General features: G+C 48.0%; 1 protein-coding gene across 1 annotated transcript; it reads left to right on the top strand.

Annotated features, from left to right (window-relative positions):
• The first annotated feature begins 27,233 nt into the window (after window positions 1–27,233).
• Window positions 27,234–62,317, top strand: DUSP10 (dual specificity phosphatase 10). Its single transcript, XM_054576618.1, has 4 exons — window positions 27,234–27,432; window positions 29,580–30,433; window positions 57,539–57,910; window positions 61,102–62,317. Exons 2-4 carry the CDS (start codon window positions 29,623–29,625, stop codon window positions 61,365–61,367), a joined length of 1,449 nt encoding a protein of 482 aa, XP_054432593.1. The 5' UTR covers window positions 27,234–27,432; window positions 29,580–29,622; the 3' UTR covers window positions 61,368–62,317.
• Window positions 62,318–71,170: the final 8,853 nt, after the last annotated feature.

The following is a 71,170-nucleotide window of genomic DNA, read 5'->3' as shown; positions in this document are numbered from 1 at the left end:
TGAAGAACAAGGAAATCATGCTTAGGTTTAACTCGCCTCTCTTTCCCCCACCCCTTCCTCTCGCCACGTCGGTTCAGCTACCGCCCAGGCAACCCACAAAGATGGATGCTCCCCCAGTGAATCCACCCGCTGACGCCCCCTCCCAGCGAAGGTGGTATACAGGGTATTTCCAGAAACTTTGAAGGCCATGCCTCACACACTGAGTTTACAACAAGGGCTTCCTTTTGGGTTTAAAGGTGCTCTGGGGGTTCCCCTGTACACATGCCTACGTAGGCAGGGCGACCACAAAGCTGCGTAGGGGCACTGAAGCCCTGTGCTCCTGGTTGGACCTCCCGGGGAGCAGATAAGGAGTTGATGATCCCTTACAGAGCCCAAAGACATGCCTCTGTGCAAATGTAGACCCGTGGGGAAAGCGTTCGCAAAGACTGGCATTTTCACACGGGTTCATCAGCGGTTTGTGTTTTTCTAAGTGATGCTGAGGGATTGGTTGGGTTGGACGGCAGCGGCCGAACAGGGCGCGGCATGGGGTTGAGGGCACAAGTAAGCTGCACATCTAGGCCTGGGGGGACTTTTCATTTTCTCAACCTGTCGGCAATGCAGAGAAAGCCCGTTTCACTGCAACTTCTCTTTTGTTGCCGTTTCTTTGTTGACTCGTCAACTTTTGGCGGTGCTTGGGCTGAACACCATATACAGGAAGGTTAAGGTCCCCTGCCCCTCTCTCCGAGCGTGCACGGCTCCTTATAAATAGGTCTCAATTAACCACCGTTTTGTGACCTACAGGAAGCCCCTGCTGATCCTGGCTCTGCTAATAAAGTGTGAGGCTGTGCTGGAAGTAATTAAACGGGCTGAGCACAATTGTCAGAGCTCCAAGGGCCGAAGCGCTATCTCTTGCCAGGGCAAGAGTGATCATGTAGCTCCTTTGTTGGGAACACAATGAAAAAGGTGGGAAGAAAGCCCATTCTCAGCGGCACAGATAGCTTCGGTGTACCTGGGATTTCTTATAAATGTATTTTGATGGCTTATTCTGTCAGGGAGAATGTTTTCTTATCTGCAATACTACTCAGCTGAATAGGGGAAATAATCCCAGTGTGACATTTACTTATCTAGATGCAGGTCCCTAATAGGAACGAGGGAAGGAGAGTGTTACATTTACACAGTCTTCTTTCTGAGTGTTCTGGTCCTGCCTGAACAACCTACGCAGGTGGGTGAATGGGGCTGGTCACCACTGGACATCTTGCAGAAAGACAAGCAGGCCTGGGGACTGTCACCTGAGATTGATCCCTTTCAGGATGGAGACTCTGAATGGGACATTTCCCTTCAAACTGGAACGGAGTTTTTGCATGATATGTAGTGGCAGGTGATGGGATATTATTTGCCATAATGAAAGAAACCCTAAAGATTTCTTTTCCCTGCACCAGTCCAGAGCTGGCGTACTCTGATGCACGCATTGTAATTCTGCCGAGGGGCGGGAGTGTGCATTCGGGAGCCTCCCCCAAACTTTCTAACTCTAGGCCCTTTTAAAGTACGGAACTTCTTGCAGTGTTCATGTTCCTCGGGGCATACGTTGAGAAACAATGTTTTTATAGCAATCTATTTTTTTTCCATTGGTCTTTACAACTTTCTCACAAGGCTGAATTTTTCCTTCTGCCACTTTTCTCTTAATATAGATTTTAGAACTATTCAGACTTGGCCAGATTGGTCACATCCCTAGGTCTCCAAAAGCTTCTGCCCTGGCAGTTACCTGAAGATTGAAGAGAGGGGAAATGGTCCCCCCAACCACCAATGAGAGGAGCCTCGTGGCCAGAGGAATTGTTGACAGGCATCTTTAAAGGCTCTATCGCAATGCCTGTCATGGATAGTCGAGATAACTCGTGGCTAGTTAAGACTCATGGTTGTATTCTTCTGTGTGGAATAAGAAGAATAAGAAGAATAAGACTCTTCTGTATTCTTCTTGCCTTTGGATATGTCTAAACGGGACTGACAATGCCCTTAGCTTCATTTCTCAAAGAATGAAAAAGGAGTTCTCTGAGTTAGGGCCAGGTCCATGCTATATTATCCCCACCGTTTATTTTTTCTGCCAAAGAAATATGTGACAACCAGACTTGGTGCCCAGCATCACAGCGCTGTGGAGCAGCCACGTCGGATAGCTTCCTCAATTACTCTCCAGATGTTTGGGGTGCAGCAAGTCCCAGCCCGTGGCTCCTATTTGCTCCTGGATAGGCTCAGGGAGCCCACTAGCGTTCCCCTGGAGGCTTAGGGTGAATCAAAGATTCCAGGTCATGGCTAAAAGGAGCAAAAACAGACTTCTCTCTTGCTAGCTTGTGTGGCACTGTTACGGACAGAGCACTGTGGATTTAAAAGTAAAATTTTGGATAAAAGAATAAATTTTAAAAGCAGTATTACCTCCATTCCCTTTAACATATCAGATGCCCAGAAACGAAGTGGTCTACTGCACTGCCACATGAACTGAATAAGAAACAAACCAAAAAAAATCTGCCCCAATCATTGAAAAGGAGGTGCCCAGTAGATACCAGGAAGACTATTGAGGCTGTGAAGCTTTGGCACAGACGACAAAGAGCTATTTGGTCCCCTTAGCAGAGCCTTAAGAATATTGCTACTTATGTTGATGTGGTTGATGGTCTAGCAAAAGTCAGAAGTATTTTTCTGACCTTCCTAAATCATGTTTTGCTCTCGGAGACCGTTTCTGCTCCTAGCTGTCACGTTTTCGAACCACCGCTTTCATTCATTTGTGAGATACAGAGATATTTATATTTATTTGCATTTAAATTGCTTTCTCCTTTGAATCTATATAACACCTGGGGCTTGATCAGTGCGCTCATTAGGAAGGGCTGCCGTGGGAGGTGAGGCTAGCTGAGAGGCTAGTCATTGTGTGCATATTCAAAGCCTGGGCACCTGAACCTGCAAGACAGGACAGGCTGGAGCGTCTGGGCAGCGTTCCTCCCAGGGGTTTTCTCTGAGATGAAGCCATATTGCATTGCAAGCAGTACTCCTGGGCAGGGCCATAAGGGCAGACCCTGTGCTGAATGAGAATGCTCAAAACGGAAGAACATTCCGAATGCTCTGGTCCCTGGATTATCAAAGCTTGCTTACAAAAATGAAAGCTTGGCTTCTATTTTTTTCTGGCCAACTTAATCAAAATAGCTCCATTCATTTCTGCTCAATGATTTGGCTTGCAGGATGCCAGTTGAACACTTTGAATGGGGTTTTCAGCTCACCCCTTTTTGTCATGGTTGAAAATAGCCTACAAGTGGTTCGATTTGGACAGCCCCTGTTCGTCGGGGTGTTAGAATACCCGGCATGACTGCTTACTGAGAGCGCTGGGGCTGGTCAGGGTCCAATGGCTCTGGGCTGAATCTGAGCTCCTGCGTGCCTGTGGTGTCCCTGGGACCCTGAGCCCTGCTCCTGATCGCTGCAAGCCCACCACATTCCAGGAGCTCTCTACTCAGCGTAGGTCACCACGGTCCAAGGGACAGCTCTCCTGGCCTTGCCGTTGCCGCTCTGTATAATGAAGATCAAGTCTATTGCTTCTCAGGCTTTTCTAAGTGACCCAGACAGGGTTGTGCAGATAGTTCTGAGTTTTCAATGTTGAATAAAACCTCTTCCTTACAGATTCTTCCCTCTGCCTCTCCCCACCTCCAACTGTGTTACCAGGGCCTCGATTTCCCTTTGTTTGAAATACTTGAGTGGGTTCTGTGGTCCTGGCTGGAACCAGGCAGACCCAGGCATCCTGGAAGGCAATCTGCTCAGACTACCTGCCCTGAGCTGCTCACCCTTCTCCCCTGGGAATAGCTTTGTGCAGAATGTACAGGTGGAGTCCAGATGGCGGCTCTAGTGCAGCCCAGGAACAGCATGACCCGTTAAACCATCTGGAACTTAGAAAGATCCACATCTCTCTCTCTATCCCAAATCCACTTTTCATCCTAGATTGGGTAATTCAATCATTCGTTCATTCAGCCTACTTTAGAGAATCTCCTGTCTGCGGAAAACATTTCTAGAGACCCAATTAGGGAGAGGCAGGATGCGGGCTATGAAAAGCACAGATGCTTCTTTGGAGTCTGATGTCCAAATTTCCTTCCCCAGCTGTGTGGAGGGAGGTGAGGTGGGAGGAATGGAGGGTGGGGTGGGGGGTAGCAAGCCGGCCGCTCCCCTACCCCCAGGGCTCCCAGGCGATCAACTACAGGGGGTCAATTGCTCTGCTCAGTACTGGGTGCTGGTAGACTGTTTAAACATGCACTCTCACAGAGGGCTGCAAAAAAAAAAAATATATATATATATATATATATATAGCATTCTACGTTCTGTCTGCTGTAAAATGATTGCACTCCATTATGAACTGAGACGTAGCCTTGCTAGTCTATCAGCCGTGACCTCTCCATGAAATGGGCGGGTGACAAGTCTGTTGTGGGCACCGCCAAAAGATGTTTAAACTCTCTATTTCTGAAAATGAAACAGATCGGGGGGAAATGCACAGTTCCCACCGAACAAGAATCCTCCTCGTTTGTGACCTAACAGTTGCTGCCACTTATCAAGCACCCATCGTGAAGCCAGCACTATGAGCTGTATTACCTACAGGGTTCCATTGTGTTCCCACATTCTCCAAGGCAAGTTTTGTTAACCCCCCTGTTACAGATGAGGAGGCTAGCCCCAGGCAATTGTCTATAATTTGACCCGGAGAGAGCAGCTCCTAGGAGGCAGAGCTGGAGCCACACCCAAGTTCACCAGAATCGGCAGCCGGGCTCTTTCCACGGTTCCTCACCAGGCTGCCTTTCAGTAGGACCTGTATTTTCTTGTTAGCAACCTGGGTGTCTGGGTCGCTTATCCACAGCAGGTCTGGAAGCCAGGCTAGTCCACTTTCATGGCAGCAGAGCCAACATGAATGAGGAAATGGAGAATCAGTACCGGGAAAGAATCAACAGACAACGCCATGGAGTCCTTGGTGGCTGTGGGGCCACCTGACTCTGCTCCTTCCTTTTGCAGGAACAATTATGAGTTCACGCTCTGCCCAGAGGTAGCAGTAGGAAGTGTGTAGCATCTCAGATTTTTCCTGGAGCAGGGCTCCACGTTGCTGGTGTGCTTGGGCTGCTGGGAAACTGGTGATATTGTGCAAGACAATGACTTGAGCTGTGCGCCGACTGTTCCACTTCCTAGCTGCGTGAAGTTAGGCAGGCGCCATACACGGGCTGAGCCTCAGTTTCCATGCCTGTCAGCGAGGAAGTTGGTAATCCTGCAGTCCTAAATTTCTTGTGAGGGCCCAAGGACGGATGTAACATTTGTAAGTCGCTCAGAACAGTGCCGGCACAGTTCGTTCTATGTCAGTGTTAGCTGCTCTTCTTTTCTTCCTCATGCTCTCCAGGGGCCAGAGAGCCCAGGCGCCCGCTGTTGTGGACAAGATGTGGATCTTTCCAAAATGTCAATAGATCAGCTGTGACCAGCGTGGCCAAGGCATGCTTGTCCCCTGGACGATGCTGCAGGGTCTCAACTAATGCTGACCCCTCCGGAGAAGGTGTCTCCAAAGCTCCTGCTCCGTATGTGGGTCAGTCTTCAGGCCCAGCACCGTACTGGGGACCTAGATGTGCCCACAGCAGCTTCTGCCTTTGAACTCAGAAGTAATGCCCCTACATTCTTCTTGCGATATCGTGGGTGTACGTTAGATTCCAAGTTTCTCTTTCAAACCCAAAGGACAGAGGAAAACTGGTTCTGGAGAGGATGCTAGTGGCGGGGGTGGCCTCAGGTGCGGTGGCGACAGGTGGAGTGGCCCCTTACCACGCTCCCGACCATTTTCCCGTCCCTTTCCCTCAAAGCGCGAACCCCTCCTGGGCTCGCTCCTGCCTCACACGCGAACCCCTCCTGGGCTCGCTCCTATCCACTGTCGAAGGTCATCTTCATTCCTTTCTGTGACTTGCCGTCTTTTTCAATGTCAGGCTGTCTCCGGATCTTCCTCTGCATCCATCTGCCTCTTGCCCGACCAGCACTTAACTAGAGATTAGAGTCAGCTCAAGAGGGCCTTTGGCCAGGGAGTGGGGTTGGGGCCAAGGGGCCCACATGATAAAATGCCTTGATATGCAATCCCTTTTCCTGTAATGCTTGGGGCTTCAGAGCTTCCACTCGAGGTTGACATTTTACACTGTGGCCGAGAGGACACCAGCAAGGGAACTGATGATGACACCGCGTTTCTAAAGCCCTTTTGCAAGAGGGACGAGGAGACGATTTATCATATTTATTGATTCCAGTGTGGCAGCTGATGTCGGGGCCTTTGTCAGGGCACACACTCCAGTGCTTGGCTCTGGTCTGGAGGCCTCTGCCTTGCTTGCCTTTCCCCCCGGCCCCTCCTCCTGTCCCGGGGGTCTCCAGCCGGCATCAGGTGGCAGTCCCTCTGAGACTCCGTGACCGTGATAGACGGGGCCGTCCGCAGCTGGCCTGGGGCCAGATGATGTCACGCACTTTCGCTTCACTGTTTCGCCAAGTGAAATGGGTCAAGTGTATGGGGGCACAAAGGCCACGTGTGGCTCAATACCAGGCTGTGGACCTTGAAGCAGAAAGTTGGAGCCGTGGGCTGAGCGGAGGCCCAAGAGCAGGCCAGTCAGCCCTGGGGCTGGGCCCTCACATAAACCAAGCCCAGCGGGGCCTCCCACATGGGCCTCCTCTCTTCCCTCATCGGCTAAATGGGCACCTCTGGGAAAGACGTTGCTTTTTCTACCTACAGAATGATCTGCAAAGGCACGGGAAATTAGAGTAAATCCAGGCTATCGAGTTGGAATACATGTCTTGGAAACTCCACTCGCCCTCACGAGGATCGTCTTAGTGCCACTTTGGCCTTGGACCTGCCAGTGGGGAGCCTGCCTCGTTGTCATCTGATTTCGGGACTCCTAGGCAAAGGCCGGCGTTTTAGTCACAGCGAGACCGAGGGACGTAGATGAGGCAGAAACAGCAACAAGGTGATAGCGACTGCCTGGCTGGGGTGGGGAGCAAGGATGGGGTGGCGCATGGTCCATGACATGAGAGGGGTTCCACGGATGGGTGGGGTACCCCCTCAAGGAAACTACAACACCTGCTGTATTCGTTATCTACTGCTGCAAAACAAGTAGCTCCCCAAGTTCAGTGGCTCAAAATGAAATCATTACAAATTACCCCTCCTGGTTCCTGTGAATCTGGAGTTCAGGAGCAGCTTGACTGGTAGCTCTGGCTTGAGGTTTCTTATGAGGTCAAGGTCCCAGCTTGAGGTCAGCCAGACCACAGTCTTCTAAAGGCCTGACTGGCCCTATGGGATCTGCTTCCAAGAAGGTTCCCTGTCATGCTGGTGACCTGGTGCTGGCCATGGGTGGGAAGCTCCAGGACCCCTCCCTGTGGGCCACTCAGGAGGCTGCCTGGGGCTCCTCACAGCAAGGCAGCTGGGGCTCCCCAGGGTGGTAGGTCAAAGAGTGGCAGGCAGCGGCTGTGGCGCCTGTTATGAAGCAGCCTCAGAAGTCACACCTCTGGTGCCATTTCAGCAGCGCTCTATTGTGGTCACAGAGGTCACCCCTCACTCATGGGGTGGGAGAAATCTGAACCAGGGTGGGACCGCCAGGGAAGGAGGATTGGGGGCCATCTTGGGAGCTGGCTGCCAGAGCTGGGACGGTGTTCCTGGGAACTCCAGGCCACCTGGGCCTGGGGATGGGAGCGGTGGGCAAGGGCAAAGAATAGCAGATGGATAGCGAACAGGAACTTGGGGACCAGAGCCCAAGCCACAGGCCAACTGACTCACACTGGAGCCTGGAGTATGGAGCCCCACAGAGGACACTTGTCATCATAGGGAGCCCACAAAGGAGGTGATGTGACAAGTTGCAGCATGGGCTGGCTTCCGGTTAGGTTCACTGGTGAGGCAGGGAGGGCGCCGGTGTTCGCCTCCGGGCCTGGCTTGTGTAGGAAGACGTAGGGGGGCTGGGGTTCCATGTGGAGCCCACCGGGTGGGGCTGGGGCGGCCCGCGGTCGTCCCTCCCCGAGTCAGGATGGCTCTTGGAAGCAGAGTGGGCGTTTCTGCAGGGGGGCGGGGGGCCCGGAGAGTTCCGAGGCCGGAAACTGGCCCAGGACGTGGCCGTGTCCGTCCTGTGGCTGGGAGGTGGGCTCCGCCTCGTGTCCTGAGGGGCACAGGGCTGCCCACGGCCAGCTCTGGTTTCCAGCTTTGCGAGCAGAGGCCGTCCCGCAGAGAGAGAACCCCGAGGGGTGTAAGCGAGCTCGGGACCGGCCCCCGGCCAACCTTTTCTGCACCTCTGCCCCTCAGCACAGGGGATTAGTCTCGGAAATCACCCCCGCACATTTCTGCTCCAATCCGAACTTCCTCAAGTCCTGTCAACAGCATTACCTCCTTTGACCCTTGAGGTTCTGCTTGCGAGGGCCTTGGGCTTTGTGTTTCCTTCTGGCTCAGCTGCAGGGAAATGACCTCACGGGGGCTGGGAAGATCTGCCTTCTTGGAAGGGTACCTACTGTGTGCCAGACAGGGAAGCAGTCGCTCCCTTCAGAGCACTTCTGTGGGGCGGACTCTCTGACCTCTGTGCTCTGTGTACAGATGAGGACACTTGTCCCTGGGGGTAGGGTCATCTGCCCAGGACCCCCCACTCACCAGCTGCTGAGCTAGGGTTTGAATGGAAGCCCCTGGAACGACTCTGGTCACCCTTTGTCCCACCACGTTATCACTCTGGACGCAGATCTGAAGCCTTCCAATGAAAGGCTAAACCACCCTTTGTGGAAATCAATGCAACAGCATAACAACCGAATGTTCTGGAAAGAAACTTTGCCCAGCCAAGTTGCCCCGATGGCCAGGACAAGAGAAGAGTGGGTTTCCTGCCACCCAGGGAAGGGGGGCAATATTGGTTGAAGGCACCTCAGGGTGGTCTAGTGCTTCTCGGAGAGCGGTCTGAGCATCGGCCACTGTGGTGCGCGTGAATTTTTTAAGCTTATGAAAATGTGTGATTGTCTGGTTTCAGCCTGACTGGGTGTTTTGCTTACATAATCGCTGCGCCTCCTCTTGGTGGCCCCATAGGACCCGGATATAGAGTTTTATGAGCAACCTGCTGTGTTTAGTCTGTTCTACCTGAAAGTATCTATTTCACTCACCCAAATGGTGCCTTTACCACACGCACATCCTGCGAGACAGGGAATTGCATTAACAAGTATAACCAGTAAAACCGCAGCATTTCCCTGTAGCCGAAGGACCTGGTGCCAGAAGCAGGTAAATCCCCTCTGGCCCACGCACCCACCGTCCTGTTTTCCCTCCTCTGAAGTCTCAGTCTTGTATTCTGCCCCTGGGGGCCAAGTTGGCCCCAGCGGGGAAGCCACAGGTGTCAGATGTGTCTCAAAACACCCCTGAGCTCTGTGTGGGACCCATCACTTTCTTATGGTAGAAGAAACCATACTTTCTCATGGTAGAGGAAGCCATACTTTCTCTCCCTTCTCTCCCCATCTGTTCTCTTCTTTTTCTTTGTTGTTTTCCCCTCTCCTTCCAAGACTTACTGTCTTTCCTGGACCACTCTTTCCAAGTGGGCTTCTGAGGGCCCACTCAAACTCTGCGACGTCTCCAGTCTCGTCGGTAGGAAGACTGCAGTGGGTGCCCCCGCCCAGGGTGCTTTGCGAGCAGCATAATATTTCAAGGACTTCCACGCTCCAGTGCCTGCCCTGTCCCACCACCCTCCATAAAAATGCTGAGAAATGATCTATTAATGAAACAGTCATTTTAATCTTATTTTTTCTTCTTCTATAGCAAGCTATTGTGGGTGAGATGTTTCTTCCTTTCCTTCCACCCAAAGCTGTCTGTTGATGGAAAAACTTAAACCACCCCCGTTTCAGAGAGTCACAGGGAGCTTGAACCTCCACCATGGGGGGTGTCTCTTTAGGCACCAGGGAGGGAGGCCCACTGTAGGGTGCTTGTCCCCAGGCCCTGGGAGCAGAGGCCGTAAGCTCACTGGCTACTGGCAATGTCACGGGTCACCCGAATGAGCGGCGATAATGGTGCAACAAGGACAATCAGCCTGTTGAAGATGTTTTATGTCTGCATAGTAGTTTGCGTGTATTGGTGGGTTCCCGTTCATGATCTCCTTTGGCACTCACTAAAAAAGCCCCGTGAAGTGGATGTGGTGCGTGTTGAAGCCCATTTTCAAGATGTGGTTCTGAGATATTAAGTGATTTGCTGCAGATTCCCAAGTAGCGGATGGTATGGAAGGGTCTGGAAACAGGGTTTCTTCCTTGGTAGGTCGATGTTCTTCCCCTGCCCACCTGCCTTTGTTTGCCTGGAAGCTGCATCAGCCACTTTGTTGAAGGGTCAAAACTGGCTCTAGGTTGAAAAAAATAAGCCAACACAAAAACCTGTAAATGAACGTTCACAGCACCTTTATTTATAATCGCCTCAAACAGGAAAGGATGCAAATGTCCATCATAAGATGAATGGATAAACAAACTAAGATATATCCATGGGATGAAATATTATTTGGTCATCAAAAGGAATAAAATACCTAGACATGCTACAAAATAGATACACCCTGAAAACATCATGCTACGTGGAAGGAGCCAGTCAGCAAAGGCCACCCATGGTCTGATCCCTTTCACATGAACGCTCAGAGCAGGCAAATTCATAGACATGGAAAGTGGATAAGTGTTTGCCTGGCGTGGGGGGCAGGGACCGGGGCAGGGGAGGGGTGTCTGCTCATGGTACAGAATTCTTTTAGGAATGGTGACAATGTCTTAAAATGATAAAAGCCTATTAAATTGTACACTTCAAAAGGCAGAATCATATAGCACATAAACTATATCTCAGTAAGTTGTTATTTTTTTAAAAAATTTTCATTTATTGATTTTTTTGGAGGAAGGGAAGAGAGAGAGAAACATCAATTTTGTTGATCCACTTATTTGTGCATTTTTATTGGTTGATTCTTGTACGTGTCCTGAGTGGGGATTGAACCTGCAACCTTGGAATAATATCAGGATGACGCTCTAACCAACTGAGCTACCTGGACCGGCAAGGGCTCAGAAGGTTGTTATTAAAAATGAAACACTGGCTCTAAGCAATGGCTGTCATAACCTCCTTTGGCCGTGGCTGCCCATCGCTGGGTGGTACCTAATACCTGCTATTCTGACCCCGTTCCAGGGTGAGAAACCCCTACCAAGGAGGTGCTCCAATTTGGAGGGGGCACCTCCATATTCCCAAATACAAACAGCTAGAAATTATTGATGAGTTCTTCTCCCCAAACATGAATATGCACCTGAATCACCTGGTAATGTTGCCACAGATTCTAACCCAACAGGTTGGGATGCAGCCTGAGATTCTGCATTTCTGATAAGCTCCCAAGTGACGCCATGATCCTGCGGCTGACCGCGCTTTGGGGAGCAAGGATGGAGACCACATACCATTAGTGGAAACGCTTCCCCTCTGAAGATGCAGCCCTCGACTCCAAGATGCCCACCTGCACAACGAATCGGATATCTGAATTTTTAAACATTTCCCCTCCAATATCTTTTATCTACTGTCCATGACTCCAAGATGCCTACTCAATCGGATATCTGAATTTTTTAAACATTTCCCCTCCAATATCTTTTATCTACTGTCCATCTGATGGTTAGGTGCTAACGACGGATGGTTTTTGACTGTTGCTACCACCCAACTTGGAGAAATCTTTTGGTGCCCCAGAATCTTTGTGGAAAGCACCTAACAATTTGTTTGGATATTTTTTCTTTGAACTGGCTGGGTTGGCCACCTGTTTTCTCATCCTAGGGGAAAACCAGAGTTTGCCCTCGCCCTGTGCCTCTTTACTTGTGACAATATGTTTTTAAAGTACAAGATTAATTTTGATCTTCAAACACCAAAGAATGTTCAGAAGAGCTCCTCGGAAGGAGATAAAAAGCCAAAAGGTCAAGATCTTTCCAGTAGGTTGTGATAGACTTGTATTGCAACTTAATTGTTATTTAAGAAGCCTCTGTTAGCATAATGCAACATACACTGCTCTGTGCCTACCCCCGGGGGAAGGCTGGGATGTAAAGACTGATATACTGTCAGCTGCCTCAGAGTGGCCACATGTACCCTAGTGGAGCAGGAAGACAAGCGCACCAAGAAAAACAAGAACTGAAGGGGGAGCCTCATTTTGGGGAGAGCGAGCGTTTTCCATCTGCTCTCGCTGTTTGATTGGTTTGCATTCGGTCCTCTCTCCAGATTTTGCTGATGTTGCTGGAAGGCTTGAGAATCTCAGGCACTCTCCTTAACCTATATGAAACTTCCAGGTACACAGGCTCTGCTGAAGGAATACACGGGAAGTGGCAGCGTGGCTTAGCTCACGCAGCGCTTCTTGAAAGTGGCCCTTCATTGTTCTCCGCGGCTCAGGTCTGTAGCTGTCCCACCGGCAGGCTTTTGATGAACAAAAGGTGGCTGAATTCTGATCCTCAAAAGAGCATCATGGGATGTAATGCAAAAAAAAAAAAAAAAAATCATTGGGTTCAAATTCCATTTCTGCAAGCTTTAGATATCTGGCAGTCTCGCTTTGTACACCTGCTGGGCCTTAATTTTCTTCATCTCTGATATCAAGATGATTGCACTAACTTTCTCACGGGGAGACGAAGCCAGGAGGAAAGGAACCATGGTGTAGAGAAGGCTTCACAAACGGTAAAGCACTGTAGGACGTCAGAGATAATGACTGTTTTTCTTACCTTGCACACTCCAGGCCTCGCCTGTCCCTGCTCTCTCCTCAGATCCGTTAAACCTCCCTGTCACCTCGCCATGGCTTCCGTGCTGGCTCGGGGCACTGCTTGACCCACTCTGTGAATATGGGGTCTTCCTCGTGACAGTGCATGGGGACAGTCCACACCCTGTGGGGCTTCTCTGAGACTCCGCCTCTGCAGCTCTCAAATAAAGTCATTGACTACATTCTGAAGTGTTCTTCTTGTTCTAGAAATTTCCAGCCTAGAGCAGGCATGCTTTATATCTAGGGCACTGTGTCTGTCTTCCATGGGGAGGGAAGTCTGCAGTTCAGCTTTCGCTTCCTGAGTTTCGGAGTCTAGCTGGCTGGGAAGCACCATTATCACTCCGCTTGGTTAGTTGTCACCTGCACTGGGCCCGGCAGGGGGGTCTGTGCCTCCAGCAGGGACTTCCCGAACCCCCTGTCTACGGAGACCAGGGGCTGCCTAGCCTCAACTTTTGAGCTTTTCAAACTAATCCAAGCAGATTTCTTAATTCCTGTCATCCAGGCTAAATGATAAGCCAGACGGGGAACAAACCCTTGATAAGAAAATATTACTTTTAAATATGATTGATAAAATATTAGCTGAGCTGGCAGAAAACATTTACTGATAAAAGCTAGTGAGCTTTTCCAGCAGGGATGCTGTTGAGAGTTTTGGTTTTTTTTTAATTCCACTATGATTAATTCCATCCTGAGCTTGCTGTATAGATTCTCACCTCCAGAAGGTGAGGCAATATGCATTATACAATATGCATGCATATTTATATGCTAGGTAACTTCTTTCCCGGTTGCACTTGATGGATGTAGGTTATAAATCCACAATCAAAGTGATGAGATATTAATAATTACTTCTATAGTGTTTGATATTTGCCAAGTAAGTTGCAATTATTTATTACATGGGCACTCTTCATAGATCAGTATTCTTCCTGTATGAGGGAGAGTAGGGAATGATGAATGGGCTGTTGTGAAGATTCGGGAAGCTGTCTTTGCTACCTTCTAGGGCGAACACACTGGGGAGGCCTCTCTGAAGGACGTCACTGTGTAAAGCCACATTCCCTTTGGCGTCTCTGGCCACGCATCCATGGATTAGTTAGGACAAGCTAGTGCAAAGGTTTCTCTGCACAGCTGTGACCAACGTCTCCTTTCTTGATGTAAGGCTGCGGCCATTTCCCGGATCCCTTCTTTCCTCTGAAGAAGCCCTCAGTTCATTGTGTTTGGGGGGAGGGGCAGATAATAAAGGTTTGGATTTGAGGAGACCTAGGTCCTGGCCCTACCACCCCACTAACTAGGCATGTGATCTTAGAAGCCACTTGGCTCTTCTTGGCCTCTGAGTCCTTCCTTTGTCATTCTGGAATGACAACTCCTAACGTATCAGGGTAGAACGGGGTTTATTATGAGAATAAAATAACCGGCACCAGCGCACTTTGAAGACACTGGGAGTCCCGCAGGCAGTGCTATCATTACTGTTATCCCAACAACAGCTTCCTCCCACCCCACTCTGTCTGAAGGTGGGAGTTCTGTGCTCAGTACCCCCGATCTAAAAACTTCAGTCATGCCCTTTGTCTTGTCCTAGGATTTATGCCTAAGTTTCAACTTCTTCCTCCTTATTCTGAGCATAGCGGCTGAGATGACCCATGCTGGATTCGGATGGACAAGGATCTTAATTCTAGTTTCATCAAGACATCTACCTCTGACCGTGATGAAGTAACTATTACTAGACTAGCCCGCCTTCCATAAACAAATACAAAACAGGGCCAATGCGTGAGACGTTTTTCAGCCATTGAGCGATAGATTGCATCAGGCCATGATCCTTGAGAACAGAGACACTCACAGGCGAAAGTCACATCTTCCCCAGCCTTCTTCCTATAGACAGTTTTCTCAATAAGTACAGAGAACTGGGACAAGTGCAGAGGAGTCTCTTAGCGAAGGGTCCGCCTTCGGAGCTGCTGAAGGGGCTGGACTCTGCGGGGCAGGACGCAGGAAAGAGGGGAGCTGTGAAGAGAGGGTTATAGCCCATTAGTTCTTGAGTGACAGATGGGCTGAGCTTGTGCAGAGGCTAACGAGACTGTTATTATAGAAAACAGAGGCTATGGGGCTGTAAGCAGGACAGAGGTACTTGAGTTCTAGCAGAGCTGCAATGAGGTGGGGCCAGAAGCTGGGCCCCTCAGCCTGACCTTTGTCTGACCAGGATGTCCCCTGAGGGGACACACATTATCTATGACACAAAAGAGGGACCAAATCTTGCAGAACGGGACAGGGTCTGTCTGGACCTTAACCATTTTCTCTCCCCCTGCCAGGAACACTACTGAGTGAATAAACGAAGAGGCTAACACCCCAAATGAACTGAGGTTAAGGGAGAATAAACATTTCACTTGCGTTCATTTTTTTATCGTGGTTGTGTTCATAGCAAGGAAAGGAACTAGTCACTTACACCTCTTCAGTCATCACTTTAGGTCAGTAATTTGAAGCTCACACTTGGCACAAGACAGAGTGGGACCCCAGGCTGCTTTAAATGCAATGAGATTGTCCAGTCTGGGGGCATCGCGGCAGATGCGGGCGTACAAGCAAGGCTGGAGAGTTGCTGCTGTTGCAGAGGTTAGAGCCCAGAGGTAGAAGATTTTAAAACTGTAAAATAAGAGAAAGGCTGTATCCTTCATAGTCTGAGGGATGAGGAAAGCTAGCCAGGAAAGTTGCTCAAAACATGAAGACCCTTCCCCAAAGTTCTGTCTCGTAGGAGCTTAGAATAGACCTTCCTCTCCTTACTTTTTTGTCCTTTCCTCTTTTTTCTTTAATTCTTCATTTTCCCTCCCTCCAAACCCTATCCTAATCTTTCCCCAGAGCCTGCTTCTCCTATGGCATACCTGACCCCCTCGACTTCTCCAATTTCCATTGCCATTCTCTGAAAATAACTAATCATTTCTTTTTTCCTTTCCCATACATGTAGAAACATTATTGAGCATGTATATTATGTACCAGGCATTGAGGAGCTCCTCGCATTTAATTTGCATTCTACCCTAGGAGATAGATTTTGGTATTTTCCCAATTTTACAAATAAGAAACCGGTTGTAGGGAAATGAAGTCACTTGCCCAAGGTTCTACAAGGAGTAGAAGTTGCCAGACTTGACCTCAAGTCAGTTGGTTCTCAAGACCAAGCTCTTCACTCTTATACCATCCTGCCCTCAAGTGATTGTGTTGTGCCCAGAACCCCTGGATGACCTTCACACAGGGAGGGGCGTGTCCAACCTAACGGGGGTCCTGGAGACTAAGCTGTGTCCATGCATCAAGAGGGCAGTTCTGTCCTCTGGTGGGCAGGGGAGAGCCCGGGGATCTGCCACCGTGCAAATGACAGTCCCTCAGGCTTCTCAGCGCCGGATGGGAATGTCCCCAAGTGGAGGGATGGAGAAAACTCCCTCCCTCCCTAGGGCAGACAGCCTACAGCAGGAAGGGAAAAACCCTTCAAGGAGGCCTAGAAAATGGTGCCAGGAGCCGCTATGGAATATAAGAAGCAGGGATCTGCCTCACTGGGCTGGGTGGCTGCTCAGCGCCCAGGAAAAGGAGATGGCAAAGCCAGGCTGCCTTAGGTGCCAGGGCAGTGGGGAAGGGTACTTTAGTACAGTATTATACAGTGCATCCCTCCCATCCAGCAAGCTGGAGCAGAGAAAACCTTATTAAGAACATCACAAGGAAGAGAAAATTCATTTATAGTATTTATTGAAAAAAATCCGCGTGTAAGTGGTCCTGTGCAGTTCAAACCCATTTGACCCAATGGTCCTGCCCTGTGAAGATTTAATCCATGCACCTCTCGCAGCGCAACGAATTCATCGGTGACCAAAAGGCACCCGATGACGCTGGTGGGTGTGCCAGCCTCGAAGGCAAGCCCAGTGAGAGCTGTCAAAAGAAGGAACCAGCCGTTGAATATGCACAGTAGCAAGTTTCTTTGCTTCACAGAAAACCACTTTTTTTCTGGAGTCCTTTCAAAGATGCACCCAAGAGAGATCACCTAGTGTATACAACGTGGACTCTAAATTGTCAGAAAAATTCGCCTCATATAGACGGCAGGATGTTCCAGGGAGCAGGTACTAATAAGGTGGCCTCATTTTCATGACTGACACTATAGAATACCTAGTGGAGTTGCTACTTGCACAAGGCACTGGATAGTAAGGCTGTTTGAGACGTTGAAATGAACACATGCCTACTAACAACAACCAGAAATTACAGTCTCTGATGTTAATTTTGTAACTACCTTTTCATGTGACCTTGAACAAGTCATTTCCCTTTTGTATATTTCATGCTCCATTCCTGGGGAAAGGAGAGGTGCACTGAACAATTTCTAAGTCCCCTTCCCATCCTGACCAAGTATTTCTGTAAGGTCCCATGAAGGAAGTCACCCCAGGGGATTAGTACAGATGGAACACGGCTCAATACATGTCAGATGCAGAAGAAAAGGCACCAGATCAGACAGAAGGCCCCAGGTCTGAGAGCCTGGATCTGTATTGGGAACATCGAACAAATGATTTAATAGAGACATCACTCACCGGGGAGATATTTTGTTTTTCCCCCCTGGTCGCATGTTGTTCACAACCAGGTAGGTAAAAGGTTCGGGTACTTTAAGAGCAGCCACACCTGCTTGAGGCCCCTTGGAGAAGTGGGTACCCTGCCTGAGCGAGTTCCCAGAGCTCCCCATCTTCTACCTGCAGACAGACAGCAACACTCCTTTGACCAGCATCTGACCTATTTTCCTAGTGTAGTCTGACCCCAGTTAACTGGGCACATTTTATCATTAAACTTTTGTTTTCCCTCCCTCCCTCCCTCCTCCCTCCTTCCCTCTCTCCTTGCCTCTTTCTTCCCTGCAACCCGCTCTCTCATTGCCCTTGCTTTTTTGGTTTTGTTTCCCATATGTTTATTTGTTTTACACATCACTGCCTACCTTAGGGCCGGAAGGCCACTCCATGCTTCCCCCAAATGTGTCGCCTGAGCTTTGTAACAGCTTGTTTCCCAGAATGAGGCTTTTGAAACTTTCTATCAGGGTGACAGGGATACAAGGATGATCTTCATGTGGCTATTTGGGTATGAAAAATCTGTATTTAGAGATCAAGAATTAATTCATGAAGTAAACAGTTGTTTGCCGGAATGAACCTTCTATTTCAGGTAAGGAGGCCTTGGGCGCTGTGAGCAAACACTGGAGGATCAGTCAGATACTGCCCATCAGGACAGGGTCTTGCTCTGTGAAATGTGAGAAACCCCTTCCCTCCTTGAACTTCATGATTTCTTATCAGCAAAAGGAGAATAGGAACACGCCCCACAGAACTGTAGTGAAGTTCAAATGCATTGAAGTTATGAAAGCATTTTGTAAAGGACAATGTGAAATACAATGGTAACCATTAGTAGGACACAGCATTGCACTGTGGTTATGTGGGGGCTTATCTCAACCTCTAAGCTGAGAGCTATTTTAGGACAGAAAGTTTGCCTTATATCCAGGGGTGGTACTCAAAATATTTAACAACCAGGAAGGCAGCAGCCAATCGGGTTGGTCTAATCAGATGCTGGCTTACAAACGGCCAGAAGGCCTCAGTCTGTGCTCAGACGGGCCCTGCTCATACCATGGGATCTTCTAAAGGGGCTGGCCCCGTGCCTTGAGCTCAGGAAGCGAATGTCAAACATCACCTGCTTCGGGAAACTTAATTTTGCTCACAAAATGTTTAGAGGAATTTCTGATGTCAAAATGAGCTACGTGTCTTTCTATTTCCCTAGGATTTCTTTGGGGCATGTGACCTACCCATGCCCTACTTGACTCCCCAATAGAATATGGTTTTTGTCCCCAGCTCAGCTCAGGTACTAATCCCTGAACACCTGAAGCCTCCTTTCTTTTACCTGAGTTACAGATTCATTAACCCAGACTTTTCAGAAACGTTATTATTAGAGCTTTAATCACCCATGTCCTCCTTTTAAGTTCTTTCTAAAATTAATTTCTGGCAATAATAATTATGTCAATCGGGGGCCGGCCAAATATAGCTGTGGCCCTTGAGCCAAATCAAGACGGGAGTTTCCAGCCATAATCTATTATTTGTCTCCAAACGATTGTGCTAGTTTGCCCCACCTCCTCTCTTCTCTGTCCTACCTGTCATTCTTTTGGCATCAAGTAACAACATACTAAATGAAGTCCTAAAGACCAGGCCTATTGCTATGCTGGAGTCTGGGGCCAGATTTTGCAAGTCTTATCTTAAAGGAATGCAAAAGCAAAAACGAGATGGTAAGTAAATACGGTCTAAGTCAAGGGCAGAAGCCAAAATGGTAGTGTTGTTGGAGGGGGTTGGAAGGATTCTTGGGTTGGAAGAGGAAGAAACCAGGAGAACCTAGAAATGTAGAGTAGCTAAAAGAGTGCCCAGGCGGTAGGGGTTTTATTCTGAAAGGTAGTTTCAGCCATGACTGCTTTTGATGAGACCCAGGAGAGCTTCTGGGATGTCCCAGATTCAGCTAGAGAAGCCACAATGGAAGCAGCTCCGTAACGGCCCCCTTGCCTTCCGGTCCCCATGTCCTCCATCTGTGTTTCTTGAGTCCTGTGACTTTATCCACAGACTCAGCCCAGCCCAGGCGCTGAGACCAACTTGACCACAGGCAGCATTTCATGGCCTCTTTCTGCCTCCACTTCATTTATTCATCAACAGCCACAAAATGGCTGCCTATTATTTCCCAGGCCCTGGGCTGGGTGTTGGTCTTACACAGAGACTCTATTCCAAGGGGTAAGGAACTGAGGCGACAGACACAGAAACCAAAAATCACATCTGAAGGGAGCGACATGCATGAATACTCAGAGGTCAAAGGAAGGCCAAGTGCCAGTAGCTCAGAATGCCTGGCTGCGGGGAAGGGACCGAAAGCCATTCCAGGGTGTTCACTTGGACTATGAGGAACCACTGAAGGGTTAACCAGGGGAGGGGAAGGCTTAGATTTGGGCCTTGGACAGCTCGCTGAGGCAGCAGCGTGGGGGATGGCTTGCTTGTGACCTGTGGCAATCACCAAGCAAGACCGTGGTAGCACAGATTGAACCCGTGACGACGGGGATGGAGAGAGTGGCTTTGAGCGCTACGGTCAAGGAAGGTGAAGACGTAGGAGAAACTACCCTCCCCCACCATGTTTCTGGCTTGGAGAGCTAGTGGGGGGAGGCACCAACTCACAGAGGAAGATAGTAAAGGAGCAAGAGGAGGTTTAGGAGGGGAGAGAGGTCTACGGGCATTGAGGTTGATGTACTGGGGGGAGAATGTGTATAGCAGTGTTACCCAGAAGTAGCTGCTCTGTGCACAATGAGAAGGTGAACTCACGTTCTGCTCCTTTCAGGGAGAGGGAGAAAATTCAGCGGAGCTAAACAGTGTGCTTAGTCACGTGTACTTCCATTCTGATGCAAACTCCCCCCGGAATTTAGACCAGTGACAGCCTGCGTTTGCACACAGTTCCCTGAGAAGCCTGAGTTTAGGTTAGGAGTTTAGGAGCTTCTGGGCTGAGGTACAGCAAGTCCTCCAATAACGTTGTTTTATTCAGGTTGTTTCATTATACCATTGGTGAGATGCCGCAGGAACTTAGCTCTTGTTTCTATCGATTAGAATGGTATAGAATTGGTGTCATCAGACGTTATTTTGCTTAAAGTTGCGGGACCTATCAATGACATTGAAGATTTACTGTAATCTGAAATTATTCATGAGCCATTTTATCCTTTTTTCCCTACTGAATCTTCAAAATCTGGTATGGATTTTGTACTTAGAGTCTTCGTGAATCAGATTGGCCACAGTTCAGGGGCTCCAACAGCCACACGTGGCCAATGGCCACTGTCTTGGGTGGTGTGGGTGTAGATACACAAAGTGTGCCCTGTGCGCGGGGTACATCAAAGCCCCCAGAAGGCATGTCGGGAAATGTAGACTCCCCAGTCCCAGCAGGCCTGAACCAGCACCCTTAACAAGATACCCTGGTGGTGCGTGTCTTCAGTTGGAGAAGCTCTGGTCTAGATAAGAGGCAGGAAACTTCCAGCCTACCAGGAACCAGGGAGGAAGAAGCCAAGTAGTATATTCACCGTCAAGCACTGCGCACATTCCTGATAAGAGCCAGAAAAAAACTGAAAACATCAGGCAGCTGCAAAAATAGGGTACATTCTTGTCTCCGATGTGGTTTTGTGGACTGTGACCTCTTCATTTCGAGAACTCCACTCTTTAAGCCCTTAGGCTGAGATCATATAATAATTCAACCGTATGTCGATTAACTTGGCAAAGCAAAACTAGCAAGAAATAAATAATGGCAACGAGATGTCCACATTAATTCTGGGACTTAAAGTGGCTTTCTTAATACACAATGGAAGATTGGGAAGGCAATCTGTACTTACTATGAAAACTCCTGACAGCCTCAAAATTCAGGATGTTTAGATAAAGATTAAATATGCATTTAGGGGAAAGCAAAAATACTCATCTCTTTCCTCCTTCAGGCTGAATGGACACAAATCAGAGGCTCAGAAACATATCGAAGGCTGATTTTTAGCTTTCCAAGCTCTAGATTGCTTTATCATTCCAAAGTGAGGAGGTTCATTTGCAATTTTCTATATTTTCCTGACAAATTGTTGGGGGGGGGGTTGTTTTTCTTCTGTATCAATAATTTTATGTTAGTTTTTTTAATTAAATTTTTTTCTATCTTAGATTTATTAAGTGTGTCCTTATCACTCTTTTCAGAGTAGTGTCTTTAGTCATGTAGGATAGGAATGGAGAATTGTTGACATTTGACACAATGCTCATCTCCCAGGCTTTTCTCTGCTCTGTCCGCAAAAGGAAGCAAAGACATATTACTAGTGTTCCCCAGGGAAACAGAACCAATACGATGTATACAAATATAGAGAGAAATTTAGTTTAGGAATTGGCTACTGTGAATATGGAGGCAGGCAAGTCCAAAAGCTGCAGGACGGGCCAGCAGGCTGGAAATTGGCATTTGCTCAGCATGGAAGGTGATCATAACGCAAAGGGTGCTGACACCTGCAAAGACGCAGGCAGGTGTGGCTCCCAGGGAGGTGAGTGAATGAGCAAGATGCCGATGTCCCCGCAGAAGCCAGGGAAACAGGAATTGGAGTTAAACTATAAACAAAAGAGCACGGTAAAAACAAACAGCCAAAGTTATGTGTAAACAATCGGGGTCACCAGAGATGGACACCTGAGTCATATCTGCATTCAGGTCAGAAGAGGATTGAATTTAGGGGCTTCGAAGGTTCCTAAATTATTTGCTATTGCAGAGGGCCCAGATCAACAGCTGCAAAGGTATCGGATGACCCAGGGCATGCACCCAGGAGAAAACAATTCAACGATATGTTATAAAAAGGCTGTCAGTTGATCGATTGATTCGTTGCTCATTCGATCATTCATTCATTCATTCATTTACTGAATGGAAACCTACTGAGCTCCCCGACATGCTAGCTCTTGTGCCAGGTGCTGCGGATGGAAGGGCAAACAAGACGAGATCTGGGCAGTAGGTGTGTGACAGGCTCTTCCTTGAATCTGTCAGTCCAGCCAGCAGCCGCCACTGAAACACTGACAAAGTGGAGACCACTAATTGGGAGGCTTCCGGAAACAAAGTAGAGGTTTTAGCAAATCCTGAAGGGGGCGGGGGCGGGAAGCGGTGGTGACACCGGGACCACATGAGGCTACAATGGACGCTGAGACACCCAGGAGAAAACAGAGGAAAACATGTGAATTCTTCTGAAGAGGCGATTAAAAATATCCTGGCAGTCTGGAGACTGAGGGGGCTGGGATAGAAGTTTATAAAATCCACAAAGAGAATGAATTAAGTAACACCCTGGGTAAAAGCAGATGTTCTGGCGTCGGACTGTCTGGGTTCGAATGTCACCTATGCTGCTTTCTGGCTGTGCAACCTTGGGTGGATTACTTAACTTGTCTGTATTTGTTTCCTCATCTTTAAAGGCTAACGAGAGTACCTCCGTACAGCTTCGATGAGGACGTGAAGATTTATGTGAGTTAATGCACGTAGATCACTTTCGGCAGTACTTGGCACAGAGCAAAACACTCAGTGGTGTGACCTGTTAATATCTTTCCAAATGCTAGATCTTTAGAATCCCTTCAACATTTAATTGTAAAGATAAACAAGGAAGATTACAGCACCCTTGGCGAGCTGAAGGAGCTTGTTATTATATCCAGAAGTGATGCAGTGTTAACCTAGTCAGAAATGCTGAGAAGGTTCCATGAATTCCTGGAAGACCCGAAGGGGGGTTGACACCCCACAATGTCCTCTGCAACACAGTCAGACACAGGGGCTGTGGGTCTGATAGCATTTCCTAATGAGAAAATGATTGCTCAGCTTGGCGAACGGGAAAATATTGTCTTGGATGTCGCCAACACATAATCATAATAGGCCATCCATCACAGAGCAAGGCATGCTGGAGACCTATGGCCAGCAGTTAGCTTTTTGTTTGTTATTTTCATGGAGGAAATACGTTTGTGTCAATGATGCACACATTTGGGCCTAGCCAGCATGGAGCAGCGGGTCTTCGTGGGGTCTCAAATGAGGGGTGAGTGGAGGGGGAGGAAAAGCTAACCACTTGGAGAGGGAATGTGCCGTCTTCAGCTGAGACAGGGACCTTATCCATCTCCCCAGCGGATCAGTCACCTCCTCTTCCGTGTCCAGTAGAGACCATGCTGGACTTTGACGTGAGGTCTGAGGTCAAGCCTGGCTTTACCCGTGCCACCTCCATTATCTTGGCCTCACATTGCCTTACAGGGAAAAGAAAAAAAAAAAAATGATGGGCCAGGATTAGAAAACAACAACCAAAAAAATAGAATACACCAACCAGAACCCTTTCTTCAAGTGATATCTTCCTTTGCAGTCTCAGGAATAAAATAAATATATTATTTTAGCATATTTAATAGTACATATAAATATACTATTATATATTTCTATATAAGTGTACATCTACACAAATGTCAGATGTGCAAGGACGGGTAGGAGTGAGGTCCCTGAGCGCACCAGCTCCGCGCGCTGCCACGTCAGTCACGTGCGCCAGCGCCCCGATTGCCTCGGGCACAGCCTAACACAGTTTGAAAACCACTGGCCTAGATAAGCTCTGAAGTCCCTTCCAGGCCTAACGTTCCGTGGTTCTGTTGCCTTTGGCACCAGAGTGACCTCAAATCAAAGGAGCAATTATAGGTTCTAGAACAGCCCTGCCAATAAAAATATGCAAACTGCACCAGTCATTTCAGATATCCTATTAGCCATATGCTAAAAAGTAAACCTTTATTCTGGGATGTATTATTTCTAAGTTTTCTTAAGCCTCTGTCTGCCTTAACTCTAGAACCTCCCGGAATCCACCTTGACCTTGAGGATTATTTTGAAAACCTGATTTTCACCCAGTCCCCACCTTCTGCCATCATCCCACACATGTAACCACTTGAGTGCAATGTCGTTTCATTAAAACATTTGTTCAGCATTACCCGTATTATATCTTATATGTTGGCCTAAGTTATCTTCATCTTTTGGATGTAGCACACAGTACTTTGCACTGAAAGAAACAATAGTCTTTTATGATGTTTGTTTGTGGGAACAAAGATATGGCTGGGTCTAATGTTAGAACGCTAAAATACAATGCAGATGCTTTGCTGTTTCTTTGAGACTAAAATTCAATATTAAGGCTTTGCTGGTTATTTGTATATAGTTCAGATTCATAGCCGTTGGTTGCCTGGTATTACAAATTTAAATCTAAGGGCACTATTTCAGATAGCATTTTTACATTTATGACAAAAAATAGGAACATCCCTTTTTATAGAAAAGAAGCTTAGAAGAGTAGCAACTGAAAAAATATCCATCTGTAATCTGATTTTTTTTACCACTCTATAATTTGAGTATAAACTATGCACTTAAAGATACCTAATTAAAACAATAATTACATTTTTGTGTATGTTAATGACATGTTTATTCCATGTTTCAGGTTTGACAAATGATGAGAAATTTTGCCATCATTTCCCAATTCTTCAGCCTGGATGGCTTACATTTTTAGTCAACTGATAATCACTAGTTTGAAACTATAATAAAATAATCATGTCACTAACTGCATTACATTTCTTTTTGAAGTTACTTTCCCCTTCTGGGCCTCATAGGAAAAGCTGCTAAGAACTGTCCTGCAATTGTGTAAGCCCCTACTTCGCCTGGGCTTAGATATTGAAGCGTTAACAATGAATCTTTCATTTATAGCTCACAAGTACCCTTAAATAGAGGCACCCCATTTCCTGAAGCAAGGACGATGCTTTTTTACTGAATGCTTTTACCAGCAATCTCCACCCCCCCGGCCAAAAACAATCTTTTATCAGCAATCTTTTTTTCCACCAGAATTTTTTCCTTTTTTTTTTTTTTTCTTAGTTGGGGTGTTCCCATTCCACAGATAAATGAGTGAACAGTGACTCTGGAGAAATAGACACAACTGGTGAGAGTCAGAATCAGTTACATCCAGAACTCTCCAGCCCCAAGTTAGTGAACATTTTCCTTCCCATAATTATCGATGGTGAGAGATGCCTTAGCTACTGAAGACCAAAGAATATCCAAGGTAGACCCTTGGGGAAGTTCTTTTTTGATTTCTGTGGAAAGTATCCAGAACCCAACTTTCCTGGCCAGGACCTCTTGGTCCCTAAGGGTGTGAGAACCAATCGGTGTACCCCAACCACTGTGTATGCGTGCTGGTGTGTGAGTGAAGACAAAACTACAAAAATCCTTTCCTGTTTAAGATGATTGTATGCATTTACTTCCATTCGAAACACTGATGTGAAAGCTGACTGTGTGTATATGCATATATACATACCCTACCCCCACTCCCCAGACCCAGACAACCAAGGGGATTTCTCTGAATAATAGTGCGTTGAGCAGAGCTGGCCAGCAGGCCATGGTTTGGCATCTTCTGATTTCAGATCTGCACTTAGGCAATTACATGCATATGTCGCTACCGCTTAGCTGACTTATCAGGCCTGGAGCCTGAAGTATGTCTCCAAACGCCTTCAATCTGGTGAGAGAAAAGTCATAGCCAAATATTCTGTCGTGTTCACAATGTCTTGCTGCACAATAATCATTTCACTCTTTCGCCCCTGCCTCTCTGAGCCAGGAGAGGGATAAAGGAAACAGCTCTACTTCTTCAGCGTTCTTTGATGCAGGCTCTCTGCAGTCCATCTCCGCATCTCCACTCCTGTTCCTACCGCAAGACAACTTTCCCTCAGTTTCCCTGAGATTTTCCAGACGCCGTGCAGGCCCCACTCCTCCCGATGCGCGCCTCGGCCAGCGACTCCTCGGGGCCGCAACTCTGGTGGTTTACACCGAGTTCAGGCTCCTCTCCGCCAACCGCGACTGCTCCAGAAGCTCCAGGCTGGCAGTCCTCGGCGTGCCAGGGGCCCTGCGGAGCGGCGGGCGGCTGCCCAGGCGCGCGGGCACCCTGCGTGCCAGTTGGGGGAACAGGGGCGGGCGAGTGGTGCCCGGACGAGGGGCGTGGTGGGCGCCCTGCGAGCCCCAGGACCGCCCGGCCTAGGATGGGGGCGCCCGTGCCACCGCTCGGGGTGCGCCCCCTGTAGCTGCCGGCCCGATCCCAGGCAGCCGCCTCCGAGCAGCCCTCCGCGCCGCCGCCTTGGTGCTCCGGCTCGGGCCCTGGCAAGTAAGCGGGGGAGGCGGGGGCATGACCGGGGCGCAGATAACCGCGAGCCAGAGGGCGCCGCGCCACCGCCGCTCGGGGTGAGCAGTAGGGAAGTCAGAGGGGCAGCGACATCTGCGGGCGGGCGGCCGACGCTTCCCGGCGGCGCAAGGCCCAGCGGGGCGGCCCCCTGGACGCGGGCCGCGGCGAGCTGGCCGGGCCTTGCTGCCCGGGGACGGCCGGCCCGCTCGCCAGCTGCGTCCGAGTCCACACCTCCTAGCGAATGGCCCGGGACGCGGGCCGGAACAGAAGCGATGCCTCTGGCTGCGCGCTCGCCACTGTCCCAGCGCAGGCAGCTCGGCGATGTTCGCGAATCTTGGGTTAAGGTTTGTCAAGTCACCCCGAGCCACTCGAAGAACCCGGTTTTCCCACTGGGGATAGTGAGTATTCTCGCTCGTTATATCTTGCTTTTAGAAAGTTACTCCGACACTTTTGATCATCCGTCCTGAGTAAGAAGGAATAAAAAAGAGGCAGCGTGGCCTGTCCCGCGTGAGGGGTTTCCGTGGGATCCCGTCCTGTGGGCAGAGCCAGTGGGAGCCGGAGCGGCTGGTCCAGCCAATTGACAATTCAGCCCCGGAAAGGGTTAATTGCATCCTGCTGGTTCGGTTTACATGTAAATAAAGAGCAGCTGCTCCGCGCGGGCCCCGGCTGGCCCTTTTTAAGTTTTTGATTGGTTGCCAATGACATCACCACCCGTGTTATAACACCGTGGGGCCAAAGCGGCGTAGGAGCTACCCTCCTTGAAGAGACGAGGCCACGCCCCCGGCTCCTCCCCCTCCGGCAGCCCATTGGCCAGGGGCTGCTGTGAGGTAACGGTCAGCCCATTCCGGGTTCCTATTGGGCCAACGCGCCGTCGGTCGGCAGCCGACCCGCCTCCCCAGAACCTTACATTTACAGTCTAGCAAAAGAGAAAGTAACTATGTTGTTGCTGGAGATCAATGAAGCCAAGTGAATGGGGGCTGAATGTGCGAACCCTCAGTGAAGCAGAGCGCCGGATGGTGGAGGGCTACACTTATTTATGAAGTAAGTGGAAGTCACCGCGGCTGCTGCTAGAGCCCGGGAGTGTTCGGCGGTGTGAGTGTGAATGCGTGCGTGTGCGTGTGTATGTGTGTGTGTGTGTGTGTGTGTGTGTGTGTGTGTGTGTGTGTGTGTTGCGATGCGCACGGGGCGCCACAGCAGGTGAGGGTAATAGGGTTCCGGCTGTTGGCTCCGGCTGTCCTGTGCGTTCACTCTCTCTGCAGTCTGTTTGGATTTGGGGCGAAGAAAAAGCCAGGAGGTTTGGTGGGATGCTTTGCGGCAGTTTGAAATGCCTGGGGCTTGGGAGTGCGCTGCGTTGCAAAGGGGGGTGTTCGGTGCCCCGAGAGTGGGGAAGGAGCGTTCTCTCGCCACTTCATTTTCTCTCCAGCCGCTTTGGGAGGTTTCCCGGGCCGGCCCGGAGGGTTCCCGGGCGCTATCTGCGCCGACCCTCTGCAGCAGGGATGCAGATCTCTTTATACACTCCGTGCATGTGTGAGCCGCGCACGCCGTGGGGAGGCGGGGGTCCCAGCCTGCGTCCCCGCGAACACGCGGCTGCGTTCCTCTCCGAGGAGGCGGACTGTCGATTCTGGGACGTGCCCTGCTGGGGAGCACAATAGCAAAGACTTTCCCCGCTTGCTCCAGCTGGGAAACAGTTACAGCTTCTGGAATAGTACTTGCTCTTCAAAAAATACTACGCAAGGGAGGGAAGAAAGCCGGAGGGGAGGGCGGCAGGGAAGGCGGTGGGTCCTTCTCTCCCATCCAAAGGTGGGGGAGAGAAACCTGAGTCGTGGGGATCTGCGGATGGGAAGGGTGCGTGCCCGTGTGTGCGTGCCCGTGTGTGCGCGCGTGTGTGTGGGTTCTGCCTGTGACACTTGGGCTCTGTGTCAGAAAATGGTGACGGCCGTGTGTAGACGAGTGATAGATGACATTTTTCCAGGCATCTCTTAAAGTTCGTTTAGGTGAGTGGCTCTTGCATGGGGTTTGGTCTCTTTTTGGAGTGCACGGCTGATGGAAGAGGAGCCAGCAGGGCCGGGTCGTAGGGTGCCCCCGTGCCTACAGGGAAGAGGGAACTGTCCCTTTCTTGGCAGGCGCCCTCTCGAGACAGGAGGTAGACCCGGTGGGCAATACTCCACTGCCTCCTTTAATGGGGACAGGCGAACTGGGAAGTCATCTTTATGGAATTCCTCCCCCGGAAGAGGGGCATGTCTGTGTGGGGTTGAAATAGTATGCACAGTGCCTGCCTCCTGATGAGAGAAGCTCTAGGATACATGGTCTGTGCCCGAGGGGAAATGCAGAGAGGAGAGTCACTGGTCCTTTCCTTAAAGGCAGGAGTTGGGGGCGGAGGGGGGGGGGCGCTGGTGGCGGCAAGGGAGGGCAGGGTGAGAGGTCTGCCAGGGTTGAGGTTTCCAGACCTGGTGCCTTGGCTTGAAGCTTCATCTCAGGTAATACCAGTTTGTAATTAAAGGGGAAATGCAGGTTAATTAATAAGAGGCAAAGAGGAAGCATGGGAGGTTTTAGCATGACTGTGTGTGCTTTTCAAAGGGTTCAGTCGAATAGAAAGCAAGAATAGCTCCCAGCTAAAGAGACTCACTTAGGGGGATACTTTCCTGATCGGCAGAAAGTTGACATCCGCCCCGATGTATATTTAGCTGCTGTATATTTCTGTGAGCCATGCCCGCACTCTTGGTCATTCCTTTGCCTTTGCAGTGGGTAAGGAATTACATGGAAAGTATGCAAGGGTGGACAAATGGGTCTTTCTCAGATAGTCACCCCATACTTCTGCCCGGGAGATGAGGCCCAGAATAGTTGCCTCTTAAGAGCCTTCCTTTCTGTCTTCAGAGTTTCTAATTCTTTGTGCTTTCACCTTCTCAAAGGCTGAACTTTGACGTGGGTCCAAGAAAGGTGATTCCTCAACACATGCATAGACTGTATACAGTTTTAGCCTCAGACTTAGTGACCGAGTAGGAGAGGGTCCTCGGGTTGACATCTTCTTTGAATCCGTTAAATGAGCTCCAAGCTTCACGAGCAGCATGAGAAAGGGCACCAGGACGACTTTGCACAGAGGGAAGCAATGGCCTCTCCTAGGGGCTGGCTTAGACTGCCTTTTGTGTCACGTGACTTTATTCTCTCTTTCCCCCTCCCCTTCTTTACAGACTGTCTTGAGTTCTTCTTGAATTGCCAGTTTTCAGCCTCCTCATGCCTCCGTCTCCTTTAGACGACAGGGTAGTAGTGGCACTGTCTAGGCCCGTCCGGCCTCAGGATCTCAACCTTTGCTTAGACTCTAGCTACCTTGGCTCTGCCGCCCCAGGCAGTAACGGCCGCCCTCCTGTCATCGCTGCCACCGTTGTGTCCCTAAAGGCTGCGAACCTGACGTATATGCCCTCATCCAGCGGCTCTGCCCGCTCCCTGAATTGTGGATGCAGCAGTGCCAGCTGCTGCACTGTGGCAACCTACGACAAGGACAATCAGGCCCAAACCCAAGCCATTGCTGCCGGCTCCGCCACCACTGCCATCGGAACCTCTAGCACCTGCCCGGCCACCCAGATGGTCAACAACAATGAGAATGCAGGCTCTCTAAGTCCATCAGGTGGGGTGGGCAGCCCTGTGTCAGGGACCCCCAAGCAGCTAGCCAGCATCAAAATAATCTACCCCAATGACTTGGCGAAGAAGATGACCAAATGCAGCAAGAGTCACCTGCCGAGCCAGGGCCCTGTCATCATTGACTGCAGGCCCTTCATGGAGTACAACAAGAGCCACATCCAAGGAGCTGTCCACATCAACTGTGCCGACAAGATCAGCCGGCGGCGACTACAGCAGGGCAAAATCACTGTCTTAGACTTGATTTCCTGTAGGGAAGGCAAGGACTCTTTCAAGAGGATCTTTTCCAAAGAAATTATAGTTTATGATGAGAATACCAATGAGCCGAGCCGAGTGATGCCTTCGCAGCCACTTCACATAGTCCTCGAGTCCCTGAAGAGAGAAGGCAAAGAACCTCTGGTGTTGAAAGGTAATGCCCCCTTCCCCAGCACACTCCTGCTTAGCCTGGGGTCACTCGGGGATTCCTCCTGACCCTACCCACCCACAACAGACCAAAATAGACCTTCTTCTTCTTGTCTGCCCTCCCATGCCCTCCCTTAATTATCTCGGTTCAGGGAGGAAAGCCCAGCAGAAGATTTGGGTTCTGGTCTCGCTTCACCTTCTCATTTGTACTGGGCAAGTCATTTCACCTCTCTGAGACTTTTTTCGTCTTTTTAAAAAGGGGCTTTTATAACACCAGATGGTGTCTCAAGTCGTGCCTGGGCTGGTAGTGCTATTTCAGTCAATCACTACTTGGAAAGTTATTGTCTCTCAGCCTTAACCCAAGGTGACGGAACTGAGGAAGCTGCCACTGTAGTGGGTTACGAGTAAACTTACAGGTACCGGGTCTTGTCGTGGGAGATTCTTCCTCTTTCTCGCCTCTCTGACCAGCTTGGATTTCATGTGATTTATAAAGTGACAGATAGAGGGGCAGGGGTCCTCATTATAAGGCCCTACAGTATAAGTTCACCAGAAATATCTGTTCCTTTGCCACAGCTCTAAGGGGACAGAGTCACTCTTATGAAATAGCCCCCAGCACATTGTTCTCTCTGGCTGCACATGACAACTGTCGGCATCATGGCCTCTCCCAAGATGGGGCAGTGGGTCGCTTGCCTTAGTACACTCAGTGCAGAATAACTCTGAGGTCGCGGGGCCCAGGCAGGAGCAATGAATTACCCACTGTTCTCTGAGCTCCTTCCTTCCCTAGCCCAGCCGGGCAGTCCTTGTCCTGTGTCCATGCCCTCTTGTGCCTCTTGGCTCTCAGATGCCATCCCGTGGGGCACTGCACCCCATTCTTCCTCTTCGGTGTCTTCCGTCTGGTGGCGGTGGTCCTGGGAGGTAGCCTTCTTCATCTGTCTTCTCTTCTCTTAGTTTGAGCCGAGGTACACAGCCTGGGCCCTGTCACCTCCACTCTCCTGAGCTGTGTTGGCCAAAGGCTTCCTCTGAGCATCTTACATATTGAAACTGCAACAGGACATTGGAGAGAGCAAGTTAGCTGTTTTGTCTGTATGAAGACAGCCCCGCCGTTCTCCCTCTGGCCTTCCCAATGATGCAGTCTGTGTTTTGTTTAGTAGCATTCTTGGAAATAGGGTTCTGAATTCCTTAGACCTAACCCCTTTACCCATCCTCCACTGCCCTTGAACTTGCTCTCATTGGCCCCAACTACCACAAAGGCACAACTTTCCTTAGGGCTGGTGGGCTCTAATGGGAAGTGTGGCCTCATGGAGGTTGTATCTAGAGACTTCCAGCAGTGTCCAGTTATTTTTTGCTGTTGTTTCTGGGTTTTCTTGGGTTTACAGGTATGTTCGGATTTCCTCTGTGTAGCTCTGTGTTTGATTACTCCTTGGTTGACTTTGAACGATTCCCAGTAGGTAGACCCAGCTAGTGTCTTCTTACCATGATCTTGGCCTGGCTTGGCTTTTTCGGATGAGAATGTACAACGTACACATTTCCCATTTGTAAGAGTTTGTCATGGGGAGCAGTCAGAGGGGTAGCCAATGGTCTTCATGGTTATCTCCCTGCTCAAGCAGAGTAGAGGTTGTTGAGGAAAAGCAGTCCTTTCGTGTCTGCATGACCTAGGGGCAGGCATCAAACAATACACTCTCGGATGACCCTGGACTTGAACACAGGGGCGATTAGGAGGAGTTGTAGATCTTACCTTTAATTTGGCAGCAGGCATTGTTGCATATGGGGCTGGCTTGTCAATCACGGGGAAATGAACCTCCTGAGGGCCACTGACAAAAGTGGGGTTCCTCCCCACTTTTCCGTGGATGCAGCTGAGACTCCAGGCAGCCTGGGCTTGTTCCCCAGTGTCAGGGAGTGAGGTTGCCTCCATGGGGCGGGGCTGGACACGCTGCTGACCTCACCACTGGGCGCCCTGGGCGGCCACTGTGAGGGCTCGTCATTTTCAGGTTGGTGACACACAGCGACGGTCGGCCTGGAAGACGCGCTGGTCATAGAGGTTGGATTATCTGTAGCTTTGGGGGGGTTTTATTCAAATATTTGAGAAATTGGTTGAAAATATGTACTTCAGGAGCAAAAGGGTCTGTAATCTACTTTATTGATTATTATCATCGTTGCAATTTCGGATTCTTTGGGGGAAATGGCCTAAAGTTGGGACCATGATGGGAAAGGAGAGAGAGCAATACCAGGATGCCCCAGCCACCCTTTCACCTGGGCAAACCAAAGGCTATACCGCAGCACCGTCGAGTGAGGGATGGGTGGGCATCTCTCAGAAGGCGTGGCCAGCGACTTCTTCTCGGCTCTTGAGTGGGGCAAGCAGACCATTCTGGCCTGGCTTCTCTGCTGAGATATATTTTACTAACCCCATCCCCTGGTGATGTAAGGTTTTATTTTAGCAAGAGTGGTAGCGGTACCATTTTGGAATGAGTGATTTTTCTAAGGCAGATGCGGTGGTGGGGGGTCGTGAGGATCTCCTGAGGGAGAAACTTCGAAGGCCTCATTAATTTATTTTCAGAGATTTCAGTACAATCTTGGGTAATTTATGGCTGGCCCACCTGCTGCCCTTGTGTGTGTTTGTAAACACTGGTTGCTACCCTCCCCGTCCAAGCTTAACGTCCCCAGTTTCAGTGCCACGTTCTCCATTTTTGGTGCTGCCGGTCAAGCAGAACGGCTGCTCCGTTACCATTTTAGTAGTGCTGTGTCAGGTCGGGAAGAGAGCGATCTGAGGTGCAGGAGCCCCTGAGATTAAGTTACTGTTCTAATTTACAGTCCCCTCCCGTGGTGACCGGCGTCTGAATCCACGCGTCAGTCTCAGCTTCCGAGGGGGGAGAAAAAAAATGGCATCGACCTGTGCTTCTGCCCAGCCTGGAGAAATGAATAAATATTTAGGGACTTGCGGAATTGTTGAGAACATTATAATTTGTTTTTACCCAAATTTGATTCTTAATATGATTTCTAACCCCACCGAATAAGAAGCCTGGGCAATTCTGGGCCTTCCAGAATGAGAGCTGCCATCTTTGCCGTCATGTTTATAAGGCTCCCACGGTTGGGTTCAGGGAAATAATTTGTCATTTAGCTAAGTACGAAAGGATAGGCTACTTCCACCTCCTTCTTAAAGACAGTCTATGCCTTTATGAATTTTATTATAAAAGTTTTCAAATATATAGAAAAGGAGGAAAGAGTGTAGTGAGCACCCATATACCTGTCACCAGACTAAACAATTATTACTATTTTCCCTGTCTTCCTTTCTTTGGTTGAAAATTTTTATAGAGTAGACAATATTTTAATGTGTTTAAGTATGTTCTGTACTTAAACTTAATGTGTTAAAATTAATAAGGCCGGGGATATTTTATAGTACAGTATGGACAATGTCACATGACCATTTTTGAGATTTTTGCAAACTTAGAATACTCCCGTGACTCACAGGCGGTCAGGTCTACGGAGAAGCAGCCCTTTCCTGCAAGTGGGAGGCTCCGGGGGCAGCTGGGGTCCCTGGCTCCCGTTCTGCACAGGCGTGTCGGGATGTCGGGATCCATGTTCCTACTTGCTCTGTGCTGTCACAAAAGAGGCTGACGGTCCTGCCGCTGTACCAGACGTGTTTCTTGAGAGCAGGCGGAGGAGAGAGGACCACTTCAGGAGGCTGATACATAGAGAAGGTTGACTAATGCAGGGAGTTAGACTTTAATACTATAAAACTTTCTGTCACAGCTCCTGAGAAGTGAGCAGCATAGATCGCACATTCTTGCACAGTCAGTCAGGGTTCTGAGGCAAACACAGGCAGTATTGAGTTTGATCATGAAACGAATGGCTATGCTTAGAAATCAGAGACCCTGTGAAAGTATTCTTTCCTTTCTGCTTTGTTTTGTGGGAGGTTCAAGTTTCCCTCTTGTCTCTCAGGGATGTTATGAGTATATGTCTATATTCACAAACTTACCGTTGTTATTCTGAACCTCTGTTTAACATGAAAACATGCCGAACATTAGCCCTGTAGCAAATGGGGGAGAAATTCAGGCAGGACTTGGGAATTGGCCTGACTACCAGTCTTGGTTCCCCTCCCCCACATTACTGGGCGCATTGCATAATCCCTTATTTCCTTAGTTCCCTCATTTGTGAAAAGAGGACCTCACAGTAGCTGTCTCATAGTGTCAGCTTAGGAGTACAATGAGCTAATGTGTGCAAAGTATCTAAACAGTTCTTCATACACGGGAAGCACTCAGAAATGCAGCTCAATGTTATTATTACTATTGGTTGAACAGGAATGATGGTACTAGTGAAAAAGGCAGTTTTGGCTCCTTTTCCAAAGGAGTACAAATAACAAGCTAGGCACAGCAGTGTGTGGTTGTGTGTGTGCGTGTATTGCTAGAGCCTAAAAATAACTTGGTGACTCTTCCCTAATTTAAGTAGCTTACAGTTGGAGCGCCAAGTAATTACAAAAACATGTTGGGTCAAGAGGCCAGAGTAATTTGGGCCTATCCTAGAATTATTCATTTGGAGGGGAATTTGTGAAAATGTGATGATAAATTTGTCCAACTAATGTCCCATAACTCAGTAGTGAAAGCATAAAACTATTAAGCTTTGCTTTTCCTGGCCTCTTATCAGGCTGATTTATTTTTGGACTAGGGATTGTAGTCTGACTATAAAAGGGGAGGTGCAAGGAGGGGGCAGGGCCCTTCATGTTGAAAAGTTCTCGAAGCTCTGAGTTGGGATAAGATCACGTGTGAAGGGAAAAGGAGAGACGTCACTGCAAAGCCTGCTCATTTCTTCAAGTGAATCCTGAACCTTTTCCCTGTTCACAGTCGCCTGTACTCTCTCTGAGCCCTTGGACACACTACCCTCCTCCCTAATTAAAATGTAAGTGAAAAGAGATAAGCGAGCCCTCTCTCCATCTCTGCCTTCATTCTGGCCGCTCCTCGTTCACTGTGTGCTCGGCAGTGGCACTGAGCTCACTTATACCTGGCTCCAAATCTAGGCTTTTCCACTGTGCAACCGTAGGTGTCCTTAGGCCACTCAGGTTACCTCTCGGATGCCCAGTTTTTTTCCATTGTAAAATAGGAATAATTTCAACATCACAGGACGCACTGAGATGACGTAAATACAGTGCCTGGCACATGGACAGCTCTCAAAAACTCAGGCCCCTAGGCCCTGCTCCCCAATCCCCGTACCCATTCAAAACCTGTTCCATTAGACATTGAATGTGCGGGAATTTTTTTTGGAGGGGTCAGGGGGAAGTTGACAACTTGTTCTCAGTACAGTACTGTGGGAGCATGTTAAGTATGAACCAAGTGGCCTTACCTGTTCAGATCAGCTAAGGTAACCATCTGGCTTGTCACGAACAAGTTCAAGAAACTCCTCTGCTGGCAGTGGTAGCTAACGATTTCCGACTGGATAACAGAGGGTCAAGGAACGGGGAGCCGACAAAGTTGCAGGAACAGGAAAACTGTTTTGCCACAGTCTTGTGGCTCACTCCCCCCCCAAAGGACCTAGGTGGGGGCTTTCCACCAGAAGCCACCTGGCTTCCTAAGGCTCAGTGTCACGTGCAGCCTGGGTGCCCCTGTCCCAGCAGTGCCGGGGAGCCGCCTGGGCATAACAGTGTGTAGATTTGCAGAGCGCAGGCAGTTTAATTCCAGTGAGCTGATAAGGACACACTACCCACTAAGTAGAAAGCCTAATCCCAGCGTGGGAGTGGCGCTACCTCACCTTTTTCAAACTCAAGAAGCCCAGTTTTAAGGACAAGAAGTATGCTTAGCGGTCCCCGAGTCCGGTGCTTTTCCCAGCAGGCTGCTCATCAGGATGGATGGGGATGATTTAAAACCTTTGGTACTCCGTTCCCACCTCCAGAGACTCTGATTAAATTGGTTGGGGTCGGCCTGGGCATCGGGCGTTTTAAAGCTCTCTGGGTGATTCCGATGCATAGCGCAGCTCGAGGGCCATTGATCTAGTCCAGTCTTCTCATTATGCAGGCGCGGAAATGGAACCTAGAGAAGTTTATCACCTGTTCAAGGTCACATGCGTAATTAATTTTAGAGCCTTGGTCCTCACTGCTAAAATAGGTCTGCCAGGTCGAGGGACTGATGTGTGTGTATACTATTATCTAATGATGACGGTATCTAATGTACAGCGTACAAATAGCAAATAAGGTAATATATTTAGGCAGTCTTTTGAGTATTGATCTTTTTTTGTGGACTTTTCAGATTTCAGTCCAGGACTGAAAGGACTGTGAAGCCAGCAATTCACGATCCCGCTCTTGACCTGAGTCCTGGAAATATGGGTCAAATATTAACTCTGACTTCACCCCACCTTCTAGGGAATTCACCAGTTTAAGGAAGACCTGGAAAACATACATCAAAATGCATGCCTGTACCCAAGTGTCTCGGGCTTCTAGAAACTTTTGGGCAGTTTAGTCACTGCCTATGTAGGGCCTTGTGCGTAAAAGAGATCCATTCAACAAATATTATTGAAGTATATGCCCCCAGCCTCCCAGACGGGGAAGGTGCCATCATAACCCTTGTCATCTAAGCGCTGGAATGGCGGCATCTATAAACCAGTATGCCCCGTCCTCCCCAGCGGGATGGTCACAGACCCCTGTGTCGTCTTCATCGCCTCTGCCACACACCCTTGTCTAGGGGGCAGTCACCTTTAGCAGCCGTCATTCTCCGGGGAAGTACGTGTGTGTGGCACTTGGCCTTGAGTCTGGCCTTTCCTAAGCACATCTTCATGGGTCAGCAAAACGTCTTGCCACATTCTTCATCTGAAAAGAAATAACTTTTTCCAGAATGTGTTGGTTTTTCATAGGAAAGGAAATACACGTTCCCTCTCTCCCTCAGAAGCTCAGGGCTGACAGGGTCCGCCTTTGGGCGTTAGAGTGGAGCTTTGTAATTGGGACCTCACTAATTTTGGACATGTCGCTGATAGGAACAAGGCCTGTGTTTATTTTTTCCCTGCATGCCATCTATGAAAAAAGGACATGCTAAGCAAACAGGAATTGTAAACGATGTTTCAAAAACAAGGTTTTGGCCTACTTAGAAAGCAAAAAAAGTTTGCAAGTGCAATTAAAAATCACTCTCAGAGCTTGGGCTGCCACAAGGCTATCATTTCAAAGCTGCGCTGTTTCGCCTGCCCTGTCACTCTTGGACTTCTTTTATTGGCTCTGTTTCCACATACCGTGCACACTACGTTCATATTGCATAACCTCGCTAATTCAGAAAAAATTCGAGGGAAGAGAAAAGGATGAGTATAAGCCATGGCTCGAATTTCAGTGTAGAACATTTAAAAATATACATGGTAAATTCAAGTTGGTGTAGTGGCCTTTTCAAGTGCGAAGTCTTCGACTGTTGAGATGTTTTTATTCATAATAAGCCAAGAGGAAGATCTTAGCATCCTTTTTTTTCCCCCCAGCTTATGTTTGTGTCTTCTGTTACTTAAAAGTTGGGATGGAGGGAGAGAGAGTGTGTGTGTGTGTGTGTGTGTGTGTGTGTGTGTGTGTATTCCACTCCCTCACCCAGCAAGATCTCTACTTTATGTAACTTGAAGGCAAAGGAACCATCAGCCTCTGCTTTGGGGTGAGGAAGGAGTGTGCGCCTCTCCCATTCATGAGATAAAGGCTGCCCCCCGATGCCATGTCTGGTAGAGTGGACTCCGGTCACCAACAGGAAGCACCGTTTTTGTAGGTTCATCCAATTATCTTACCGCCCTTCGGGTTTTGTCTGTGCTAAAGGCCTACTCATCAGATTTTTCACGCCCACCCCACGACTCAGGTTTCACGGAAAACAAAACAAAGCCAAACTCATCCTGAGTGCTTCCACAAAGGGTTTCACTTCCTTTGTCTTCCCACCGAGCTGGGACCCCCCGGCAAGCATCTGTCGCCTGTTTCTCCCCGAAGTGAGTGGCAGATGAAGCGGTCTGGTCTAGGGGGGGGTCCCATCGGCCTGGTGCTCCCTCGGAGGAGCCTCAGCCTCTCATGTTTATAATGTCAGCTCAAGTGATCTTCTGAGTGTCCCCAGGCGAGGAGGCAGTCACCACTTTGCGTCAGAACAGCACTGTCTCGTTCATTAGTACTTTTATATTCATTCAATGGAAGAAATAATCCCGCAGTCTTTGAATCATGGCCCCGAAGTCTGCTGCCACTGGGCTAACTGTTACCAGCTGTTACTACTGGCAAGTGAGAAGAAAAAACAAACTGGGAGCAGAGAGAGGAAGGGCAGGGGAGAAGCAAGAGTAGGACAGTGAGGACAGAGGGCACTTTAAGGGTGACAGGGACAGTATCTTCCCGTTTCTGGACTTGAGTCCCAGGTTTCATTATCACAGAGGGTCTGCTTCTCTCTTAAAACAAGAAGACAGTCTTGTAAGAGAATCCTCCTTGAAGAGACAGGGGACATTTCTTGGGTCTTGGATGTCTAGCTTTATTAAAATAGCACATTGTGACGATAAGACTCTGTGAGAATGGTCTTCTGATCCTCTCGCAATGATATTTTAATCTAACAGCAAAATGCCATTTAACCCGTATAACTTCTCTGGGTCTGACCAGCCTATCATCCTGGAAATTAGAAAATTATTTTCCAGATAGTTTGAAAAAAACCATCAATAGCTCTCGAATGCTTTCTACGTGCTACGCACAGGGCGGTCGTATACGTGTCTTATTCAGTTCTCAGCTCAGCTTCTTGAGACAGGTTTCAAATTTCCAGTTGTTCGGATGGGAATCTGAGGAACAGATTCACTATTTCCCCCATGTAATTGACCAGTGTGTTGGAGAATATGGATTGAAACCCAGTTTTCACAGTCTCAAAGCCCAAGCTCTCTCCGGGCTGCCACATGCTATTTCCTGATGCAAGTGACTTGATGGATCTTGTTCCTAATGCTCCCTCTCCCTGTGCTTGACCCCCGAGGTGCCCTAAGTTATGATACTTTCTCCCTCCACCCCGCACCCCCACCCCCACCCCGGGTATCGCCTCAGCTGAAAATCCAGCGCCAAGAAGAACGGCCCTCTGTGCCCTCAGAGCAGAGGTGGCTTCCCGGTGACCTCACTCTGATTCACATCCCAGCCCTCGGAACCTTGAAATCTGGCTGTGGTCGAGGCCGTCAAGGAGTAACAAATTGATTAAAGAAACACATGAAAGCTGCAGTAATAATCTCCAACACTCATGAAATGCTCATTACACACCAGACCCCGCGCTCGGGGCGGGTTGTCTCCTGACAACGCTCCGTGTGCTTGTGAGTGGCTGAGGCTCAGAGACGCCCATGCACCTGTCCAAGGCCGCTCAGCAGGTGCGGGGAGAGTCTGGGCCCAGCGCCGGCAGGCTTTTGTTCCCTGCATTGTCAACAGGGAGAACGTTAGAACGCATTCTGGGGTAGCCCGTGGCTATGCGGGTGCTGCTCCCTTCTCCTGCGTGGTCGTGTTCTCACTCACTTTCTAGAATGGGAAGCAGAAGAGTGAGAAGACAGGCCCATGGTTAGATGTGGTGGGAAGAAGGGACATATGATGACTGTGTACGACTACCTCCCGAAGTCTCTAATACCCAGAGGTATTTGGTTGCACATGTTTTATATTCATCATCCATGCTATTAGCGTGGATAATAATATTAACTATAGATTATTTTCCCCCTCAAGGGCATCAAGGAAGAATCTCTAGTTAGATTATCATTACCCTTTGGGAAAGTTCATTCTCTGAGATAAGTGAACGGGGATCTTATCAAACCCTTCACAGACCCTGGAAAGCGCAGAGTAGACACCCTTGCAAGGCAGCAGGACAGACCCCTGGAAGGCTGTCCTGGGGGCCACACCCATTCAGGCAGACTGCTGACCATCTGTCTCAACATCCCATTTTACAGACATTGAGCCGATGACTCACCCAAGGGCATGTAAGGAGCCAGTAGCAGAACTGGCATGGAATCCATATTTCCTAACTCTCAGTTCACTCACTTTGTAAAAACCCCAGTGGGAGTATAATCCCTTGGTTTGTATCTGAGTTGTTATTAAATAAGCAATTCCAGTGGGTCCACATGTTTGACCAGGTCACTCCATGTTTTCTTTTCCTCTCCCTTTGTAATGAGCTTATGAAGTAACTTCGCAATGAATCAGCCTGCTGTTTTGTATTTGTGCTCAGCCTTCCAGCTAGGAATGTATGTCTTTCCTAGCAGAGGGAGTAGAGTATGGAAGGTAATGGCCGAGATTCTAGAGCCAGACTGCTGAGTTTGAATTCTGACTCTGCCACTTACTAGAAGCATGAACTTGAGCAGCTCAAATGTGGTGCGCTTCAGTTTTCTCATCCATAAAATGTGGAGGGGAATGAATGACACTGTTCTCATGGGATTGAGTGATGATTACGTTAGATAATACATGCGCAAGTGCTTTGAACAATGCCAGACACATAAAAGCTAACCTTTATTAAACATTTACCATAATTACTATGTCAAATATCTTGCAATAATAATTTATCAGTATCTACTTATATCCAAAGGATACATGGCTGGCATAATTCAGTAAAATGATTCGGTATCACCATTGGTGCAGTGAAAAAAGGAGGACCTCTTCAATGCTTCGTAGATAGTTTTGTTTAAAGATTTGGAAAACCCCAGTGTTTCTGGGGGGAGTCGGAGGGATGGATAACTACATTAAGAACTTTTTCTGAATCAGCGCCGCACTGGAAAATTCTGTACTATTTCTCTGTAAGGAAATCTTACAAAATTAGGCCTTAGCAAAGACTGAATCGTATACCCACTGATGGAATATTAAGAAAGTTTTCGAAAGAAAAAAACCAGATGATATATGAATCCCCCTCACTGGCCTAGTTCCATTTTCACATGTTCTCTTCATTCTTTACCCATATATGTGCATATTTTGCAGAGTTTCTCATATAGAAACTGAGCTTCATTTTCACTTTGGAGTGCCCGTACTTTTGCTTCCTGTACAGTCACCACAGGTTTTCTTTCCTTGTTACAATGTCCTATTTTATGGATGTATTGCATCATGAACTCCCTTTACTTTTCTATTCCTGCTTTGCTTTTCGCTCTACAAGAGCTAAGCCGAAGTTACCGGTTTTAAGAGAAGGCTTGATCCTTGATCGCAGCTGTCGGCACACGGGCCCTCAGCAGGAGAGAGCTGCCAGCCTTGGGCTTCTCCTTGGGCGCGTGGAGTGACGACGTGTGGAGGCCCCACTCAGCACTCGTAGAAACCCGAAGTTCTTGAGAAAGTGAACAGTATGGCGGGTCCAACGCCGCCTCGTGTCATAAATATGAGTCACTCCCAGTTTATGCTGTTGATAAGACACTTTGAAAGGAGCATTATTACCGTCGCAGTAGGAAGAAAGAGACTGAGATGCTGTGTAATTTGTGTTTGTGTCTTGCGCCCTTCCCCATTTTGTTTAAACCCCAAGGTTTCAGGACAATGCCGAAGTCTTCAGAGTGCTTAAGCAAACGCAGTCAAAAGAGTGTATCAGAATGGAAAGACAATTCCCATTAGTTCTTTTTGCTAAAATGAGGTAAAATGCCCTTTAAATAGGTGCTAATTCTCCAACAGATAATTAGCTTGTCTTCCTTGATAAAGTGTGTGAATTGGATTGAATGCATTATAATTAATCTTTCATATTATGTAAAAATGCAGCCGTCTGCCCTTATTAGGTGCACCTCTTTTTTCCTACCGTGAGGGTGGCTGGGAAGCCCACTCTGACCCCGCTGAGAATGGACGAACTGAATGAATGATAGGGCGACAGGCAGCCCTTTCTTACAAAAGCCGGGGAGAAGCTGAACGTGGGACACGCCCTTCAGAGAGACAGAGCTTTCCTATTAATACCTGCAGCGTTTTAGAAACCTTCAAGGGTGCTTTGGGGACCGAGGATCAGATGCTACAGAGCTGCCTAAATAATTACCTTGAAATCAATCTCCTACTAGTGACTTGACATTTTTCTAGATTTACAATGCAAAGCTTTTTCCAGGGAGTGAGTGAAGACCAGGGTCATTGGCTTAGCACCCTTAGCTGGTGGCTGAGCAGTGGCTCTGGGCGGTGGCCCGCGAGAGCCGGGAGCAGTCCTTCCCGGCCCTTTTTCTTCCTCCCCCCAGTGCAGCCATCTAGAACCTTCTGAGGCATACCCTGCGGCGGCACAGTGCTCTAGGACATCTTTTCCTAGATTTTGCTAGTATTCAAATGCGTGTTAGGACGATGTGGGAGTACGGGAGCAAAGGGGCACGCCCGGGACAGTCCGTCAGGTGGCCTCTGCTCCCAGTGGAAGCATTTCTTTCCCGTTGGTGGGAGCTGACTGACACCGGCTGGCTTGCTGCCCCTTAGATTGTGGGCGCTGGTCCGTGCTCCGGACGTGCACGCATGCGCGCGCGCACGTCCGCGTTCCCACTTGTAAAACGGGAATGAGACCGGCGCTGCGTGTGAACTCCCTTAATGGAGGATGACGCCAGCTACAAGCTCTGTCTGTCCCATAGGGTCGCCACGAGTCGCACGTGGCTACTGAGCGCTTGAAAGGGGGCCAGTCCAAAGCAAATGTGCTTTGCTTTACAGCAAAGGAAACCTGCTGGAGCGCAAAGACTTTGTTTAAAAAATGTAAAATATTGTATTAATAATTATTTTACTCTTGATTCCATGTTGAAAGGATACTATTTTGGACATGTTAAGTAACACATATTATTAATATTAACTTTACCAGTTTTCACCTTACTTTTTAAAGTGCAGCCACTGGAAAATAGTTTCATCATATGGTAGCTAGCGTTCCATTTCTACTAAATGGTGCTGGTCTCTGTGTGGTAACAACAGTCCTATTGATTGTCCGTTTTAGACGAGGAAACTGAGGCTGAGAGAGGGTAATTGCCCAAAGCCATGCAGCAGAAATCCAAATGAACTCAGAGCGGCCTGATTCTGGAGAACATGTTCTCCTCCATTACAGAATTGTTGTGAAAGAGAGAATCTGCCTTCCTGGGGGGTAACCTTTCATCACACCTGAGCTCATGCTCATGCGCTGGTTCAGAATAGGGGTGGGTTATCAGAAAGACCAACAACGTGATTAGAAGGTGGGGGCTTTGTATTAGCCTGGCCTCCTTCTGGGAAGAAGGCGGTAGAGATTGAGTTCAGCCACATGACCAATGGTCTAATCAATTATGCCTGTATAATGAAACCTCAATAAAACCTCTGGACACCCAAGCTCAGTTCAGCTTCCTGATCAATGAGCACATGGACACGCTAGGAGGGTAATGGGTGCTCAGGGCGTGTGTTCTCGGCCCTCCCAGGCCTCCTGCTACGTGCCTGCCTTTGGCTGGTCCTGATTTGTATCCCTGATAATAAAACCCTAATAGTAAGTATAGTGCTTTCCTGAGTTCTCTGAGTTGTCCTAGTAAGTTATCCAAATGGGAAAGGGGGTGGAATCCCAGAACTTTCAGCCCATTGGTCAGAACTGTGGATGGCCTGGGAACCCCTGACGCGGGGCCAGTCTTACTGGGGACTGCGCTCTTCACTTGTGGGGTCTGCGTGGCCCTGTCGTGAGGTCAGACTTGTCCTACAGTAGGACCTCCTTTCATCTGGAGATACGCTGGGCACAGTGATTGGGAAGAGTAAGCACCGTTGCTCAAGTTGCTTGTCTCTCGAACCCCATGTCCTGGGTGACAATGGTCAGTTAGATCCTAGACTTGTAAAATGACTCCATCTTCCAGCAACTGCTTTTGACTACTGGGCACAGCCTGGGGACAGGGTCGCCTCTGACACCACCATGCCTGGTCCCCTCCAGGCTGCAACAGTTGGGGTCCCCTCCCCAGAGAGCATCACGTGACTGGCGGTGACATCTAGGTGTACTGACACCTTTTTACTACCAGATTCTTAATTATTGATGTTGGGATTGAGTTCCTTGTAGGAAACTGATGGAGGGTGATCACATGATTAAGGAGTGTTTGTGGTGTTTTTGTGTTTTAAATAGTTTGCACAGGCTAGAATCACACTTTAAAAGCGTGTGTCCCGTTACATTTCATCAGCCCTGTGTACAAATCAATTGTCTTTTCTTGAGGGGCTTTTGTTTGGATTTTGGATCCCATGTGTTTTATTTTTCTTTTTTGGTTCCATTGCTTCTTCCCTCCTTAAAATAGACACTGTCTCTTGCCTGTGGTCACGCTAACCGTGACCCTTCTGTTCACGCTCAGTCCTGGTCCTTGTCCGGGAAAGGTCTCTTGTGTCACCAGCTCCCAGAAAGTGGACCTCACAAGAGCATCTTGGGGCCACCCTGGAAGGCCATACACATCTTCAGGGAACACATACTTTTTTATTTTTTAATCTCCCAAATCCCTGGCATTATGCTGAACAGCACACAATAGGTGCTTTACAACTAACTGGCCTTTCTCATCTTATTTAACCTAGAAATGTTTAATGAGCAGCTACTACACAAATCTTGTACAGCAGGTCCCTGTATAACGTCATCTTGTTCAACACCATTTTGTTATAACATTGCTGAGATGCCGTAGGAACAGAACTCTTGTTTATATCAATGAGCTTATCATGAAATTGGTTTTGTGATATGTCATTTCACTTAAAGTCGCAGAGCCTGTCAACGATGTTAAGTGAGGACTTGCTGTGTATTGCTCCAGGTGCTAACCAGTGAATACTTTCCATTTCTATTAATAACTACCAGTATTAGCTCATTAAGTTAGTTTTACACAATAACTCTGCCGTTGCCTCTTGGAAGCATTATTAGCTCCATTTTACAAATGAGGAGACCAGGGCACACAAAGACGAAGCAGCTGGCCAAGGTCCGCCTGCTGTCATGTGGGGCAGCCTGAAACCTCACTGCCGTGAATTATCACGCGCAGCTTCCTCTAAGGAAACAACAGCTCGGCATTCTGGGGGGCCACATTGTCGTAATAAAAACAGTAAACAAATGAAGAAATAAACAAGTAATTTCAGAGAGTGCTAAGTGCTTTGAAGGTTTTAAAACTTCAAAACCTCATGATATAATGAAATAGAGCTCTGGGAGGGCGGCTGTCCATTGGCTGTTAGGGGAGACCTCAATGAGGAAATCACACTTGACCCGCCCTCGGAATCACCCACATGGCAAAAAAGAGGAAGAGAGTTCCAGGAAGAGGGAGCAGCGAGGGCAGAGGCCCTGGGGTGAGGCGCAGACCGCCCAGGCCTCCCACACCCGACAACACTGGGCTCATTCTTGCCTTCATTTATCGGTATCAGGCCTATCGAAGCTGCGTTAACATTGTAGAATGCTAGAATTGGGAGAAACTCACAGGTTATCCAAATTCCTGATTTTAGAGCAGTGGCCATTGGACGTCACAGTGCTAGAACCCAGTATCTCTTCAGTGTGGAACGAGGGCTGTGTTCTGAGTCCTTGTGGTTAGGACTTCCGTCACCTTGAGCAGTGTTAGGCAGGGCTTCAAGGGGATGTGGCTGAGAAGGCCGACGGTGTCAGATATGGGGGGCATCTTGGGTCATCTCTCCATGCCACGTGTCCCAGGTTGAACTGACCGTTACTTGGCTGGCCCTCCACTTAGCCTCAAGTTCACATGGACAGTATAGAATTGTAGCCCTTCTCAGAGAAGCATTGGTCTTTTGGTTGTTTGCTCCTTCATCTTAGGAGGCGGCCCACTAGGTTCTGATACACACTAGCTTCTGACATGATACACCCTCATGACTTCTCCGTGCACAGGGACCTCACCTGGCTTCAGGCTGACCTTTCCAAGATCAACCCTCATGGGGTGGCGTGACTGTTGGGCATGGCCAGCGGGGCGAGTCCTTGTCCAAGGAGAGCTTGTGCTTGCTCTTTCTGGCAGCTGATCGGTAATGCTTAGGCTCGCTCACTATTCTTGCCAAATAGACAATTCAACTCAGTGACTTGAGGAAGTTGTTCCTATGCATTTTGTGAACTGAAAACACTGGTTCAGTGGAAACAGCTCCAATTTTGAGGATGGCACTTGACCCCTTCCCCTACCACTTTCTGAATTCCTAAGCCACAGCCCTTTGACCTCCAGGTCAGATTAAAACGCGTCATGTGAAAACTGTTATTTTGGGCTTGGAAGTTTCATTCAAAACAAGCCAAGATGCACAGAGTGTTGTTGGAGACACGCTTTCGTACACAGCTGGGCAATGGAACCACCGGGCTTCGCTGGCGTGACCTCCCCATGCTTCCTGCCTTTCCTCCTTTCCTCTTGTCATGGATGTTTCTCGATGACCTTCTGTGCATGTAATTTCCACTGGGAATGTTTCACAGTAGAACTATGCTCTCCCCTGAGGCTCACTCTTGATATTTCCAGAGGTTTATTTAATTGGACCCTACTTAAATCCCATTGGGAAACATACTTTTGCTATGAAGCTGTGATGTATTTAATTTGGGGTCTAAGATAAATGTCGGTCCTCTGGGGAGGTGGGTGGTTAAGCAACAGTCTTCCTTTTGTACAGTGGGCCTGTTTAATGAATAGCTTTTCTGGGCTTTCCTCTGTTTGTTTGTTTAGTAATGCTTCATTATTTAAACTTCTGCACTGAAAAGCAAAGAATGTTTTCCCTCTCTTCAGAGAGTTAAACAATGATGGAGAATGGTGAAGCTCTTGGGAAAAATATAGCTTTGTGTTTTATAGCGCTCTCCTTCTGTTAACATTCTTCCCCCTGCAGCCTTCCAGTATGAGCTCATAGATTTTTTTACCCCTTCCCTTCATCCATCTTGATGGATGAACCAGTATTGAGCTCTTTAGTGAACAGGAAAGGTATGGAGTAGGCTCCCAAATACACAGAAAGCCTCCAGCTAAAATATTCTTCAGCCCAGAGAGATACTGCAGGGAGGGTAGAGGCCAGTGCTGATTCACAAGGAAGGAATAACTATGGAGGAGGTAAGAGTCTTTGGGAAAAGAGTGGCCTTCGTTGCTTGCAGCTGGCAGGTAGAACTAAGGTTCTGGAAGGCTCCATGGCCTTGTCCCTTATGGGCATGTGGCTTCTTTAGGCTGCATCCCCTTCCTGACCTTGGGCCATTCCTGGCTTGACTTTAAGATGCGATACCAACCTGCGTTGGCTCCCAGGGTCCAGGCTGTCAGGGAGCCCACGTGGTTAGGTTTGATGAGGTCTCTCTTCCTGGCTTGCGGATGGCCACTTCCTCTCTGTGCCCTTCGGTGGTGGAGGGAGAAAGAAAGACAGCACATTTTCGGGGGTCTCTTCTTATGAGGGCGTTGATCTCATCATAACAGCCCCACCCCCACGGCCTCATCTAAGCCTAATTATCTTCAAAGGCCCCATCTCCAAATTCCATCACCTTGGCCGTTAGGACTCCAACATACAAATGGGAGGGTGCAGAAATGTGTCCACCAAAGGTATGAAGAATGCATTCAGAGAAAGAAAGTGTATGAATTTGCCCAGGTGTTAGAGTACAGGTATATTGTACCGTCTGGTATTAACACCTTTTTCTCTCCTTTTGCCTTTCAAACGTATTGATCACCTTTTATGGGCTTCTGAACTTTCAGGAGCTCCCACTGAATGTAAAGTAAAACCGCAAGTGCACAATGTGCCTAAGAGGCCTTCTGCAGACTCCCGGGGCCTCCCCTGGCCCCTCTCTCCCCTGCCCTCTCCTCGTGCCTCGCCTGCCACATTAAGCCCCTTTGAATCATCACCCCAGGCCTCGTGAACGCCCTGCCTTTGCCCCAGCGTGGTTCTCTGGGCCTTAGCTGTTCTCCTGGACTCCCTGCCCTCTGTCCCTTGCTCGAGCCAGTCAGCCAGACCTAATGAGTTCCCACCCACACACCCAGGAACTGGAGAGTACCTCATGGCCCTCGCAATTAATTATTACCTTTTTATTTGTAGACTTATATGTTTATCATCTGTCTTCTCCCATTGGACCGTGACCAATGGGGAGAGAGTTGGCGGGGGGCAGCTTCAGCATGTCACTCAAGCCCCAAAATGTTTGGGAAGCTGTGCTCTTAAATAAAGGGGATTCTAAAAGTGGAAAAAAAAAGTTACTGTAACTGGCGTGCCTGTTAAGAAAGCCCAGAGGCTTGCGCTGAGTGTTTATGGTGGGCTATCCACCCTGGGAGCTGGCTGGTCTGTGCTAACACAGGTGACGTTTCCATGCAGAGGCTTAGAGAAGGCAGAAGGGGACGTGAACCTGCACGTTTTCAGGGACATGGGCTTGCACTTGGCCGGCCCAGCAGCCCTCTTCCCACCACACCCCCAGTGCGGGTTTTGATGGGCGTGCTTCTTAGTGGGAAGCCATTCATTTGGCAACTCCCTCGGCCCGTCCTGTATATGAAACCATTTCACTTTCTTTCATGGGCATTTTTGTTCGTGAGAGTGAAGCTCAATGTCGAGGCAGATGAACACCCAGTGGCAATGACATGTGCAGACTGACCTTCTGGCAGGGACTGGGGGTGAAGGGGACAACTGGACACACCAGAAAGTCTGCTTGGCCAGTCCAGGCTCAGGGAGTGGCTGGGAGAATCCAATGATGCCAGCCTCCTGCCTTCCAGATGGTTCTTGGTGGGAGCTTTCTGAGCCTGAACGGGGTGGGGCATGTCCAGAGGGGTTCTCTGTGGCAACAGGCCCCCCCGATGATTGGGGAGGGCGGCTAAGGGGACTTGACCCCTCTTCCTAAACTACCCTCCACCCTTTAAAAATAGGTTTAAAAGATAATCTGTGGATTCATTGGAAGTTCAAGCATCAAATACATTCTAGGTAGAAATCCTGCCCTGCCCCCGCCTCCCCGCCCAAACTAGTATTTTGTTCTCTTGTTTTCTCTTATATTTGTGAAGGGGTTAGGAGACCAGAGAGGGAGGAAGAAACTGAGAAGGAGGGGCACCAGCTGGCCCTGGTGAAGAGGGGGTGAAAGGGGCTCTTCCTTAAAGTCAGGGCCACTTCTGCACAAGCCGAGGGAGCGCCTGGCTGTGGGAACTCACAGACTTCCCCTTTGCGTCCCACTCCCAGAAGAGTCATCTGTTCATTAAAATAACACAACGCTTTTTGATTGTTGTCCTTGTGGAAAATTACATGACTGTCATCAGCTGTTGCTTCTGGCAGTGCTTTCTGTTCTAATGTAAATAAATGAGGTAACAGATTTAAAGAAACAGGCTGTATTTACATACTTGTAGAGTAGCCTCTCCAACAATCTGCCCGTGTTAGTCAAATACACACAAATTAAACTCACTGTATACCAAAGACCGGTCACACATTAAAGCTTGAAAGAGGGAAGCACAGGAAGGGGGCAGAGAAAGGCGCCTCCCTTCCTGGGGTCGGAACTGGAGGCTGCCTTTTTGCACAGCGGAGCTACTGCCGCAGGCTGAACTTGAGGCCCCAGCCCCCTTGTGCACCAGCTCTGCCGCAGGCTCCTGTGTGCGCCCAGGCACCTTCTGAGCTGGGAGGGTGGGGCGGGGTAGGCAGAGGGAGAGTCCTTGAAACTGGATCCAAACAAGCAGGGTCAGCTTTTCCTGGAAGGCATACAATCAAGCTTCATTTGTGCCCATCACCGTTCTTAAATCATTGGATCTTTCTGACTCAGTTCACTTTTTTTTTGAGACAAATATTTAGAGAGGAATTTTTTTTTTTTTAATTACTTCTATGGAGTGCATTACAGAGATTTTATCCATCAAAGAAGGAAGCAACATATTTTAAAACATAAGAAATAAGAGTTCCTCCCCAAAACAAGTGAATGATTGAAAAGAGTCTTAGAAGTATATGGAACCACATATCTAGCTGAAACCATACTGCAAATTAGACGAAAATTAGGAAGGAGAAAAATTACTGTTTTTAGTGTTTGGTATATATTGTAATCAAGTAGTAGCTTATTTCTGGAATGCTAGATTCTTATAATCTACCAAATTGTTGAGGGGGTATGGATAACCGATAACCTGAGGGAAACAAAAATAAGTAGGATAACGTGAGTTACAGTGACAATACAAGCCATGTCTATATATTTCTAAATTTTCTAGAAGTTTCCAGAAAAGTTGCCATGGCTGCCTTTAAGGCAATTTGATAAGCCTAGGTGTCCTTTTTTTTTTTCCCCTCAATTCTATCGAAATCTTAGGACATAAACAATACATTTAATGAGGCTTCCAGTGAAGAGCACCAAGCACAGACCCAAGCCACTCTGCGTGCCATTTCCTCCCGCCTTGTGGAGTCTCCGCTGGAATCCGCCGACACTGAATGCCACCTTGAGGAGAACAGCGCTGCACGTTGGGTGCCCTGTGGCCACCTCTGTGGCATCCTTTCCCTTGCTGGGGACTGGCTCTGGCAGACGGTCCCCCCTTTTCCCCAGTTCTCTGAACCAACTGTACCATCCTTCAAGGTATCGGCCAGAGCAAAGCCTACTTTGCCCAGGAGGCCTCGGGTGAACCTCCCACGTCGGACCACGTGGAGCGCTCGTTACGTGTGCCAGTCCACTGCCCATCATTACCCACGTAGCCACAGGGTTTGCTTGCCTTCTCACAGGTGCCAGGACGGGCATCTCATTGAATCATTACAGCAGAGGTGATCATTAGCATGGCAGGTCCTCAAATAAGTGTTGTCATTTAGTCAAGTCATTTCATTATAACTTTGATGAGGTACCTTAGGAACTTAACTCTTGTTTATAGCAGTTAACCTAAGTGAAATTGGTTTCACTTTGTTTTGCTTAAAGTCTCAGAATGTGTTTATGATGTTCAGTGACTACTTACCGCATCCCCATCTTTTAGTTAATGACGGCGAGCTCCAAAGGACCCAAAAACTGTCATGAAGTCACACCCTTGGCACGAGGCAGGGCCATCACTCTAAATTCAAGACGAAACTCTTTCCCTGCTGCCCCCTGCTTCTGAAGTTGCTTCTGAAAATATATCTATAAATAACTCGTATCTCCTACCGAGACCTGACAGCAAAAAGCCCATGAGGCGAGGGACTACTGTCCAAAGAAATCTTCCTGCGACACCTAACAGGATTTGCCCAAACAACCCACATGGGCTCAGCTGGATTCCAGATAATGAGTGTTTGTTTCTCTAAAGGCACTGTCTTACATCCCTGTTGATGTCTTTTCAAATATTGGTCATTTTCTTTGTAAGCAGTCAAATGACATGATCACAAGGCTCCTCCTCTGACTCACGGTCACCACCGTCAAAACTGCTGAACTCACAGCTCTCTAAGTTTCTCTCTTCCTTGGGTGACAACACATGTCTTCTTTCTCCTTTCATTTCTTACCTGATACCTAGTGACACAGCAGTGCCACTGGACTTACTCTCTTTTTTCAGTATAACCTCTCTTCATTCTCCTTAGGAAAGAAATACACTGTCCCCTGGGGACAGAATCATAACAAAATTGAGATGATACCACATGGTAATGAACTTGAAATCATTCCTACTGTAGAATGCCCCATCCTTCCATTGACCGTAAGACGGTTTGGTGGAAAACAAAAAGCTGGAGGAATCTTTGTGGATCCAGCTGGCATCCCAAATATTTCCCCTGTTAAAGTGGGTGATTTTTTTGCCCCCAAAAAGTATGAAGTGACTCAGACTCTCTCTGTGAGAGTTTCAGCTCTGAAAGTCTGACATCAGCTTCAATTTATCCAAAGCTTTGTTTCCTCCACAAGGGTCCTTGTGCAAATAGAGTCCGAGCTGCCTGCTTTGATGTATTCCAGTTTCCATGGAGGACCCACCAGGAAGTTTCCATCAGGGTTCCATTTTACACCAGTATCGTCCCCATTTATAGTAGCGATATCTGCCCGTGTAGCATTTTCTCCATAGTAAGAGCCTTATAGAATTAGACACTACTGCCGTCTCCATATTACAGAGGCGGAAAACTGAGGCACAGAGACGTTAAGTAGTTTGCCCAAGGAAACACAGCTAGTTAGTGACGGGGGCCCGAATTTTCAACTCAAGCAGCCTAGCTGCTCCCTTGTGTGCATTCTTAACTTCTATCATCCAAGCACCATTTTACTTTAAAAGACTAGTCACCCAGTGAGAAAAACTAGGCAACAAAAAGGGGCGATCAATATGCTTGCGGCAAGCTTCTGGAAGAGTTTCATTTTAGTCCCCCTTCACGTCTCAGGGGTTAATTCCATTTGCTGACCTTCAGAGAGAGTTTTCGTTTAAAATTCTGGAAAGTGCTCATTTCCCAGCTTAGCAAGAGACCAAAACGCTTGTGTGCAAAAGCGCTGCCCTTCTCTAGAATAAGGAAATCTCTTACTTGTGAATTCTGCACTTGGCTGTGATTTCTCTAATTTGCCCGGCAGAGCACTGCTCCTGAATAACGCCCCTCAGGCGCTTCTGTCTCCAGGAGCTCAGGAGCCCCAATCGCAACACCAGCAGAAAGGCCTCGACAAAGGGAGGCTTCCCACCCAAAGGTGAACCCTGGGCCTCCGCGGGGCCGCCATCTGACCGGCCTCCTGGGCCAGCCGTGGGTGTCCATGTTTTTCTTTCGGGGTGCCATTCTGCATCCGCGGGTTCACCAGGCTCATTTTGGCAGAAAACCTAGTTTTGGGATAAGGATTGAAAATGCATGGCCCCCAGTTTTTGTCCTGCAGGCCTGGGAAATACTTGCACTGATAACCACAAGCAGTTGTGCCTCAGGAGATCACGCAGTTGGGGTGGCACTGGGAGGGGGGACCCATAGGACAGGGAGGGGAGGGGAGCAGTTTTGTTCAAACAGTCAATTTTATAGGATTGTCTGACTGCTGTGCTGTAACCTGAAACTAAGACTAAATAACATGGAGTGTAAAGAGCAATTGAAAAATAAAAAGAAGGTTAAAAAATGAAATTAAACACTGTACTCCATGAAAAAAAAAATAGGAATTCAAACACATGCGGCCTTATTTGGGGAAGTTTAGATTAAAAAAAAATGAAGTTCAATATATTCATTTAGGGAGGATAGGAAGCTGTTGCTTTCTTTATGAGCGTATTATTTAAACTCTAAAACTGCTCAGAGACTTTGGTTCTTACTTCTTTTTAAATAAAATTTGAAGAGGAAGAACTCAAGAACATTTGCTTACTTATCAGTAGCATCTTTGAAGCAGAATTTTCTAAGATTGTGAAAAGGGCAATTTCCGAAAGTATTAAAAAGTGTGCTTTAATATGTGTGAGATATTGTTTGGAAGGACTTTATTTTTATGAACCAGTTTAATCCCTGTTTTATGGATGGGGAAACTGAGGAACCAAAAGGTAAGAAACTTGGGCAGGGTCAGGACGCAGCTGGTGTCTGGGATTCAGACCCGAGCGGTGTGGCCTCAGACGCACAGCCCCGTACGTGCGTCCTGAGGACAACTGTGTGGCTGGATAAGCTGGAGGTGGGGTGACCGGGGCAACAAGACCTTATTTATCAGGCATCCGGTTATATATCAACATATTTACATGGGCTTCCTGCACCCCGGGGGTAGATGATATTACGTCCACTGTGCAGATCAGTCAACTGGGGCTTAATGCGGAAAAGCGATTTGCACCAGGTCTCTCAGCCCGAATGAGGCAGAATCTCAGCTGCGGCCTGGGTCTGTCTGTCGGCCTCCAGCCGCTGCCCCTCACCGGCGTGCTGCCCTGCCTCTCCGCTGCGGCTGTTGGTTGTCCCGCTGCCATGTTCTTTGGTACTAATAACAGACATGAAATAACCCCGGCTTCCCACTCGATAGCAATCATCACAGCTCCTCAGCGAGGGAGCAGTCTGCGGGACCCCTAGAGGCACAACATGGGGTCCCATGGGGGAAAGGATTTGGAAGAGAAAAACCTTACTAGCCCTACTCCTTTTCCTGCCCCGTTCCTAGCTCCCAGCTCCACCCCCCAGCGAGGAGAAAGCACTTCTCCCTACAGCACGACTTTAAAAACCACCACGGTGCACATAATGTGCATAGCCCTTCTTGAGGACTCTGGCCGGAGTTCATCGTCAGCCTAGCGCTCCAACAGGAGACTGTTTCTTCACCCCCTTCACTGAGAATTTTCTTGTCTAGCTAATTGTTTGAATTACACTCTCTCCTTCTGCATCCACTCCATGTCCAAATATTCCCGGAGCCGGGTTCCCACATGGCTTAAACGCACAATACACCCCGAACTTTGCACAGGGGCACCCCCCTGGGACTCAGATCTTTCCGCGTGAGTCTGTCTCGAGTCCCCCCCCCCCCCCCGCCGTGGTTTTTCCCCCATCAGGCAAGTGGAAGGCCCACGCCACCTGTTAGCATATTACGTCACTGCCTCCACAGAGCACAGTTGCACCAAAGGCCTTAAACAAAGTACTTCTTCTTGTATTGTTTGCACTCAAAGAGCTGATATCATGCCAACTGATGTCATTGTATGTCTTTGTATAACTGCTATGGCAACTGGGCAGGTGGGGAGCCTCCAGCTGATGTCATTGGGAAAGGAGGTGTAGAGACAGAATTTTAAAAAGCTGGATGGTGTGCTTGTTTTTGTGTGGGGGATTTTACTGGCGTGCATTTTTTTTTTAAACTAGCTGCTTTTAAGACAAATTACAGCTTGTGTACCCTAAATGGGAACAGAGAGAAGTTCTTTTTTTTCCTCTCCCCACCCCCTTAGAAAGTTCTTTTGAGTTCGTTTTGTTGTTCTTGCCTCTCATCTTATATGGAAAAGTGTAACAACTGCCTTTTGCTTTGGAAAAAGAAAAAGTGAATTAGGGTTCCCATCACAGAATCACTGTGGAACTATTTACTTGGACCTTGTAGAGGCCACGCAGGGCAGATTTTTAAATAACCCTTTTAGTCTCTTTTGTGGAGCTTGTGACAGTGACAGTGGGTAATTTCAATTTATTTCAATGTTTTCACTAGTGAAGTTTTTCTTCTGTCCACTTTAAAAATGATCTCTTTAGTCCAAACTTTTTTTCTTTTTGCCATGATTTCATAGCAGAATAAACTAATAATATTTAAGGGCAGAGATTAATTCTTGAACTCAATGAAAATGAGTTTATAGTTCTTGTTTTTCTTTTCAAAAAGAAGAAGTAGGCTCTGAACAGGTGGCTCAGTTGGTTGAAGTGTCCTCCCATGCACCAAAAGTTGGCAGGTTCAGTTCCCAGTCAGGGCCCATACCGAGGCTGTGGGTTCAATCCCCAGCTGGGGTGTACAGGAGGCAACCAATTGATGTTTCTTTCTCATATTGATGTTTCTCTCTCCCTTCCTCTCTCTCTCAAATTAATAAACATATCCTTGGGTGAGGGTTAAAAAAAAAGAAAGAAAATGTAGGTTTTGACACATACAGATGAGTGAAATGATCCTAACATTACCCCTTGGAATAATCTTGGGGTCACTGCCGGACCTAGAAATATGACTTCCCTGGTCGATATGGCCTGCTGTGTGTGTGTTGGCCGTAAACAGTCCAGACACTTGGTCTAGGTTACAGTCTGGAACTTCCTGCTGTGGTTGCTACAGATGAGACCTGAAGGACATATGTTAAGTTCAGAAACCCGGGGACAGATAGACTTCCTGTCCTTGTTTCAACATAGCCTCATCCTGTTCAAGCTTTCGTTTCCTGCCTTATCTCCTGGAAATGTCGAGAAGTGACTGAAGGCATCTATCTAGTGGGGTACAAACTGTATTCTGGGAGCTTTCAGTTTTTCAGCTTCCTCCTCTTTTCAAAGGAAAGGCCAGCAAGTGTCTATTTCTGTTTGCTTTTAATTAGAGCTTATTTGGTGGTAATAATGTCTGATTGCATAGCCCTTACTTGTGTATTGAATATTTTGACCCTCATAATAATCCTTCGGGCTTATCCATGTGTGCAGTGCATCTGACAAATATTAAAGGAAAAATTTAAGCAAACTATAATCCACAAATTTCCTAACTTTAACAAATTGTTCTTCTTTTGCATAGTCCTTCAACTTTTGATCACATGTATGGTGGATATTTTTAAATTGGCTTTTTTCATTTAACACTGAACAGAAACATTCTCTCTGCTTTCATATTTTTTCACAACCTTGAATGGCTACGTAATGTTCTATTGAATGACTATGTGAACCTTCCCCTTAACTTTTTTTTAAACTTGGCCTTTCCTATAAAACAGATAATGCTGTACTGAACATCTTATGTAACCAGCTGATTTCCTTAACATATATTCTCATAAGTAATTCTCCCCTGGCTGAGGGGGAAGCCTGCATTTTTAAAATGGTACAGTTTTGAGCCTTTCCCACTCAGCCCACAACATTTAGGAGGCAGTGCAGAGCCTTGAGCTAGGTCAGCGTGTGCATCTGCAGACCTGTTAGCGGTTTCCGGATGGGTTTGTGGCCGCACAAGCCTTGGCGAGGGTCTGGGCTGCTGTCATATTGTGTCCTCCTGGAAATCGGGGTGCAAAGCTGTCAGCGACCTACATGGAGACTAGCAAAGAAGAGACCAAAAGGAAAACTCACCCCGTGCCTCCCTGTGTTGTTGGGTTTTGTTTTGTTTTGTTTTGTTTTGTTTTGTTTTGTTTTGTGTGTCCCCCCGCCCCCACATCTTTTCCAAGTATTCCTCTGTTGCTTCCACCTGTGGGCAACCCTCTCCATAATACTGATGTAAAAACAGCAAACACTTGCTGAGTGGTACCGTGTGCCAGGCGACGTGCTGAGCACTTTAGGAGCATTCATTCATTCCAGACCCCCAACCACACTAAGGGGTAGACGCCAGGACCCTCATTTTATAGGCAGGGGAACTGAGGCACAGAGAAATTAATGTCAGCCCGTGACTGAGCCAGGCAGGGTGGAACTGGGATCACAGCCAAGTTGCACTGGCTCTTCCAAGGTCCCCGCTTACGACCACTCTGACATGTTGGAAGCAAAGTTGTCATTGCGAGCGAGGAGAGAGGATGAAGGGTGCAAGCCACACGGCTGCAGAGCCCGGATGTGGCGCAACTCCCCGCCAGGTCCCCGCGCCTCGCTCCGCTCCCAGGGACAGGTTGGGCACAGGTCGCCGCGCCCTGGCCCTTTGCGGCAGGTGGAATTCGGCGGCGGAGACCGCCCAACGCCACGTGGAGCGCGTCCCGGGGGCCACGCCCCGGCGTGCGCGCAGAGCGCATTCGCAAGTACCGTGCGCACCGAAAGCCTCCGAAGCCTCTCCGAGCCTCAGCGTCGACTTTCATTTTACTCTACCGGCTATGGCAGCTGAAGCGCGCGCTCCTGCCTCCGGGCCCAGCGGCGTCGGCCGCCCGCCCGCCGGGCCGGCCGGGGGTCGTCACGCTCGCTGTGTTTCTGTTGCAGGTGGACTCAGCAGCTTCAAGCAGAACCATGAGAACCTCTGTGACAACTCCCTGCAGCTCCAGGAGTGCCGGGAGGCGGGCGGCGGCGCGTCCGCGGCCTCGAGCGTGCTACCTCAGTCCGTGCCCACCACCCCCGACATCGAGAACGCCGAGCTGACGCCCATCCTGCCCTTCCTGTTCCTGGGCAACGAGCAGGATGCCCAGGACCTGGAGGCCATGCAGCGGCTGAACATCGGCTACGTCATCAACGTCACCACGCACCTGCCCCTCTACCACTACGAGAAAGGCCTGTTCAACTACAAGCGGCTGCCGGCCACCGACAGCAACAAGCAGAACCTCCGCCAGTACTTCGAAGAGGCTTTCGAGTTCATTGGTAACTATCTCCCGCGGGGAATTCGCCTCCTCCGCCTGCTTTCCCCTCTGGCTTTTGCTTTGAGATCAAGTTCAAGATTAATGTCTAGGTTTCCAAAAAAAAAAAAAAAAAAAAAAAAGCTGCTCATCCGCATGGTTTTTGGGCTCTGCCGCCTGGCGCAGCCCGAGTCTCCCGAGCCATAGCCCCTCGAGTGTGCTGAATCCATCAGGAGGAAAGTAGGAGAACAGTAATTCCGTTCGGTTGGGATCCGTTCAACTAGAAATGCTCATTCCCTCAAGTTCTCAATGAAACAGGGGCGGGGGGTGGCAGGGGGTGTGTGCCGGACCATAACGTGTCTAAAACAGTTGATAGAAGGTAAGAAATCGGCGCTGTGGCTTTCTGGTCTGCCTCAGCCCCCTGCAGGACATAACATGCAGTGAGCGTGGCATCACCTCCAGACTTACCCACGCCCCCCGCTTTGGTTGACGTGGCCTCTTTACACGAGGTTGAGGCAGATGCGGCATCGCTGGAGGGTTGCTTCTGGAGAATCTGTGTCAGTCAACATAATGCCGTAGCGAACATGATGCCTCATCACATGAGCACAGAGGAGAGGGAGGAATAGAGGCGTGGGGCGGGGGCGGGAGGGGGGGTTGTTTTTCCCTTCACCTGCTTTGTCTCTGTTCTTAAACATGGGGCAGCAAAGGGCATGAATGTGAGCACTAGCGAGATGGTGCTGCATCTCCTTACACAGTTTACTCTGGACTCACTGAAGAAAGATCAGGTGCTGTAGCCTGAGTGGTTCCCGAGGAAGGAACATTCTAGAAACAGCAGGCTTTAATCTCCAGAAGGAAGCAATGGACAGCCGAACCCTAACCCTAACTTTAACTTTTGTTGCTCCCGTAGCCTCAAACTGTTGTAAGGCTCAAAGGGTCATTTGGGGAACACCTGGCTACTAGCAGCAACTTTTTTTTTTTTTGAAGTGACTCTAACCTTTATCACCACAAAGCAGTGACCCAGTACTTTTCTTAAATAAGGCAGCAGCTTGTTACTGGCCCGTGTCCTGGGGACAATGCACTGATGTTTGGTTCCCCTCTGTTAGAAAAATCCTTGGGTTTATCAGCCATGGGTCTGGTGGATTTTCTGTCAAATTGACAGCTCCAGCTACTTTGTCCAGCTGTTGTCCTTGCCTTCAACACAGGGCCATGCCTTCAACACAGGGCCGTGGAGTATTCAGTTCAGAAGGAAACTGCGAGTGGTCACCAAACCCAGAGAAGGAAAGTGACTTCTCCAAGATCATAGGGGTTTTAGGGTCAGAGAAGGGACTGGAACTCAGGGCCCTGGGCTCCACGGCCGGGAGCCTTTCCACAGTGAGCTGGGGCCGGGTCGGCAATGCCCGCTTCATTCCTGACTGGTAACACCCGTGGATGCAAAGGTCCTTTACATTCTTCATGAGTAACATCTGACCCAGGCCTTGAGCCCTGAGGAAGAAATATTTGTTGTCATCGCGTAGATGAGGAACTCTGTGGTTGGTACACGATGTTATGGATGCAATTCTTCTGACTTAATGCCAGTCGAGGGAAGTTAGGAAACTGTTCCCCTTGAGTGAGTGGCATGAGATGTGCTTCCCCTAAGAGGACTCTGTCAGCAAAGCACCCCCATTCCTTACAGGGTGTTCAGGCTTCCCTGCTTTTTCAGATGGAGAACACACCAGTACCAAATGGCATTTAACCTGAAAACCAGTTCCGGCTCACAGGCTGTAGAGGCCCAATTTTGTTTTCACTGTTAACATCATTGGGTCAACGGAAATCTTACAGTCTTGCTTTTGGACAAACACAGCACATTTTATGAGCATAATCACATACACCGAGAGTCTAAATAAACTACAAAGAGTCTAAGTTCAGGGTTTAACTATGCCATTTCTTTAGTTCCGAGTTGTGTGATATTATGCCCACGCTCCCTGAGGCTGGGTAGTTGTATCATTCCCATTATGCAGACAGAGGGCTTGAGGCTCGGGGGAGTCAGGTGACTCCCACAAGGTCACCCGCCTAGTGTGTAGTGGGACCAGTGGTCACACCTAGCACTTTGAGGCTCACCTCCTTGCCACCACGCATTCCAGTCTCGCTGTGGCGGTCAGTAACTCGCATGTGCGAAAAGAAGAAATTGAAAAAGAGACCTACTTTCTTGAAATACTTTTTCTATGAGAACTAAGCCTGATCTACAGATTTTTAAGGTGAAAATTGGCACGAGGTTTCATTTTTTGATAGTTTAAGTTAAGCCACGACTCTCTTTCCCCTGCTGTCCTTTCCAGCCCTTCACCCAACTGGGAGCCCTTCAGGGACACTTTCTTAGGGACGCCTTTTACTCTACAAGTGTCATTAAGAATCCATTCAGGCGGTGCCCACAGCTATTCTCCTGCGCTTTCAGTCCCGAATATGTCTGAAATGTATAAAGTGCAGCCCTTTCCAGTTGCTCTGGGTTCTGAGCTATTGCTGAAATTCCTCCAGCTTTTGAGTCATTGCCAAGTGCCAAAGGCACCCATGGGTGAGGGTTAAACAGTTCACACACAGGCGGCCCCTGTGCCTGGGGACCACAGTCTTTAGCTAACCTTGCAGCAGGGTTTTCTGGTAAGAAGCTTTAGTAACTTTCTAGTTGACTTTAGTTCCTTTAACCTCGGTCTGAGTTTAGTAAGACTAGATTTCTCATTTATTCAATACCAGTTCCTGTATAGAGCAGTTCTATAGCATAAAGAAGGAACTGGGTTTTATTTTTTTTTTCCTCTATCACGGGTAGGAGGGATGTTGTTAGTAACTCTAGTTTTGATAAGTCACACAGTTTGGCAATTGGAATGAAGATCCTTTATCAGAAGGGTCCCCTTAGTAGCTTGCTTAACTTGGAAATCCATTGCGTTGTGGCTCACCCTCTAGTCAGCTGCTGTCACCTGTGAAGTAAGCTGTTCCTTTGAATAATTCCTTCACCTACTCTTCTCTTTAAATGTAGAAATGTGGCATCTTTCTTATGCCAAGATCACTTGTAGCCAGTTCTGGAGGTTGCGACATAAACATGCACAGTGCACCAGTGAATTACTTGAGTTTAAAACCATTTTAATTGATTCTCGACAAAATATGGCATGGCCAAGGCCAGACCACAGTTAACGCGCTCTTTCCATCTCTCTGCCTCCTTCCCTGCGCCCCTTGCCTCTCTCCCTTTTCCAGAGGAAGCTCACCAGTGTGGGAAGGGACTGCTCATCCACTGCCAGGCCGGGGTGTCCCGTTCCGCCACCATCGTCATCGCTTATTTGATGAAGCACACTCGGATGACCATGACTGATGCTTATAAATTTGTCAAAGGCAAACGACCAATTATTTCCCCAAACCTCAACTTCATGGGGCAGTTGCTGGAGTTTGAGGAAGACCTGAACAACGGGGTGACGCCGCGGATCCTTACACCGAAGCTGATGGGCGTGGAAACGGTCGTGTGACGCCGGCAGTCTGGGCGGCAAGGTGACTGTTCTCCATCGGGAGGCGAGACGAAGAGGAAGGAGGATGGAGTCTTTCTTTGCTTTTCCTTTCCTTTTTTTCTTTTTCTTTTTTAGATGGGGGTAAAGTTTGTGAATGGAGACAAGCCGGTTCAAAACCTTTTTATTTTTAACAAGTGTGAGAAGAATTTACTTTTTGATGCCCATTGAGATTTCCCTCCCAAGAACTGATAAAGGAGGGAGGCTAACGAGGTCATTTTTTTTTAAGCCAACAATAAACACATAATAAAACTTGTTTCTTCCCCTTTTCCTTTGAAGCTATTTGTAGAGTTTATGATTATATAGTCTGTGCAGGTTCATAGACCGACTATACTACACTTTAAACCAATTTAAAAGAACCAAAAGTAAGTAGAAAAGACATTGAATCATGAAGACCCAGGATCTCCCTGGGCCATTCATGCAGAAAACAGAAACCCAACCAAACCAAGCCCTGCCCTGCTCACTGGCGCCGAGCAAAATCACGGCAGCTTCTGTCTAGGAACCCTTCACATCCTTCAAAGAGACAAAGGAAACTGTTGATTTTGTGTGTTTCATACTCTGAATTATTATATTTTTCCCCTTTCTGGGCTTAAGAGATTTTTTTGAAATAGCAAGGGACTGACCATTGTACCATATGCCTTCACTGTGCAATAATAGGGTGTTTTGAGTGTGCAAGTTAGAGCCGGCAGCCAAATGCTAGGCAAATAGTGCAGATGTGCCAGCTTGGAGATAAAGAGGGATTAAAACCGAATACTTCCCTTCCCACCTTTTTCCTTTGTTTAATTTTTTTTTTTTGATTTGATTCTGGTTACAGTGCCATACCCTTGTTACATATGTATATCAGAATGTAAAAAACAAAAAAACAAAAAAAACAAAAAAATTTATTTAAAAATATTTTTCTCAAAAAAAAAAACCAAAACCAACTGGGTGTGTTTCTGTTGATTGTGTAAAAATTTATTTTCATTATATAAATGAAACTCATCTTGGGATGTGTCTTGTTTCTGCCTCTTTTCCTCAACTCAGGGTCAAGCATGTCTTACTTCTGATAACTTGTCCATGTTCCGTAACTGGGAAGGAACGCGCGTTTTTCTAGGGGAAAGAGAGATAAGGAGGCAAAAATGTTCCCAGTTCTCAGTGCGATGCAGAGAGAATGAATAAGGAAGCAGAATAGCTCCTGAATGGCTTTTCCCTGGGCTCACCTCTGCGCTCAGAGCCCTGCTGTCAATTTCTGAGCATGTCATTCCCCTTAGCTGGGGAAGCGCCAAGTGAGTCACGTTAAGGAATGAAGGGTTTCTCTACCAGCCTTTGGGCTTTGCTCATCAATCAGGTCACTGGCTGATGGATTGGTTAGAATCCCATGCTCTCCCCAGAGGCTGTTTGATAAATATTAGTGACAATCAGCCATTTAGGATTACTGATGGTCGCCCCCAGCCCTCTCTTGCCACTTGCTCACTTGACATTTTTAGTGACATTAACCATGGAGTGTGCACTACAGCAAATGTCTATTTCCTGCTCTTTTGCCAGCAAAGTGAAGTCAGTGTCTTCGGGTACAGCTTCCCGATCCCACTGGGTTAATGCGCAGCTTGGACCCCGTGGGCTTCCAATCCATGGACGAGTGGGAGATGGGCACAGGGGAGGAATACGACCCCAATGTTTTCTACATTTTATGACAATAGCTGTCTAGAGGGTCTTGGACTTAGAGAAGATTCACAACAGACTGCAATTTGTCAAAGGTAACAGTTGAAGAATTCTGGTGTGTCCAATTCTACGTGACTATATAGTTTTGTGAACATTTGCTTATAAATGTTATAACAAAATATTTTTGACATTTTTTAAAAATATATTTTCTACTAGAAGTGACTTGACTTTTTCTCTTGTTGGAAAAGTGGAGCTGGGAGTTAACAGGCATTAACTGAGAGCTGTTTTGAATTACTTGCATTTACCACAGTGTTAGTGAAAAGTAAGTCTCCCATATGGTGTTTTATATTCTTCAGGCTAATAACTGGTGGCAGAGCATACTTAAGGAGTTGGGCGGATCTATAATTAGTGATTTAAAATACCTAGACATTTCTTTTAAAATTTACTACACATTTCTTTTTGTTGATTCTAAGTCCAAATATCAAATTTTCTTAGGGAATGTAAGATGTATTCCCACTTTTCTTTTTCTTTTAAAACACACAAGGAGGAAAAGGAATACAATTTCTCATCTTCAGATGCATGAACATGATTTATGTTTTTCAAACTTCATGATTTTGAGAGAAAGATGGTTCTGGGGCAGACAGGAATCCTGCCAGCCAGCATACCAAGAATTCTGAGAGAGGCTCAGGTCTTTCTTGCTAATCTGTTGTGAGTCACTCAGCCTCTATTGCTTCATGAGGAATGTTAACCATTTCATGAAAATAATATGGATTAAACAAGACATCGCCCTAGAAACCAGACTCCCCCGGCTTCTGGGCCTCCCTGGGTGCCTGGGAGCTTTAGGGCTGATCTGGGAAATAATTGAGTATCATCTTCCCAAGAAAGCAGGGTCTCTGGCCCACGCGTGCCTCGTTCTCAGAGTCTACTCAGCAAGGCTTGTTGCGTGCTGAATGATTTTAATGACTTCATAGAATGAATTTATAATATATCTAATTGGAAAAAAAAACAAAAACCAGATGCAGAAGGCATTGTTACCTTAAGTTGAACAGAACAACAGCTCTGGCTTCTCTGTGTAAATTTATGTCAACAGCTAATACCTTTGCAATGGATGCAGGTTAACCGAGATACAGAGTTCACGTTTCACGAAGAGCTTGTGCTACTTTCGGATAAGGACAGGAAGGGCTGGAGGTAGAGCAGGGAAGAGGATGTGCATAAGGGATGCCATGTACACAACCCGGCGATCGTGGTTTTTTACTGACAGGAATATGAGGAAAGGTGCACTCCTGAAAGTGTCCAAAAACATGCGAAATGGGAGAAAATGAGATTGTATAGTAAAACAAACAAAACTATATCCGAGTAAAGACTCAGGACCTGAATCACACTTCAGCAGTTGACTAAGACAGAATGCTCGCATATTGCTCTAACTCCATCTTCTGGAAGCTAAGACATCCGCAAGCCAAATTGAATAGCTACCGAGCAATATGACTGTCACCTTGTCTGTCAACAGGCTCTCGTAAATAAGCCCCAACTCATTGTTTTTATGTGTTATTCCCCAAACATGGAACATTTAACCTCAGGAAAGGTAGGCTGATGTTTGTTTTCATGCTCTCGTTGGAGACAGTTGTTACACATGGAGGTGCATGGGCGAGAGCGTCAAAAATGACTATTAAGGATGGGTGACAATACAGTATTTAGACAGATTGTCCAAAATTAAGTGTCTGTAGAGACTTCCTGCCTCTCTGCAGGTGATAGGCTACGAGTGCTAGTGCTTTCTGTGGCCCCTGATGTCCTCCTCTGTGACAGCCTCTGTCAGTGGCGCATGTACATGTATCCGGGCTTGACCAGAAGGAGAAACACAGAGATGTAGAACAAGAGGTTTGCTCTAGGCATTAGAAAGCTATAGGATCTGGAGGAGGAGTCTATGGAAGTGTGTCGTCTCCATGTGATGATAGGCTGAGGTTTCTGCGGGTCAGCAGGGCCCCCGGGGAGAAAAGCTGGCCTTGAAGTGAAGGAGAGCGAGAAAGAATGGAATGAGGAGGGAAAGCTGGAACCCATGCTTGCCTTTCACTGTTCTCCGCGACATGAGTGACTTTGGAGAAGGATCTCGTGCCCTGGGCCCCGCGGCTGAACATGGACCCGGTGCAGGGCTTGCGGGATCGAGGGAGGAGTTCTGGAAGGAGCCCTAAGTCGAGGCGAGCCCCCAGGGCAGGGCACAGGGGCGCTAGTTGTGACAGCGCCTGGTGCCCAGTTCAGAGCAGAGCGGCCGCTGCTTCCCGTACGCCTTCTGCACCTCACACGCATCTCTCCTAAGGCCAACCTTAATCCCAGGGAGACACCGAGGGGAATTCTGCAAACTGCAGTTCCTCATTGAGCTAAGTTGATACCGTACCAGACACCACAGGCCACCCCTGCCAACTTGGCATCTAGCTGCACTCCTCTAAGCCCTACGTAACTTCCAAACAGACATTAGAAAATGATGTTTGCACGTAATAAGATGCAACTATCACTTACCCAGTTGCAAACACGCTAACACTCTCTCCGAGAGAAGATACGTAGCCCAGGGTGTTACATTTTCCATTCTTGGGTGGTTTTGTTCCCTTTTTGGTTGAGCTCCACTCTCCCTTTGAAATCCTGTAATTGAAGTACATGAAATATGAGGCTATTATAGACTGAATTGTGTTTGCCAAAAAAGATGTTTTTGAAATTTTATACCCCAGACCTTGTAAATGTGATCTTATTTGAAAACAGGACTTTTGCAGATACAATAAAGTTTTCAAGAAGTCATATTGGAGTAGGATGGGCCTTTATGCAATTACTGGTTTTCTTAAAGAAAGAGGAAAAATTGGGTCCACAAAGAAATGAAGGCCACACGATGAGGGAGGCAGAGAGCAGAGGGATGCAGCCACAAGCCAAGGCCAGCAAAGTTTGCTAGATGTCACCAGAAGGTAGGAGAGAGGCATGGGACAGATTCTCCCTCAGAGCATCCAGAAGGAAGGCTAATGCCTTGATTTTGGATTTCTAGCCTCCACACTGTAAGAGAATAAATTTCTGTTGTTTTAACCCACCCAGTTTGTGGGACATGAGAGTATAAGAGGTGTCCTTTGTTCAGATACACTTCTTCTTTCTCCTTTAGTGTAGTAGTAATAGAATTTCACCTTGATAGTTACTATTCATCCCAGGCAGTACATCAACCCATTCTTTGCCTGTTGGTTCTTTTTTCTTTTTTAATCCTCACCTGAGGGTATGTTTTTATTGATTTTAGAGAGAGGGGAACAGAGAGAGAGAAAGACATCTATCTGTTGTTCCACTCATTCATGTATCCATTGGTCGACTCTCACATGTCTCCTCACTGAGGATCAAACCTACAACCTTGGACAATACTCCAATCTGCTGAGCCACCCAACGAAGGCAAGCTTTCTCTTACTCACTGCCCTCCCAGAGGCAAGGCAGGGAGCCTCCTAGAGGGCATTTCTCAGGCTTGAACACTCACGCAGATGTCCTGGGGACCTTGCTCAAAGGCAGGTTCTCGTTCAGAACATCGGAGGCCCCAGATTCTGCATTCCTACCATACTTTCAGAGAGGCAAAGCTGCCGACCTGATCCCCACACAAGTCTCAGGGGGCACATTTCACAAAGAGGTAATCACCATGGAGACAGGTGGCCCCAGGTGCTCAGGATGGCTCTCTGGGACCCACCGTGGGCTCTGCCATGGGGTCTGATTTGACTCTTCAGCCAATTGCTCGAAAGCAGAGATGACAATAAAATCTGTGGAATGGAGAAAATACCCGTTTCTTTTTTTCCTTAGCCTCTCAGCAATATCATGGAAAAACCGATTTTTTAAAAGTTGTTCTTGTCCAATGTAAGGTTTATATGCACAGCACTGCCTCTGTCCTAAGCTGAGCTGTCCTTTTGAATGGGCCGGTGGCAAACCTGTGGCTTTGAACCCAGTCTCATAAATGTCAGGGAGCTTCCCTGGGGCTGATGCAGTTTTCTACCCTGGTGTTGGACGAACAGTCGGGTCCAGCTAAAAGGCCCCACAGGGCATTTCTTTAGCTTTAGTTCAGCAACACCCAAATCCTCCAGGTGGGAGCTAAATCCCCATTTTACTGCTTGAGGATGGCGTCTGCTCAGCCCGGTGGGATGGGGCTGCTCTGGGCTGCTTCTCCGACTTTTAACGTGGCCCTCAGTACCCCCAGGCCTCTGAGCAAGGAGGGCTGTGAGCGGTTCCAGTTCCCCACATAGAAACAGCCCCAGAATAGTTCCAGTGTTGATTCTAATTGCCATGGATGAGCCGACTCTCTCATTAATCCTCCCCTATCAGCGTGTGCGCTGGCTGGCCCAGAATAGGCCTGAACTCAGTCAGCCCTCAGCCAGCCCTTGGCCAGCCCACAGCCAGCGTGGGGGCTGCTGGGTTTGGACATATTTAGCGTGGGAGGGATCTCTCCCCCAGGGACGGGTATGTCTGTGGATTCTGGAATCTTAGCTTAACATGGAAACAGGATGTGGAAGAGTAAAGAAGACCACATTGGGTCTGGGCAAGATTAGTTCCAAAAAGCTATTAAGTCGCTGAAAGACGTCCTTCAGATGTCTCCAGTATGTTTATATGTCTTTTTACCTCTCTGTGTGAATATTTTACTGTGTCCAGTTCTCCTGCTCTGCCCTGTCTGTATCTACTCAATGTAGGATCTGATATCAGTCATGTATACCTTAGTATAAATGTGCCACTGATAGGCTTCACGTGTTTAAAGCTTTCCGATTGACAAAGGTTCTTTTCCTTTACAATCTTTTCCATTAGACCCTCCCAGCAATCTTGGGAGGTTAGCAAAGGCAGGCGTTATCTCAAGAGGAAATTGAGGCTCAACACGTTAGAGTTTGTGAGCATCCCAAGGACACACAGTTAGCAAATGACAGATCTGAGACAAAAAAACAGAACAAACAAATGAAAACAAATCTTTTCCATGATTGTTCTGGAAGACACATCTCCTTGTTAGAGAAGTATAACCTCTTAGTTATGGCAGGGGGATACCATGAAAAAAAGAAGACTCTGGAATCAGACCAGTTGGGATTTTGATCTTTGTGACTGTAGGCACGCTGTGTGGATTAAGTAAGACCATGCGCTTAGGGAACCGCTAGTCAGCCAAGTGCACATAAGAAGAAAAAAAAACAACCCTAATTTCACAAGGCAAAGCTCATTTGTAACTTTCGGAAGAAGGAGATAAACTTTCCAGAGCTTGGGATTCGTAGACCTAACTTCCTTCCTGGACCTAACTTCCTTCCACCTTCTCGCTCCCTCCCTCCTTTCTCCTTCCTCCTTTCCCTCCCCAGCTACTCAGGAAACCTCTCGTATGTGCTAGTCATTTGGAAGTCAGGTTGCCCCCAAATTCCAGACCATTAAACCCAATCAACTGTCCTTTAGATCCCACTACCTCTGCAGTACAGAAGCAAAGGAGGAAGAGCTACGTAGAAGAGAGGGCGATAAGTAACATTTGTTGAGCAACTATTAGGTTCCAGGCACTGTTAGATGTTTATATAAAAATAATATCGTATATTAATATTATATGACATTTTAATATAGAGGATATATAGCTGTATGTGTAAATTTGTATTTAATTTTCACGGAACACCCACAAGGTATTCTTCATATTACAGAGGAAAAGACAAGTTCAGAAGCTGGAGGTTCCTTGTGGATTCTGTACAGGGAATACCTTGGAGCAGCAGAGCCTACACTGTCCCCAAATATACTGTTACATTTATAGGCAAAAGGTGGCGTTGATGAAGCCATCACAAAGGAATGCACAAAGCTGCCTCTTGCCCCAGAGAGATACCTGGTTGAATCATTCCTGACATCAAATTAGATACTGGGTTTGTTTACATTTCTTAACTGTTGTTTTCCTGAAAGAGAAGGAGAAGGCACACGTCACTGTCAGTTCTGGCCTTGTCTCCTATCGAGCCTCCTTCCCCACCCCCAGCATGCATCAGCCCTAAGAGAGAACACTAAACTTGTCTTACCCAGAAAGTTCAAGGGTTATTGTAAAGCTCAAGGATTATCTTATCATTGCGGGCCCCACACTCATCTTGTTAACAACTCTCTTGATAACGTAGGGTAACAGAAGCAGGTATCAATTCCCTGGAAGTCAACCCCGCTTTTTCTACGAACAGGACTGTGGATGGGCTCCCTTGTTCCAACCTCGAAACCGCAATGGTGGCTGGGAGCAGGCTGCGGCCGGAGGCTGCTAGCGAACAGAGAGCACCTCCCAGCTGTTCCCAGCAGGAAGCGAGGAAGACTGCTCCGGGCCGCTGTGGGGGCCCCAGAGGAGGATGTCGTGCCAATGTTTTTGAATGCTGAACGCCCTTTGCCAAAACACTGTGAGCCATTTGGGAGAGAGATGTCAAAAGCTGCTAGGCCTTCCAAAGGGACGTTGCCCCATTTTATTCTCCCTTCAGGTTAACTCTTCAGTGTTTGTGTCACGAGGATGGAATCTGTTGGCTAGATGGAGACAGACTGAAATACGGGGGATTAAGGAAGGGCAGGGACAAATGATCTGCTTTCTCTCCTTCTGGCCAGTAACTGTCCATAGTACTATACTTGATTGGCAGCCACCTATTACTTGATTGCCAATGGGTTCTTCCAGCTTAATGAGGAAAGAAGAACGTGCTGTAGAAATGCAGGCATGGGCCACACATGAATGGGCGTGACGCAATTACAGGATACACTACCAGGTTGCTCTAGGACAAAGGGCGGGCGTCAGAGAAAGATACAGGACACTTCCAAACATTCATGTTTCTGCACAGTGGTGGAGGGGAGGGAGATTTTAACATGTGAGTGTTTCTCTTCCCAGTAGAGCAGCAGTGACCAAACTTTTGGCGTCTCTGGGCCACACTGGAAGAAGAAGAGCTGTCTTGGGCCACACATTAAATATATTGCAGCACTTAATCACACACACACACACAAATCTCATAATGTTTTAAGTAAATTTATGATTTTTTGTTGGGCCTCATGCACAGCCATCCTGAGCCATATGCGTCTGCAGGCTCCAGGTTGGACGCCCCTGCATTAGAAGGAGCACAGTAAAATATCTCCATGGACACTTGAGTTTTGAAAGATTGAGGCAACCAGCTAGAAATAATAAAAATAAGAGCATATTTCCAATGAAAGCAGAGACAGAGAACTATGGCTTTCTCCGATAAGAAAGAATTGGCCACCCCATGGTTCGCCAAGTTCATTGAAACCAACCCCAGCCTTCCTGACCATACCTTTGGTGAAGTTTCTCTTGTACGTTTGCTCAAAGTTAACTTTGAGTTTGCGGCCTGAGCATGAGGATCAGATACAGGCATGCAAGTATCTGGGATGGAAATACAGAGGAAAAAGGTATCAGGAAAGGAGTAAGGAAAACAGAGAAGCTGCAACATCCAAATGAGAGCAGGAAAGGATTTCTTCATGGAACTCGCTGAAGGCCTTGCCATGGTCCTTAGCAAGAGGCAACTGGAAAATAACATCAAAGTGATATTTATGGTGTTATTGGGTGAATGTAATTATACTTGAGTTACTTGTACACAGAGATGGCTTTGGAAGTTAAATACAGGAAAACTGGTGTTGGCAATCTAAAAGGCGGTGGGTAGCTGAGACTTTTACTTGAGCCTGCATTTGCATGAGAAGCATCAGGCTTTTACGTAGCTGGTCTAATGCCTGCTATCTTTGGGGGATGGCTTGAGAGGGCCTGTAGGCTGTTATTGGGTGGTCCCTATAGATTCTCCAAATGAGTTTTTGTCTACCCACTACCCAATATCCCTAACCAGTATTACTATTGCGAACTTTGCCTACATTTGTGTACATTTTAATTCTCATTTTGTTCACATCCTCTCTCTGAACACCTCTCCCTTCTGATGATGAAGGGTATTTACATAAACATTTTAATGGTGCCTGGTGGTAACATCCTAATAAATACTTTTAAAAAAACAACCCAGGAGAGTCAGGTGGGGTTGCAGGAGGTTGGAAGAGCGAGGATGCTGGTGCCAAGATGCCAAGACCACAGGTTGAGACAGGGAACTTTGATCCGAAAGAGAAGTGAAGCGGGGGGAGGAGCCCAAGCACGGCGTTCGCTCAGCTCCACCCCACGCAGAGAGGAGCGC

The sequence above is a fragment of the Pteronotus mesoamericanus genome, unplaced genomic scaffold (genome assembly GCF_021234165.1).
Source record: "Pteronotus mesoamericanus isolate MK-2021 breed Mesoamerican mustached bat unplaced genomic scaffold, CSHL_Meso_final contig_347, whole genome shotgun sequence".
NCBI classification, from domain to species: Eukaryota; Metazoa; Chordata; class Mammalia; order Chiroptera; family Mormoopidae; genus Pteronotus; species Pteronotus mesoamericanus.
This window is presented reverse-complemented; position numbering and strand designations above follow the sequence as displayed.

Coding starts and splice junctions, on each gene's coding strand:
- DUSP10 (XM_054576618.1), top strand. CDS start 29,623: ATGCCTCCGTCTCCTTTAGACGACAGGGTAGTAGTGGCACTGTCTAGG. Junction 30,434..57,538: donor AGAACCTCTGGTGTTGAAAG/GTAATGCCCCCT, acceptor TTTCTGTTGCAG/GTGGACTCAGCAGCTTCAAG. Junction 57,911..61,101: donor AGAGGCTTTCGAGTTCATTG/GTAACTATCTCC, acceptor TCCCTTTTCCAG/AGGAAGCTCACCAGTGTGGG.